This window comes from Rattus norvegicus, chromosome 9, assembly GCF_036323735.1.
Source record: "Rattus norvegicus strain BN/NHsdMcwi chromosome 9, GRCr8, whole genome shotgun sequence".
Classification (NCBI taxonomy): Eukaryota; Metazoa; Chordata; class Mammalia; order Rodentia; family Muridae; genus Rattus; species Rattus norvegicus.
In genome coordinates, this window is record NC_086027.1 from 7,469,822 (window position 1) to 7,534,396 (window position 64,575).

Below are 64,575 nucleotides of genomic sequence, written 5' to 3' on the forward strand. Positions count from 1 at the left end.
TGGATTTGTAGAAAGATATTGTGTAAATTTGGTTTTGTCATGGAATATGTTTGTTTCTCCATCTATGTTAATTGAGAGTTTTGCAGGATACAGTGACCTGGGCTGGCATCTGTGTTCTCTTAGGGTCTGTATGACATCTGTCCAGGATCTTCTGGCCTTCATAGTTTCTGGCGAAAAGTCTGGTGTGATCCGAGATGTGTGTGCAGAGTGCAGTTTCTTCTGGTTTCCCAGTCGTGTCTGCCTCTCTGTAGGTTTAGCTCTCCCTCCCACGGGATTTGGGTGCAGAGAACTGTTTATCCGGTCTGTTTCCTTCAGGTTCCGGCGGTGTCTCAGTCTCAGGGGTCCTGCCGCTCCTGGGCCCTCCCCTACGGGAACCCAGAGGCCTTATACAGTTGCCTGTTGGGCCAGGGATGTGGGCAGGGGTGGGCAGTGTTGGTGGTCTCCTCCGCTCTGCAGCCTCAGGAGTGCCCAACTGACCAGCCAGTGAGATCTCTCTCCCACGGGGTTTGGGAGCAGAGAGCTGCTGCAGGCCGAGATCCGCGGGTCGCATTTGCTTCTTTTTGTTCTAGAACTTTTAGGTGTGCTGTCAAGCTGCTAGTGTATGCTCCCTCCAGTTTTCTTTTAGAGGCCCTCAGATCTATGAGTTTTCCACAGCACTGCTTTCATTGTGTCTCATAAGTTTGGTTATGTTGTGCCTTTGTTTTCATTAAATTATAAAGTCTTTAATTTCTTTATTTTTTCCTTGACCAAATTATCATCGGGTAGAGTGTTGTTCAGCTTCCATGTGTATGTGGGCTTTCTATCATTTTTGCTCTTATTGAAGGCCAGCTTTAGTCCATGGTGATCTGATAGGGAACATGGGATTATTTCAATCTTCTTGTATCTGTTGAGTCCTGTTTTGTGTCTGATTATATGGTCAGTTTTGGAGGAGGTACCATGAGGTGCTGCAAAGGTGGTCTATTCTTTTTTTTTGGATGAAATGTTTATAGATATGTTAAATCCATTTGGTTCATAACATCTGTTAGTTTCTCTGTGTCTGTGTTTAGTTTCTCTTTCCATGTTATGTCCATTATTAGAGTGGGTTGCAATGTGTTCTTTGAGCTTAATAAAGTTTCTTTTATGAATGTAGGTGCCCTTCGATTTGTGCTGCAAGGTTATAGCAGGGTATTACCTAGCATGGTCCATTAAATAGCAGTGTGCTTTGGGTGGCAATGAGATGACCTTTGTGTCTAGTAGGGCCCCAAGAAATGGTTCAGTATGTGGGGTTATGGAGGGTGCCTAACAACTGCTGATACACAGTTCATGTAGAACTGCATGGTTGGTGAACAGAAAGGCTTGTCATAGAGTATGTTACGTGGGGCTTTGTGGGGAAATATTCAGCTGGTTCTAGATGAGCAATACATTTGAGGAGATGGTTTTGGGGGATGGGACTTCAAGCTGGGGCAAATACTACTAATGGTATTTGAGCAGAGCAGCTGGAGGACATATGTGTCAAGTCCTGACTTGCTGGTATGTATTGAATAGAGTGGTGGAGAGAGAGGCATCCAGACCTGATACATTGTAATGTTTGTGGAGTTTTGGTATGTGTTTGTGTGTGCATGGAAAAAGGTCTCAGTTAAGACCTAATATCTAGAGGTATATGTGGTATAGGGCCACAAGTATTTGCATGGGCTGGTACCTACTAGTGTTGGAGCTGTGCTGTGTCCAGCAGAGCCTGGTAACTTGAAGTCTTTGTGGGGGAGCAGGAGGATGTCTGCACGTGTTGATAACTAGCAGTGTGTATAGAGAATTCATAGGACACGTGCAGCTCTAGGCTTTCTGTTTTCTAGGAGAAGCAGCATTGAGACACTCAAGCTACAGAATGTTCCATGTCTTTCCCATCTTTTACCTCACTCTTCTACTTTCCTGAGGTATTTGGAAGTCAAAAGCAAAGCTAACAGTAAGAGCTGGAAGGGACAACACAGCTTTGGGTTGTGATCATTCTTCTATCCCACATTCTTGTGGAGAAATCTTGGAAGTGGATAAGGGAGTCTTGAGTGTAAAACAGCAGCAAACAAAGCACATCTGCCTGTCTGCCAGGACGTTCCCTTGGTACTGCTAAATAGTAAATCAGTATCTTGGCATAGGATAGGAATTTGTGGCACCTGGGTGTTACAGTGTTGAGGCTCACTCTAGATGTCCTAAGGAGGTGTTTGAACAAGCCAGGCTCCACATTCTGTATTTTCTTGTCTGGTAAATGCAGAGCTCCTGTGTCCATAGTTCACCTTTTCTGTGTTATGTTGTTACTGAATAATCCTCTTCACAACGTCACAGTTAGGTAATTCTCTTAGGTAACTTTTATATGAACACTATAGTGTTTAGATTTTGGGACAGTGTAATATTGGTGACAGTGTTCATTATTTCAATGGCTTTCCTACTTGCTTTTTTATGCTTCTTTTGCAACCCTTGTGGATAAACAATGTTATCTGCCTTGATTTGCCTGTGTGCCTTTGACAGAACTAGCTGACTTGAATTAGGTGATCTCTTGCTGGTTTTTGTGGTCAATCTCATGTGTTCAGTCTTTGTTCCTTCCTTGTAGCACTTTCTGTTTCTTGGAGGCTTTGTGTGGAAAGTGCTAGAACCAGAAGTGCAGGGTCTTGAGGAATCTTTTCTGCCCTCTTCCAGTAATTTGTTACATTTGGTATTTGAGCATCATACTATATTTGGCTAAGTCTATAGATGAAGTGCAAAAGTTCCCTCATGTTAACAACTTTATATTTCTATCAACCAAGTGTTAAAGTTTTCTTAATGACAATTTACGTAAGTTATGTTGGAATTCTTGAATACCTCAGTATTTAAATAGAATTTTTCAGTGAGAAATTGTCTAATAGGATGACCTCCAGTTCACCCTCTTCAGGTTAGTTGTAGCCAGGCATAATTGGTCCATGGACATTGCCTTTCTCAGATCTAGTCTAGAGGCCCAACAGTTGTGCATTCCCTTCTCAAGACTCTACTGAGACACGTTCCTCATCTGATAAGGCCAGTTTCCTTGGTAATCCAAGAGGACATAGATGACCTTCCTGCACTGTAGAAAGCATGAAAATGAATTGGGGATCTCATCTCCCGAAAGGCTTTCACAGAGGGTCTTTATTCCCAGATACTACTGAGAAGTGAGGATGGTAGTCTATAGGTAGATGATGGAATAGAAACCATTTCATTGTTATTCACAACATGTCTTTCTGATGCTGTGTAGAGCCTCTATGATCCTTTAAAGCTCATGCAATGGCCTGATGGTCTCCCAGCAGAAGGGTGGTGTGACATGCTATCCTCCATCTCTGGATAAGTGTTGAGTGTGAAGGTCCTGGGATTGGGAAGTGGAAATGAACTTCAGGATGTGGCCAGGGACCTACAAGAGAAGAAATATTATGGATCAATGAAGAAGCTGGCCAAGAGTTGCACATTCTCCAAGCCCAATACCTGTAACCCTGGCAGATAACAGTAGGCTTATTTTTTTTAGTGGAATCAGGACTGAGACAGATATAAAATTTAGTGTCTTCCAGTGTGAAAGTCGCTACAATGACATCATTATTGTCTCTTCTGTCACCTCTGACTACAAGTTAATGATTTCTCACTGATGCCCTGTTACTTTTCAGAAATCAGGCCCTAGAAGCAAAGGAGGTAAAGCATTCCTCACCAAAATGTCTAAACATATGCATCTAATTCTTGCACCACAACTCACATATATTTACATGAGACTAAATGCACACATGCTGAAAGTAAATCTCCACAATAGAATATGTCCAAAAGAGTCTGAAAATATTAGAAGAGAAAGGACAGCCAATGAGAGATCTGGATTTGGCCTCTGAGTCTCCAAAGAAGCCAGGTGCACTGGTTACATATGGTCAAAAGGTTTACTGGGTAGAACTTAAAACACTGTCCCAACCAAAACTGATCTGTCCAAAAAAGCAAGGTACAGAGCATCTCAAGGACTCAGTTTTGTCCTCTATGAGGTGAATACCTGTGGAATGTTTTGAGATGATCTTTGTGAAGACCCTGCTACAAATAGCTGGCACTGACTGCCCCTGCTCCTATTCCCTCCAGCAGATAGGGAAGGAAGGATGTACTGGATGTGGGGTCCTGGTACTCATCTGATTTCTCTCCTATCGGGTAAAAGTCTACATGAAGCAATGCTCCTCACTGAGTAGCAAGGGTACACAAAGTACCCATCAGATTTATGCATTTCATTTCTTGCTATTGAAATATATCATCTTAGAGACATTTAGCTGGATCTGGAGCCAATGATTCATGCTGGTGAATTATGTCAAATGCTTTCTCAGCATCTAATGAAATGATCATGTGGGTTTTTTCTTTGAGTTTGTTCACATAGTTGATTATGTTGATGGATTTCTGTATATTGAACCATTCCTGCATTCCTGGGATGAAACCTCATTGATCCTGATGGATGATCATTTTTATGTGTTTTGGGATTTGGTTTGCGAGAATTTTATTGAGTATTTTTACATCAATATTCATAAGGGGAATTGGTGTGAAGTTCTATTTCTTTGTTGGGTCTTTGTGTGGTTCAGGTATAAGCTTAATTGTGGTTTCATAGAAGGAATTGTATAGTGTTTCTTCTGTTTCTATTTTGTGAAACAGTTTGGCCAGTATTGGTGTAAAGTCTTCTATGAAGGTCTCATAAAATTCTACACTAAACCCATCTGGTACTGAGCATTTTTTGGTTGGGAGATTTTTAATGACTGCTTCTATTTCTTTAGTTGTTTTGGGCCTGTTTAGATGATTTATCTAATCCTGATTTAATTTTGGTACCTGTTATGTATCTAGAAAATTGTGTATTTCATCCAGATTTTCCAGTTTTCTTGAATATAGGGTATTGTAGTAGGATCTGACAATCTTTTGAATTTCCTCAGAATCTATTGTTATTTCTCGTATGTCATTTCTGATTTTGTTAATTTGGATACACTCTCTATGCCCTTTGTATAGTCAGGCTAAGGGTTTATCTATCTTGTTGATTTTCTCAAAGAACCAGTTCCTGGTTTTGTTGACTCTTTGTATAGTTTGGTTGATTTGAGCCCTGAGTTTGATTATTTCCTGTCATCTACTCCTCTTGGGTGTATTTGCTTCTTTTTGTTCTAGAGATTTTAGGTGTGCTGTCAAGCTGCTGATGTAGTCTCTCTCCTGTTTCTTTTGGAGGTACCCAACTATGAGTTTTCCTTTTAGCACTGCTGTCATTGTGTCCCATAAGTTTGGGTATGTTGTGCCCTAATTTTCATTACATTCTAAAAAGTTTTTAATTTCTTTCTTCATTTCTTCCTTGACCATTGAGTAAAACATTGCTCAACTTCCATGTATATTTCTGTCGTTTTTGTTGTTATTAAATACGAGCCTTAGATTATGGTGATAACATGTATGGGGTTATTTCAATCTTCTTGTATCTGTTGAGGCCTGTTTTGTGACTCAGTATATGGTCAGTTTTGGAGAAAGGACCATGAGGTGCTGAAAAGAAGGTATATTCTTTTGTCTTAGGATGAAATGTTCTATAAATATCTGTTAAATCCATTTGGTTCATAACTTCTGTCAGTTTCTGTATGTCTGTTTAATTGCTCTTTCCACGATCTGTCGATGGATGAGAGTGAGGTATTGAAATCTGCTACTATTAGTTTGTGAGGTGTAATATGTGATTTGAGCTTTAGTAAGGTTTGTTTTATGAATGTACGTACCCCTGCATTTGGAGCATACATATTCAGGATTGAGAGTTCATCTTGGTGGATTATTCCTTTGATGTATATGAAGTGTCCTTCCTTATTTTTCTGGATGACTTTCAGTTGAAAGTCGATTTTATTCAATATTAAAATGTGTACTCCAGCTTGTTTTTTGGATTATTTGCTTGGAAAATTGTTTTCCAGCTTTATACTCTGAAATAGTGGCTATCTTTGTCACTGAGGTGTGTTTTCTGTATGCAGCAAAATTCTGGTTCCTCTTTCCATATCCAGTCTGTTAGTCTATGTCTTTTTATTGGGGAATTGAGTCCATTGATTTGGAGAGATATTAAGGAATACTGATTGTTGTTTCCTATTATTTTGTTGTTAGAGGTGGAATTATGTTTGTGTGTCTCTCTTCTTTTAGTTTTTTACTTTTTCTAAGGTGTAGTTTCCCTCCTTGTTTTGGAGTTTTCTATCTCTTATCCTTTGTAGGGCTGGATTTGTAGAAATATATTGTGTAAATTTGGTTTTATCATGGAATATCTTGGTTTCTCCATCTATGTTAATTGAAGTTTTTGCTGGATGTAGTTGCCTTGGCTGGCATTTGTGTTGTCTTAAGTTCCATATGATATCTGCCCAAGATCTTCTGGCTTTCATAATCTGTGGTGAGAAGTCTGGTGTAATTCTGATAGGTCTACCTTTATATGTTAGTTGACCTTTTTCCCTTACTGCCTTTAATATTCTTTCTTTGTTTTGTGCATTTGATGTTTTGACTATTATGTGATGGGAAGAATTTCTTTTCTGGCCCAATCTATTTGGAGTTCTGTAGGCTTCTTTTATGTTGATGCTTATTGCATCTCTTTCTTTGGGTTAGTGAAGTTTTCTTCCATAATTTTTTGAAGATATTTACTGGTCCTTTTACTTGGGAAGCTTTGCACTCTTCTATACCTATTATCCTTTGGTTTGATCTTCTCATTGTGTCCCGGATTTTCTGAATGTTTTGGGATAGGAGCTTTTTGCATTTTTCATTATCTTTGACAATTGTGATGATGTTTTTAATGGTATCTTCTGCCCCTGAGATTCTCTCTTCTATCTCTTGCAGTCTGTTGGTGATGCTTGCATCTGTGGCTCCTGATCTCTTTCCTAGGTTTTCTATCTCCTGGGTTGTCTTCCTTTTTGCTTTCTTTATTGTTTCTAGTTTCATTTTTAAATTTTGGATGATTTTGTTCAATTCCTTTACTTGTTTGTATTTTAAGGGATTTTTGTGTTTCTTCTTCAAGGGTTTCTACTTGTTCTTCTTGTGTTGTTCTGTATGTCTTTAAGGGAGTTATTTGTGTCCTTCTTAAAGTCCTCTATCATTATGAGATATAATTTTAAATCCAAATCTTTCTTTTCTGGTGTGTTTGGATACTCACTATTTGCTTTGGTGGAAGAACTGGGCTCTGATGGTGCCAAGTGTACATCTAAGTCTTGATACATGGAATAGCTTGATGCTCTGTTGCTTTAAGAAAAACTGGCTAGAAGTAAGGAAGGTGAGAAAAAAGAGTTTATTTCATCTCACAAGCTAGGCTATCATGAAGGAATGCTTACACAGTAACTTTAGACAGGAATGAAGAGGAGAACATGGAGTTACATTGGTTGCTGCCCTGCTTTCCATATTGTCTGGGTGTGCTTTAGAGAAATCAGGACCTCCTGCCAAGGGGTGGCACACACATTTGGCAGTACCCTACATATCAGTCATGAATTAAATGCTCCACAGACCTGCAAAAAAAAAAAAACAATCTGATGGACATAATTCCTCGACTGGGGTTTCTTATTCCTGGTGACTCTAGTTTGTGCCATGTTGACAAAAACTACCCAGCACATATATTAAAGTCATTGTTTGTACATCCTCATACTGCCATTCTTTCTGATGTCTAACTCCTTTCTGAAACCACCCAACCAACCAACCAAATAACAATAAAAAACCATGTAGTATACATTTTTATTCATTAACAATTTGTGTTTAGGGATTATTAATTATGAATAATGGAAATTAACATTCTCCTAAAATGAAGTCTTTTTTAAGATTCATCTCTATATGATTTACTTAGTAAATCATCACAGGAGTCATTCATTTGACTCCTAAGCTCTTTTTAAAAAATATTTATTTATTTATTTAATTGATTTTATGTTTCTTGGATATTTTATGTATTTACATTTCAAGTGTTATCTCCATTCCCCTTCTCCCAAATCCCCTCCCCACTCCTCTTGCCTCTTTGAGGATGCTCCCACTCCCACCCACCCACTCCAACCTCTCTTGGTGACCAGTATGCTCAGGAAAAATGCCACATTTGGTGTTGTGCAGTTTGGCGGTCAGGAGAAAATGATCCACAAGGTGCAAGGTTTTAGTTGAGGATGATACCCCAGTCTCTTCCACAAATTGAGATAGGAATATCTTTGACAATTCTGGGTAAGATCTCTTTGCCTGAGAAGTGGTTGTTTCAGGGGCATAGCTGAATGCAAGGGCATGGCTGGCTAATGTGGAAGTTCAGGGTGCTGGAAAGGGATGTAGCCCTGTGAAAAGAATGGGACCTCAGGACTGTATGGGGTCCATGTGCTCATCTGGAAAAGTGAGTGAAACAGATTTATGTTTCTAGGACTGTAATACCTTTTTACCTGTCTCATAGTGACCTGAGGTGCTGAGCCATGTGTCCTTTTCAGAATTTGCCTGCACCCGCAGTGGAGCCTAGGGATGTGTAACCCAGCTCCTCACCTGGTCCAAGGTCTAGTATGCATCCCCAAAAACTTAAACCTGAGGGGCAGTTGAGAGGAAATACTGGAGGGCAGAGACCCCAGAATGAGTCTACATGGGAGTAGACTGAAAATAGTAGATTGTGATTGAGTGATTTATTTGACATTTTAAAACTGTGGTCTTATTATACCTTGTTCATAGTAAAAATATTATACAATTATTTTTGCTAGAGGATTTTACTCTCTATTTGCAATGTAAACAACACATTGCAAATGTGGAATTAGTTAAAATGCTGGCAGCTCATGGTATAACGTGGGTTTCTTGTGTTGGCTAGTGTTTGCACAGAGCTGTGAAACCTGTGGCAGTTATTTTCTAAAGTGGCATGGCACTTTTTTTTTTTTTTATTAACTTGAGTATTTCTTATATACATTTCAAGTGTTATTCCCTTTCCCGGTTTCCGGGCAAAATCCCCCTCCCCCCTCCCCTTCCTTATGGGTGTTCCCCTCCCAACCCTCCCCCCATTGCTGCCCTCCCCCCATAGTCTAGTTCACTGGGGGTTCAGTCTTAGCAGGACCCAGGGCTTCCCCTTCCCCTGGTGCTCTTACTAGGATATTCATTGCTACCTTTGGGGTCAGAGTCCAGGGTCAGTCCATATATAGTCTTTAGGTAGTGGCTTAGTCCCTGGAAGCTCTGGTTGCTTGACATTGTTGTACTTTTGGGGTCTCGAGCCCCTTCAAGCTCTTCCAGTTCTTTCTCTGATTCCTTCAACGGGGGACCTATTCTCAGTTCAGTGGTTTGCTGCTGGCATTCGCCTCTGTATTTGCTGTATTCTGGCTGTGTCTCTCAGGAGCGATCTACATCCGGCTCCTGTCGGTCTGCACTTCTTTGCTTCATCCATCTTGTCCAATTGGGTGGCTGTATATGTATGGGCCACCTGTGGGGCAGGCTCTGAATGGGTGTTCCTTCAGTCTCTGTTTTAATCTTTGCCTCTCCCTTCCCAGCAAAGGGTATTCTTTTTCCTCATTTAAAGAAGGAGTGAAGCATTCACATTTTGATCATCCGTCTTGAGTTTCGTTTGTTCTAGGGATCTAGGGTAATTCAAGCATTTGGACTAATAGCCACTTATCAATGAGTGCATACCATGTATGTCTTTCTGTGATTGGGTTAGCTCACTCAGGATGATATTTTCCAGTTCCAACCATTTGCCTACGAATTTCATAGACTCGTTTTTGATAGCTGAGTAATATTCCATTGTGTAGATGTACCACATTTTCTGTATCCATTCCTCTGTTGAAGGGCATCTCGGTTCTTTCCATTTTCTGGCTATTATAAATAAGGCTGCGATGAACATAGTGGAGCACGTGTCTCTTTTATATGTTGAGGCATCTTTTGGGTATATGCCCAAGAGAGGTATAGCTGGATCCTCAGGCAGTTCAATGTCCAATTTTCTGAGGAACCTCCAGACTGATTTCCAGAATGGTTTTACCAGTCTGCAATCCCACCAACAATGGAGGAGTGTTCCTCTTTCTCCACATCCTCGCCAGCATCTGCTGTCACCTGAGTTTTTGATCTTAGCCATTCTCACTGGTGTGAGGTGAAATCTCAGGGTTGTTTTGATTTGCATTTCCCTTATGACTAAAGATGTTGAACATTTCTTTAGGTGTTTCTCAGCCATTTGGCATTCCTCAGCTGTGAATTCTTTGTTTAGCTCTGAACCCCATTTTTTAATAGGGTTATTTGTTTCCCTGCGGTCTAACTTCTTGAGTTCTTTGTATATTTTGGATATAAGGCCTCTATCTGTTGTAGGATTGGTAAAGATCTTTTCCCAATCTGTTGGTTGCCGTTTTGTCCTAACCACCGTGTCCTTTGCCTTACAGAAGCTTTGCAGTTTTATGAGATCCCATTTGTCGATTCTTGATCTTAGAGCATAAGCCATTGGTGTTTTGTTCAGGAAATTTTTTCCAGTGCCCATGTTTTCCAGATGCTTCCCTAGTTTTTCTTCTATTAGTTTGAGTGTGTCTGGTTTGATGTGGAGGTCCTTGATCCACTTGGACTTAAGCTTTGTACAGGGTGATAAGCATGGATCGATCTGCATTCTTCTACATGTTGACCTCCAGTTGAACCAGCACCATTTGCTGAAAATGCTATCTTTTTTCCATTGGATGGTTTTGGCTCCTTTGTCAAAAATCAAGTGACCATAGGTGTGTGGGTTCATTTCTGGGTCTTCAATTCTATTCCATTGGTCTATCTGTCTGTCTCTGTACCAATACCATGCAGTTTTTATCACTATTGCTCTGTAATACTGCTTGAATTCAGGGATAGTGATTCCCCCTGAAGTCCTTTTATTGTTGAGGATAGTTTTAGCTATCCTGGGTTTTTTGTTATTCCAGATGAATTTGCAAATTGTTCTGTCTAACTCTTTGAAGAATTGGATTGGTATTTTGATGGGGATTGCATTGAATCTGTAGATTGCTTTTGGTAAAATGGCCATTTTTACTATATTAATCCTGCCAATCCATGAGCATGGGAGATCTTTCCATCTTCTGAGGTCTTCTTCAATTTCTTTCCTCAGTGTCTTGAAGTTCTTATTGTACAGATCTTTTACTTGCTTGGTTAAAGTCACACCGAGGTACTTTATATTATTTGGGTCTATTATGAAGGGTGTCGTTTCCCTAATTTCTTTCTCGGCTTGTTTCTCTTTTGTATAGAGGAACGCAACTGATTTATTTGAGTTAATCTTATACCCAGCCACTTTGCTGAAGTTGTTTATCAGCTTTAGTAGTTCTCTGGTGGAACTTTTGGGATCACTTAAATATACTATCATGTCATCTGCAAATAGTGATATTTTGACTTCTTCTTTTCCGATCTGTATCCCCTTGATCTCCTTTTGTTGTCTGATTGCTCTGGCTAGAACTTCAAGAACTATATTGAATAAGTAGGGAGAGAGTGGGCAGCCTTGTCTAGTCCCTGATTTTAGTGGGATTGCTTCAAGTTTCTCTCCATTTAGTTTAATGTTAGCAACTGGTTTGCTGTATATGGCTTTTACTATGTTTAGGTATGGGCCTTGAATTCCTATTCTTTCCAGGACTTTTATCATGAAGGGGTGTTGAATTTTGTCAAATGCTTTCTCAGCATCTAATGAAATGATCATGTGGTTTTGTTCTTTCAGTTTGTTTATATGATGGATCACGTTGATGGTTTTCCGTATATTAAACAATCCCTGCATGCCTGGGATGAAGCCTACTTGATCATGGTGGATGATTGTTTTGATGTGCTCTTGAATTCGGTTTGCCAGAATTTTATTGAGTATTTTTGCGTCGATATTCATAAGGGAAATTGGTCTGAAGTTCTCTTTCTTTGTTGTGTCTTTGTGTGGTTTAGGTATAAGAGTAATTGTGGCTTCGTAGAAGGAATTCGGTAGTGCTCCATCTGTTTCAATTTTGTGGAATAGTTTGGATAATATTGGTATGAGGTCTTCTATGAAGGTTTGATAGAATTCTGCACTAAACCCGTCTGGACCTGGGCTCTTTTTGGTTGGAAGACCTTTAATGACTGCTTCTATTTCCTTAGCAGTTATGGGGTTGTTTAACTGGTTTATCTGTTCCTGATTTAACTTCGATACCTGGTATCTGTCTAGGAAATTGTCCATTTCCTGAAGATTTTCAAATTTTGTTGAATATAGGTTTTTATAGTAAGATCTGATGATTTTTTGAATTTCCTCTGAATCTGTAGTTATGTCTCCCTTTTCATTTCTAATTTTGTTAATTTGGACGCACTCTCTGTGTCCTCTCGTTAGTCTGGCTAAGGGTTTATCTATCTTGTTGATTTTCTCAAAGAACCAACTTTTGGTTCTGTTGATTCTTTCTATGGTCCTTTTTGTTTCTACTTGGTTGATTTCAGCTCTGAGTTTGATTATTTCCTGCCTTCTACTCCTCCTGGGTGTATTTGCTTCTTTTTGTTCTAGAGCTTTTAGGTGTGCTGTCAAGCTGCTGACATATGCTCTTTCCTGTTTCTTTCTGCAGGCACTCAGCGCTATGAGTTTTCCTCTTAGCACAGCTTTCATTGTGTCCCATAAGTTTGGGTATGTTGTATCTTCATTTTCATTAAATTCTAAAAAGTTTTTAATTTCTTTCTTTATTTCTTCCTTGACCAGGTTATCATTTAGTAGAGCATTGTTCAATTTCCACGTATATGTGGGCATTCTTCCCATATTGTTATTGAAGACCAGTTTTAGGCCGTGGTGGTCCGATAGCACACATGGGATTATCTCTATCTTTCTGTACCTGTTGAGGCCTGTTTTTTGACCAATTATATGGTCAGTTTTGGAGAAAGTACCATGAGGAGCTGAGAAGAAGGTATATCCTTTTGCTTTAGGATAGAATGTTCTATAAATATCCGTTAAGTCCATTTGGCTCATGACTTCTCTTAGTCTGTCGACATCACTGTTTAATTTCTGTTTCCATGATCTGTCCATTGATGAGAGTGGGGTGTTGAAATCTCCCACTATTATTGTGTGAGGTGCAATGTGTGTTTTGAGCTTTAGTAAGGTTTCTTTTACGTATGTAGGTGCCCTTGTATTTGGGGCATAGATATTTAGGATTGAGAGTTCATCTTGGTGGATTTTTCCTTTGATGAATATGAAGTGTCCTTCCTTATCTTTTGTGATGACTTTTAGTTGGAAATTGATTTTATTTGATATTAGAATGGCTACTCCAGCTTGCTTCTTCTGACCATTTGCTTGGAAAGTTGTTTTCCAGCCTTTCACTCTGAGGTAGTGTCTGTCTTTGTCTCTGAGGTGTGTTTCCTGTAGGCAGCAGAATGCAGGGTCCTCATTGCGTATCCAGTTTGTTAATCTATGTCTTTTTATTGGGGAGTTGAGGCCATTGATATTGAGAGATATTAAGGAATAGTGATTATTGCTTCCCTTTATATTCATATTTGGATGTGAGGTTATGTTTGTGTGCTTTCATTCTCTTTGTTTTGTTGCCAAGACGATTAGTTTCTTGCTTCTTCTAGGGTATAGTTTGCCTCCTTAGGTTGGGCTTTACCATTTATTATCCTTTGTAGTGCTGGATTTGTAGAAAGATATTGTGTAAATTTGGTTTTGTCATGGAATATCTTGGTTTGTCCATCAATGTTAATTGAGAGTTTTGCTGGATACAGTAACCTGGGCTGGCATTTGTGTTCTCTTAGGGTCTGTATGACCTCAGTCCAGGATCTTCTGGCCTTCATAGTTTCTGGCGAGAAGTCTGGTGTGATTCTGATAGGTCTCCCTTTATATGTTACTTGACCTTTTTCCCTTACTGCTTTTAATATTCTTTCTTTATTTTGTGCGTTTGGTGTTTTGACAATTATGTGACGGGAGGTGTTTCTTTTCTGGTCCAATCTATTTGGAGTTCTGTAGGCTTCTTGTATGTCTATGGCTATCTCTTTTTTTAGGTTAGGGAAGTTTTCTTCTATGATTTTGTTGAAGATATTTACTGGTCCTTTGAGCTGGGAGTCTTCACTCTCTTCTATACCTATTATCCTTAGGTTTGATCTTCTCATTGAGTCCTCGATTTCCTGTATGTTTTGGACCAGTAGCTTTTTCCGCTTTACATTATCTTTGACAGTTGAGTCAATGATTTCTATGGAATCTTCTGCTCCTGAGATTCTCTCTTCCATCTCTTGAATTCTGTTGGTGAGGCTTGTATCTACACCTCCTTGTCTCTTCTTTTGGTTTTCTATATCCAGGGTTGTTTCCATGTGTTCTTTCTTGATTGCTTCTATTTCCATTTTTAATTCCTTCAACTGTTTGATTGTGTTTTCCTGGAATTCTTTCAGGGATTTTTGCGATTCCTCTCTGTAGGCTTTTACTTGTTTATTAATGTTTTCCTGTGCTTCCCTAAGTGTGTTCATGTCTTTCTTGAAGTCCTCCAGCATCATGATCAAATATGATTTTGAAACTAGATCTTGCTTTTCTGGTGTGTTTGGATATTCCATGTTTGTTTTGGTGGGAGAATTGGGCTCCAATGATGGCATGTAGTCTTGGTTTCTGTTGCTTGGGTTCCTGCGCTTGCCTCTCGCCATCAGATTATCTCTAGTGTTACTTTGTTCTGCTATTTCTGACAGTGGCTAGACTGTCCTATAAGCCTGTGTGACAGGAGTGCTGTCGACCTGTTTTCCTCTCTTTCAGTCAGTTATGGGGACAGAGTGTTCTGCTTTCTGGCGTGTAGTTTTTCCTCTCTACAGGTCTTCAGCTGTTCCTGTGGGCCTGTGTCTTGAGTTCACCAGGCAGCTTTCTTGCAGCAGAAAATTTGGTCTTACCTGTGGTCCCGAGGCTCAGGTTCGCTCGTGGGGTGCTGCCCACGGGCTCTCTGCAGCGGCAGCAACCAGGAAGACCTGTGCCGCCCCTTCCGGGAACTTCAGTGCACCAGGGTTCCAGATGGTCTTTGGCTTTTTCCTCTGGCGTCCGAGATGTGTGTGCAGGGAGCAGTCACTTCTGGTTTCCCAGGCTTGTCTGCCTCTCTGAAGGTTTAGCTCTCCCTCCCACGGGATTTGGGTGCAGAGAACTATTTATCCGGTCTGTTTCTTTCAGGTTCCGGCGGTGTCTCAGGTACAGGGGTTCTGCCGCTCCTGGGCCCTTCCCCACGGGAGCCCAGAGGCCTTATACAGTTTCCTCTTGGGCCAGGGATGTGGGCAGGGGTGAGCAGAGTTGGTGGTCTCTTCCGCTCTGCAGCCTCAGGAGTGCCCACCTGACCAGGCGTTTGGGTCTCTCTCTCACCGGGTCTGGGAGCAGAGAGCTGTTGCGGGCCGGGATCCGCGGGTGTGGGACTTCCGGTAAACACAGAACGTGCCCGGTCCTAGAGAAATTCTGCTTTCCTGTGTCCCAAGCTCACCAGGCAGCTTTCTTGCAGCAGAAAATTTGGTCTTACCTGTGGTCCCGAGGCTCAGGTTCGCTCGTGGGGTGCTCACCACGGGCTCTCTGCAGCGGCAGCCGGCATGGCACTTTTTAATTAGAATATTTTCTCTCTCTGTCTCTGTCTCTGTCTCTGTCTCTGTCTCTGTCTCTGTCTCTCTCTCTCTCTCTCTCTCTCTCTCTCTCTCTCTCTCTCTCTCTCTCTCTCTTTGTGTTCTGTGTGAGTTTATCCACATAATTTATAGATTTTAAATCTATAAACCACGAAGTCTGGAGAAGGCTGGACATACATACAGGACACATGCCATTTCTTGACATGTACAACACAGACTTTGTCTTAAACTATTGTCCAAAGACTTCTTTTACAGCTTAGAAGAGCATTTAAATCATAGAGGTAATGTAATTGAATAAATAGTAATCATTCAAAAAGAGCAAAGTCAAGAGGCTTGTGAGCCCAGTTTTAAGGGAAGTTATAAACCATATATTAAGGACATATTTTGAATAGACAAAATTCACAAACATAGCCAATAAGAAGACAGATTTGGAGAGAATAAACAATAGATATATTTGCGAGTTTTCCAATAAAAATATAAACTGGATAGAATTAATCTTCTCCCCTATATAGCTTTTGTTTTAGCTTCTTTCTGAATTTTCTGAACATGCCAGAAAATTATTTGGCCATGTTATGTTCATTTGGCATTCATTTCTATGTTTTGAGATTTTTACAATTTATACTGTCATGGGGGCACCAATGCCAAGGCAGACATTTAGAAGTCAAAAGACAATTTTTTAGAAGTTGTTTTCTTCTTCCATCATGAGGGTTCTGAGAATTAAACTCAATTTCTGGGAATTGACCTCAGTTCTGGGAATGATCAGCTTTGATAACAAATACCTTACATTTATCCTGACATGAACCTTTATCTTAGATGAGGTTGATATTCCAGATGGAGAATAGTGTTATGTCCCAGATACAAAGCATGCTCAGTGATATTTTGTGTCTCTTTCATGTTTTTCATAAGCCTCAAATATTTCAAACTACTTCCAGCACCATGCTACTTTCTTAGATAAGTTGTTCCTGGAGAGAATACCTATATCGTTTATGCTTGTTCTTTCAGAATTGTGTGCTCTCTAGTGTCTTTTTCCCCATGTCAGTTATCCAAATAATTTTACTGATGTGCTGTGCAATCTGGAAAATGTTAACAAGTGTACTGATTAAACAAAATTGCAAGTGTTGGGACTAATACAGGCTTTTGAAGATTGTGGTAGAGGTGTCCTCTTTAGAAAAGTGCTGAACAAATTTGAATTGGATTTTCAAGCAAACACCTGTATATCTGGAAAACACTGCTGATTTTTAGTAGATTTGTTGAGGGCTTTGTACAAATTGGGCTATGGAGATTGTATAGTATTTGCTGTTTAAGCATTGGGGGTGTAAATTCCCATTCCCAGGACATATAGAATAATCCAGTAACCTTAGTGCTCTAGGGCAGAGAGAAGAGTACATGTGGGGAGACCCATGGATCCAGCTGCATATGTAGCAGAGGATTGCATCGACTGGTATCAAAAGGAAGAGAAGACCTTTGTCTTGTGAAGGCTCATTTCCTAATGTAGAGGAATGCCAGTGTAGTGAAGCATAGTGGGTGGATGGGAAGGGGAGCATTAGGAGTGATGGCAAAGGGGTTGAACTGGGAAAGGGCATAACTTGAAATTTAAACACATAAAATATCCAGTAAAATAAATGAAATTTAGAAAAAGAAAATTATTTTTTAAAAAGATTTTCCAATTTTGTGGAGTGCAAATTTTTAATATATTTCCTTATGATTCCCTGGATTTTCTCAGTTTCTGTTGTTATCTCTCTCTTTTCATTTCTAATCATGGTACTTTGGATATTTTCTCTCTGTCTTTTATTTAATTTGACTAAGAGTTTTGTCAATCTTGCTGATTTTGTCAAAAAAATCAACCTTTTGTTACATTGATTCTTTGTATTTGTTCCAATTTTATTTACTTCAGCCCTGACTTTGGTTATTTCTTGCCATCTCCTTCTTTTGGTTGTGATTTCTCTTTTATTCTATAGCTTTTAGGTATGCTCACAGTTTCTAATATAGCAGCTCTTAACAACCCTGTGAAGCACTTAGTTCCTCTGAGAACTGTCTTTATTGTGTCCTTTAAGTGTGAACATGTAGAGTAACCATTTTCATTCAATTCTAGAAAGTGTTTAATTTCTTTCTTAATTTCTGGCTTGACTTCTTTTCATTCAGTAGTGACCTGTTCTTTTACCATGAGTTTGTAAAGCTTTCTGTCTTTTAGTTTTTTGTTTCATTTTTCTATTGTTGGTATCCGGCTTCTCTTGTGACAGTCAGAAAGAATGTAGAGAGTTATTTCAACTTTCTTGTATGTGCAGACTTTGTGTCTAAGTATGTGATCAATTTAGGAGAAAGTTCTATGATGTGGGAAGAAGAAAGTATATTCTTTTGTATTTGAGTGAAACGTTCTGTAAATATTTGTCAGATCCATTTGGGTTTTGATGTCAGCTCTGGTATTTCTTTGTTTAGTTTTGTCTGGATGACATGTCAACTGAGTAGAGTATTGAAGTCTCCTACTATCTGTGTTCTAGGGTCAATATATGAGTAAAGCTGTAAAAATGCTTCTATTATTATTATGCGTTCACGAATGGATGCTAAGAATTGAGCACTTAAACTGAAAATTAAATCAAATAATTAGGAACTAATTAGTTGGCACAGGTAATTTCAAGACAAGAGAGCATTTAGGCTATGTTGTGGCTTCTTCTGAACTCTCTTGTCTACATCTGTGGTGAAAAAGAGCAACTGTTGGATAGACAGATTGGGAAAAAAAATCTGCAGATTACTGACTAGGAAAAGACCAAGTGAAAATTTCAGCTAAGGTATATGCTGAAAAAGAGGCTGTGATTGTTACCTGTAATCCCCTGCTCTGCTGTGGGATGATATGAACATACACTGAGGAAAAACTCCACCTATAGCAGGCCTCAACTTCTGAACATGCAAATTTGTTTAAAAGGTGTCAGTCTGAACTGAGACTGCCACAGAAGGGGATGGATCCCTGATCCTCAACAGTACCCCCAAAATCCAAGAGTAAAGCTGTAACCATGAAGGACAAAAAGCATTGGAGACCTCAAGGTGTTAGTGATACCAGATATAAGAGAGGTCTGCTAAGGAAGGTTACATGAGCTTATTAATTGGCTCATTCTTAAGCTGGACTGAATCATTTTTACTATCCATTTTTTCTGCACCCAGTCTGTTATCAGTATTTATCATGAGCAGAAATAAATAAATGATTGATAGCAAACAAATGGAGTAATTGAAACTCTTTTATTGAATTTTGTGTATATAGAGACATGCTAGTAAAATAATCATAAGTCAATGCTAGTAAAGCTAAAATGTTTATAAACGTTCTAACAGTTACTTAACTACTCTTCTGATGTAATGTTTCATTGACTTGATTAATTCTTGTCTCTAAAAGTAATAGTTAAAAATTGCCAATGTGTAAATTATGAATACAGTCGTGTACTTACAAAGCCAGAATAATATGTTTTACAATTTATCTCTTTCAAGTTCTGCTATTTTAATTTCTGAATACAAAGGAAACTCCCAGAAGAATAAAGCCAAAAGAGGCTTAAGTTCGACACTATTATGTTTCCAAAGTTTACTTTAAATCTACAGTTAACCAGTAGATGGTTGGAGACCAGAGTCACTCCTTTTATAGGCTAGAGTGACTCTGGGCTCTTATGAACTTAACCCTGACAGGAAGCAGATGTAGGGACTTCAGTTTAGTTTGAATTGTAAGAGGGGACTCTCTACCTAGAGAAACTTTGAATAATTTCAAGACTTAGAAGCAAACAATAAAATTTTACAATACAATTCGGATATAATTTTTTTTATATAATAGACATTGTTAATTAACTATACACATATGGTTAGATTTCGGCAGTAACCAAGCGATTGTCTATAAGTTCAACAAAATTTCAGACTTTTCTAGTATTTTATAACCACATCATTGGGAATGTATTAGTGAGCTTTCTTTCAGTATAACAAGTATCTGGGAAAAGCAACTTATAAAGACAGAAGCTTTATTTTAGCTCTTGGGTTTGGAATTTACATTCTGTGGAGAGCTGGACAGAATATCATGGTGAGGGTAAATGGCAAAGCAAAACTATCCACCTCATTTTATTGAATTTTTCATGGCCAAGAAACAAGGGAAAGGAAGACCCAGGGCCAGGAGCACTCATTCTCTTCTAGGCCATGTTCCAGTTTCTTAGCTTCCATCCACTAACTTGTACTACACCTTCTCATAGCTCTTGCTGGTAGTAACACATGCTGTGCCCACGTCCTCAACATTTAGGAGAAAGTGTACATTTGAGTGATAGAAAGCAAATGTCATTCTAGCTCATGCTAGGTACCCTGAGCTCACATATATATCCTGCTCATGCCACAGGCTGCTCCTGCTGATCTCAGCTTAGCAATGCTGACGTCTGCAACTAAAGTGAAAGGGTAAGTGCTGAGAATTTGTGACCTAAACATGTGTGCCTTTCTGTCTTCTGAGCCATCATTCAGTCATGCAACATGCTGTGTTCTCCATATTGCCTGGTTACTGGGAGTAAAAGGATGCCCAAGACATGGAGCGAGTGGGAGGTGGAAGGAAGTATGCTGGCAAGCAAATGCAGATGGACTCTGCTAAAGTGGGCAAAAGTACAAGCTGTTCCTCAGAAGAGATGACAGGAGATCAAAATGCAATTGGCAGCAAGTTGAACACCAAGCTTCCATTCTTTTTTTATCAAGACACAATTTGTGCTTTCCAAAGGTCACCCTCATGCCTTTCTTCTGTTTCTTTTATGACTCAGAACTAGGATTCCGTTTATTAAGATTTGGATTTCTGACATCTCCTTGAAGTCCTTCCCTCAATTTCCTCCTACCAGGTAGAAAATGTTCCAGTGAGCATGTTGCAACAAGTTGTCCACAAACTGAGTCTTCCCACTGTAACCAGGAAAAACACCGATTGAGCAGAAAGAAATTAGGAATTTCTGTACATTCATTTAGATGATTTCTAATATTTGTGTTTTTGTACATAAGATAGTTATTTAGAGTTAGAATATAGGCTATAACTCCTAGAAGGATGTCATCATAAAATTTATACTATTCAAGTTTGTTTATTTATTAGCTTATTAAGCTGTCTTACTGATTTGTACTGAATAGTGGAGAAAGTATACACTGGACATAATCTGATTTTGTGAATTGTAATGTGATGTCAGTAATAACAGAGTCGGTGTCACAGTCCTTGGCATTTACAGTTTGCTTTCCGATCTTCCTTTGGCTGGATTGAGGCTTGCAGACAGACTCCTGTCCTTGATGTCTATCTTCTCATCTTGATCAGAGTTCCATGCAGAAGTTTAGAGAGGTTCTGTCCATCTTTTGCTTATAGATATCATCAAACCTCTCATTCTGGGCCACAGTAAAGTGGTTTTTCCAATCACCCACAATTCCTAAAGGACAAAGGCCAGACAAAAGCATCAGTGTGTGGTTGACAGACTGTGTCCCTGACTGGAGTGTGCAGTACCCACATTGGTGCTGTCCTGACAGGAGCTCAATTCCTCACCACTTTACCTCTCCTTAATGAGAAGGGGGTTTAATTGTCTTTGTGCAGGGGCTCTGGCATCTAAATCAAGTCAATCAATTCAATGTGACCCAGAATCTTGGCTCTACTGTGCTACATACACATATTAGATAGTCACAATTATAAAAATGAAGGAATGGTAGACATATAGCCATACAAGGAGATCTTAAGATGTTATACTGGCCAGAGATCTGGGGCATAAGAAAATACATATTGTGATACTCCAAGTATATGCCACCTAAGAACAAACAAACTTACAGTGAGAAATGAGAATATTTTCTTCTGAAGGAAAGATTGCCTGCAAAGGATATTCCAGGATATCGACCAAGCTGATGGAATTCTTTTCTACTTTGATCACTTAGTTTTATCTGTTTGTAAGAATGTATTGAACTGTATCATTTATTTCTATGAATTGTTTATAGTAGATTATGTTATTGGAATGAGATTCTATTTTTATTTTTTAAATAATTTTAGAGAGATCATCACTGTAACACTTGTGATTCTTAAGGAAAATTATCCAACTTGATGAACAAGAAATGTTCATTGTAGCATTAATCATAAAAATATGAACACAATATCTATAATTAGAGAGATAATTGGAAGAATAACAGCATATCCATGAGTCCTGTATAGATAGTCATGCGTAGAGATCAGTATTTCTTTTCCTGGAGGGATAGCTCATATTCTGGTAAACAAAAGTGTGTAAGGTAATCACGGTTTGTGTTAGTGAACAGGTTTCTGTCATGGTATTCTTATTTGTGTTTTTATGGCCAAAGCAAGCAAGCAAAGAAGCAAACACAAGTGAGTGGAGAGAAGAGTGGATATGAATGGGCTGGGAAAAGGGTGCTTCTCAAACCCATACCAAGGCCTAAGAGAGAAAAGAAGGAATACTGCAAGGGCAATGGACTAACTCATGTGCTGAAAGTAAAAGGAAAAAAGTTCTGCAGCTGTTTATAAAACCCAGTCCTGGTTGCATTGCAGTGGAAAAAAGTGCATGTGTTAATGAGACAGTGGGATGGGTTTCACTCTGTACCTACCTTTTTGGAAAGTGGGTTTACTGAGGATCTCTGTGAAATCATCAAACTATTGATTTTTAGAAAGCTATTGAGTATACTAACTTAAAAATAACATTTCCCACTTAAAAGTGAATCACCAGGGACAATCAGACCTTTTCTTTCAAAATCTAGGAAGCATTAAGGGCCTGGGTCTCAGTAATACATGCTGAAAGTCCTGAAAGTGTCATGAGTCATGATTTGGAGACAGAATCAAACTAGATGTCAGCTCTGATGAGTCTAACCGCAGGCAGGGATCCCAAGGAGGTGTGCACCAAGGGGAGTCTGTCTTAGTTATCTGTAAGACTTGCTTTGTAGAGCTTCTTGTACACTAGGAACAAATCTCTAGCTTTCTTAGAATCACAATATGTGGATTGGAGGGGGACTGGCTCAGAATTAGAGATAAATAAGCCCCACAGACCTTTTCTCATGAAAGGGGAAATGGACTGGTCCATGATAGTCTTGGGGATTGTAGAAAAATTTGTCAAAGGATTGTCTTTCATTTTCTCAAACGATGTCTCCAGGACTATTTTATCCACGGTCTCTTCATCCAAATTCTTGCCCATGAACTGCATTACCTTCTGGATTTCACGCTTTGGGTCCTGTGAGTGAGGGTAGCATTGAGTTGGACTGGAAAAGAGTTTTCACACTATCACATTTTTCCAGACATCCCTGTCAGAACCACATTCCTAAAGCAGCTTCCCTGTCCCTGGAGCTGAAGCAGTGATTTACTTACCCTCTTCATGTCTTCATAAAAGAGAAAGAGAATCTGGTATCTGTCTCGAATTTCCCACCATCCTTTCACATGGTCAAACCAAGATCCCCAACTTACTGTGAAAAACAAGAATTGTTTTCATGGACACAAACCTTCCAAGTCAGGAAAGTTTGACTTTCCTTTTTTCTTTTTCTTTCTTTCTTTATTTCTTTTTTCTGGCTTCAGGTACATGAGAGAAGGAAAAATTTTGTATTAGATATTTCCAGGGTCACTTAGCTGCTCGATTCTGAGGTCACGTAGTTTCTGTCAGTATTGGGGGCTTTGCTTTAATATGAGAATTAAAGTGGCTTCATGTTGCACAATCACTTGCACCCTGATATTATGACAGGGTCACACAGGCTGAGGAAAGTCTATAGGTCAGGAATCCCCGAATAGAGGCCAGGATAGGAGGCACAGGAAACTCTGGGGGAATCAACTGTCAGGGGTTGTTCTCTCAGCTCAGTCTAATTGTGGTAAAACCACAGAGGGACAATGCATTTTTATTTACCTTTTCCATTGATGAAGGTTTCAAAATACTCATTCCAGGTGCCTGGATTGGGGAGCACCTGGCTCATTCTGTAGAAGTGGTAGTAGGAAACCATGCAGTCTTTGGCGTTTCGAGCCACATAAAGGTACTTTGGAGAAGAAGAGAGGTGAGTTAAAGGAACACAAATATTGGAACTCCCTAGTTCTCCCTCTGGGTGAGTCCTTTTGGGGAATGCTCAGCTCTCCTGCCCTGGCACTGAGACTCAGCCTAGAGCAATGTCACCAATTATGATACTCCCAGCCCATCCCTAACTCATTAAAATTTATCTCAATTCTTCATTTCCCTTTTGTTATCAGGGGCAAACTCTTCCTCTACATACTCTGAATCAACTACAGAGCCACTGAGCCTTCCAGAAACCTCAGCCTGATTTCTGAGAAAGCAATCACTCCTCCTGGTGTTTTGACGTGGAGCAGGACCGTGAATCCTACTTGATATGAGCACAAACTTTCTTCCATGATGATCACTTTAAAATCTGTGTGTTTCTACACAGAATAAGCAAACACTAGGTGCATTTCAATAAGGACCCTGTTGGGAGACTTTGTTATCTTGCCCATGTATTCTCCAAGTCAAAATGCTGCTGTGCACCAATGGAAAGAATTTTCTAAAGTGTCAGATTATTCATTTATTTTTTAATTTAATTCTTGCACTTTGTACTCAGGCTGTCTTTCACCTCAGTATTTACTGACATTTTATGAGTTTCGTCTTTCCTTTTCAGGGATGTGGTTTCCAGACACATGACATGACTCTCACCTTTCCTCAGCCCTCATTCATCCCTTTCCAAGTCCGTACATTTCTCTATTCAGATGCACACAGTCTGGGGGTTAGGCTAGTTCTGGTTTTTAATTTTCTGTGTTTTATATATAAATCTTTAAATATGTATATATAGTATATAATGTATATAATATATAATAATATATACATAAATGTGTAAGCAATTATAAAACACCATTTCTTTATTTGATGATTCAACCTAAAGTCACATCTTCTTTCTTTATGTCATATTTGATACAATGATTTATTTTGTACAGCATGAACATTTTCTTATTTTTGCATATAACAGGTTTGTCAGAAGTTTTTAGAAGCCAACTTGAACTGTTCTTTAGCAGACACCCTTATGAAGGTCTCTTCCCTTATGTATGTTGTATGTATGTATGTATGTATGTATGTATGTATGTATGTATGTTGTAATGTATGATCATGATCACAGTAGTAATCTGGGGATCCAAGCTGAGATGACTCTTCAGATAAGATCATGTATATTTCTGTTAGATATACTGGTGTTTCTGGTACTGGGGTCATCTTATGCTGACTTGTAAGAGCTTATAGTCCAGGGTAAGAATAGGGAATTAATCTTTAAAACCTTTGACAGATGACACAAGACTACCCAGAAGTTGCCTACAGTCTTCTTTACCACCTACAATGTATACTATATTGGTAAATTTCCTTCTGTTGTTTGAATTCACTGAGAAGCTGGCTCCGGAAGTGGGGTTACTCCATACACACTTCAACACCAAATATATTGTTCTAAGTGTACTCCAAGATCCCTTATCTGGGGAGAGACTACTCCATGAACTCTGTGACAGGGAGCGAAGAGAAGAGCAAATTAGCCCAAGTAAAAAACTAGTTACTGAGAACATCTGGAAGGTGAACTTTTTTGTAAAGGTGTTACTTTGTTTAGCCCATTGGGAAAGAGATACTAGAAGATCAGTTCTTGGAAACCTTAGCCATAAAGAGAAACCTCAGTGTGAAACTCCAGCTGATGCTTAAACTTCCTCAGTTTCTTGAAAATGGTGTGAGCACAGGATCTCCTGATGTTATCTCTTTCCTACTTGTCCTTTACTTGGAGGAATACTCTGCTCAGCCTGGGTATTTTATGGGTAAACTGACTGGCTATCCTAATGGAGATTCATCAGTAGTTTTTGCTAGATGTTTGTGAGTCCTCCCTTTGTAATATTATCTTTCATCTGTGATGTTTTTCCGTGACCTGGAAGCCTTGCCCAGGGACACACTATGCTCTGCCTGGGAATCTCAGTGCTGGGAACACCAAGTGTCAGATTCAAGAGGACTTGTCCAGGCAATTTCTGCTTGAGGACCTGATTTGTTGTTCTCTCTCTCTCTCTCTCTCTCTCTCTCTCTCTCTCTCTCTCTCTCCCTCCCTCCCTCCCTCCCTCCCTCCTTCCATTTGCCTGCTGCTTTCTATTTGTTCATTTTCTTTGGCGTGCTTTATATACTTCATAAACTCACTCATTCAAAACTGAAAATATACCCATTGAAGACTATTCTCTGTACCACAGAGCTCAGCTCATCCACCTACATATTCATGTAGGATGCTGGCCCATGATACCTATATTCTCTCCTTATTCTCTTATCTCCTGGTGCTTAGGCTCTGTTCCTATCCCTGTGCAAACATTAAAGCTAATGTTGCTGAATTATCAAGGGCATCAAATACCACTTCACAAGTCCATACTAATTATGCTTTTCTTAATTCTATTTTATTTTATTTTTTGTAAGTTAGGCATTTTCTCAACTTACTTGTTCTCAGTTAGACAACATCAAGAGGTATTCTTCAGTAGTTTCATGATAGCTGTTCACAGTAATGCCAGGAATAGAATTGTCATTCCTCACCCAGCTTTACCAAGAGCAGACAAGTAATTTGATCATGAGAGTCCCAACTATATTCCTTCTATGTAGAAATATTTCAGTTCTTTTAAAATAATCTTTAAAATTCCAATTTTGTAATGATTTTATTAAAATCAATGTTTTGCCTGCTTGTATTATCATGCCTCCCGTGCATGCAGTCCCCTCAGAACCCAGGATAGAGGAAATTTCAGATTTACTCTACCCTTGTATACTCCTACCATGATCCAGCACTTTCGTTGTGCCAGGAACATAATAGACAAGACACTAGGCTACATGGCATAACCCTAGTAAGAATGAAACAAACCTGGAGGCTTCTGAGGCTCCATCCAAGCCTGCTCTGTGGCCCCACTAGGATATACTCTTTGAAAATCAGCCCTTTGCATTTGTTCTTCTTAGTCTTGTTTGTGCTCCATAATCTTTCCTATAGCCTATGATTTCTGCTCCCTATTCTCAGTCTTCTTCACTGAAGAGCAGATGATCTCCAGTACCTCCATCTGGCCTCTGCCTTCACATCATATTTGAAAGCATCCAAGTAAACACCCTACTAAATATAGCCTGGTGTTTGACTTTTTTGCAGAGTATTAGGTCTTAGAGGTAGAAAGTATATAGCGCTGAGTAACATATTCTCACCCAGACTCTGGAGGCCTAGATCTGTGGGCTCCCCATTGGAGGAGTTAGAGAAAGGATTGAAAGAACTGAAGGGGTTTGCAGCCCCATAAGAACAACAATATCAAGGAGCCAGAGCTCCCAGGGACTACACCACCATCCAAAGAGTACACATGGACAGACCCATGGGTCTGCCTGTATATGTAGCAGAGGATTGCCTTGTTGGGCACCAATGGGAGGAGAAGCCCTGGGTACTGCTAAGGCTCAACCCACCATTATAAGGGAATGTCAGAGTGGGGAAGCACAAAGAGGTGGGTGGATGAGTGAGGGAATAGGGAATACCCTCATAGAAGAAGAGAGAAGGGGGATGGAATAGGGGGTTTATGGATGGGAAACTGGGAAATGGGATAACATTTGAAATTTAAACAAAAAAAGTCCAATAAAAAAAAGAAAAGAAAAAAGAAAATGCTGCCATCTTACCTTACAGTTGTTTGTCCAGAAAGATGGTGGCAGCAGCTGAGTGGGAAGATGGGTCCTTAATATCCTTGGAGCTGGCATCGCATTGGCTTTGTCCACACCTGTAACACAATTCAGGAGATGATTGCACAGTCTGCTCAGCACATGAGAACATCCACTCCAGGTGCTGCTCAGGGAATCCATCATCCACACAGGGATTCTCATATTTTTGCTCTTTCATGGGGAACAGTTTAGAAGAATTATTGATATTGCTTTTGTGTTTGTAGGCTTATATAACTTAAGTGCTGGATGCCAGCTTTGAGTGAATTTACTTTGTCAGTTTGCAAAAGATAAGATTAGGCTTAGATAAGTGTGTGTGTGTGTGTGTGTGTGTGTGTGTGTGTGTGTGTGTAATTAAAAACATCCAAACTGGACTACTTCTCAGCCCATGACCCCTAGAGTAGCCTTTTTCTTTTGAAAAGGGTACAGTATGTCCGATTTGCTGGGACAGTGACAGGCTCTATTCTTATTTCTTTAAGAAAATTTAGAGGCCAAGACTACCAGACCCAAGGAGATCAGAGAGCCACCAATGGCAACACATTGTACACCTTTGTAGTGTATTCAACCTCAACTAGATGTACTTCCCCATGAATCACTGGAGTTATACAATCTTCCTCCTCCTATTCCCTGCCCTTCTCTTCCTCCTCTTCTTACTCCTTCTTCTACTGCTGTATAGAAATCAGATACAGCCTGAGTTCATGAAATGCCCCCACTTCCTCTGAGATGAACTTCTCACATTCTGCCATGTTGCTTGGATTTTTATTAGAGCCCTTTTATGCTGCTGTCCATGGGGTTAAGAATTCTTCTAACAAGACTTTTATCTCTAGCAAAACTTCTTTCTGTATCCTTCTCAAATCCAAAACCTTTTAATGGGAACTTTAAGGAACTTACTCTATCATTTTGAGGATGATGAGCTTGAAGCTGAGAATAACCAAATTTTTATATTGAGCCAGAGCCTCAAGAAAAGAGAACAGGTTCTTTCAGTCCCCTTCCAACCATATCCAAACCTTTTCTCTGGTTCTGCGTAGTGATGTTACTTCTATTACATCCTTTCTGATATATGATTTATAATTTTTGCATTTCTGTTTATAATCTTGTAGGTACTTGCTCTATGAATCATTGAGTTAAACTGGGGTAAGATGAAATAAAGATATTGCAGTCTGTCCCTAAGGTCTTTCCTTTAATCTAGGAATCAGGCTCTTCAAGTAATGCCAGTAGACAGGTTAGAGAAATAGTCCTGTGTTCCTTTGAAGATTGTGTGAAATCATGCAGTTTGGTGGCACATTTGAAGCTGGACTGTGATCCACAGAAAATAATAAATATTCTCTTATATGAATAATCTGAAAACCAGTCACACAAAGAACAGAGATACTTCAAAAGTAGAATTATGACTGATAATAAGTGGCATTTAACTATAAATGTACAGAAGGAGCGCCTGCTGTAAACTTACACTATACCTTACCGCTGTGATGTGGAAGGTGACAAGGTATTATAGATTGGACCAGAAAAGAAATTTCTCCCATCACATAATAGTCAAAACACTAAATGCATATTAAAGAATATTAAAAGCAGTAATTAAAAATGGTCAAGTAACATATAAAAGCAGACCTATCAGAATTACACCAGACTTCTCACCAAGGACTATGAATGCCAGAAGGACCTGGGAGGATGATGTCATACAGACCCTAAGAGAACATAAATGCCAGCCCAGGCTACCATATCCAGCAGAACTCTCACAATTAACATAGATGGAGAAACCAGATATTCCAAGACAAAACTAAATTTACACAATATCTTTCTAAAAATCCAGCTTACAAAGGACAATAGATGGAAAACTCCAACACAAGGAGGGAAAGTACACCCTAGAAAAAGCAAGAAAGTAAACACCTTGCAACGAATCCAAAAGAAGAGACAAACAATAATTCTACCTCTAGTAACAAAAATAACATGAAACAACAATCGCTGTTCCTTCTTATCTCTTAACATCAACGGACTTAATTCTGCAATAAAAAGACATAGACTATGAGACTGGATACATAAAGAAGTCCCAGCAACTTGCTCCACACCTCAGTGACAAAGACAGACACTACTTTATGCATTCTATCAGATCACCATGGACTAAGGCTGGTCTTAAATAACACATGCACATGGAAGTTGAACATCTCTCTACTCCACGATAACTTGGTGAAGGAAGAAATAAAGAAAGAAATTAAAAACTTTTTAGAATTTAATGAAAATGAAGGCACAACATACCCAAACTTATGGGGCACAATGAAAGCTCTACTAAGAGGAAAACTCATAGCTCTGAGTGCCTCCAAAAAGAAACTGGAGGAAGCATAATTTAGCAGCTTAACAGCACACCTAAAAGCTCTAGAACAAAAAGGAGCAAATAGACCCAAGGGGAATAAAAGGCAGGAAATAATCAGACTCAGGGCTGAAATCATCCAAGTACAAACAAAAAGAACTATGTAAAGAATCAACAAAACCAGGAGCTGGTTCTTTGAGAAAATCAACAAGATAGCTAAACTCTTAGCCAGACTAACCAGAGGGCACAGAGAGTGTATCCAAATTAACTAAATCAGATATGAAAAGGGAGACACAACAATAGACTCTGAGGAAATTCAAAAAATTATCAAATCCTACTACAAAAGCCTATATTGAACAAAACTGGAAAATCTGGATGCAATGCACAATTTTCTAGACAGATACCAGATACCAAAGTTAAACCAGGATCAAATAAACCATCTAAACTGTTCCATAATTCCTAAAGAAATAAAAGCAGTTATTAAAAATCTCACAACCAAAAAGAACAGAGGACCAGATCGGTTTAGTGCAGAATTCTATCAGACCTTCATAGAAGACCTCATACCAATACTGTCCAAACTATTCTACAAAATAGAAACAGATGGAGCACTACCCAATTTCTTCTATGAAGTCACAATTACATTTATATCTAAGACCCAACAAAGAAAGAGAACTTCAAACCAATTTCCCTGATGAAGATCAGCACGAAAATACATATTAAATTCTCACAAACTGAATCCAAGAACACATAAAAATGATCATCCATCATGATCAAGTCAGCTTCATCCTAAGGATATAGGGGTGATTGAATATATGGAAATTCATCAAGGTGATCCACTATGTAAACAGACTAAAACACACACACACACACACACACACACACACACACAAACACACACACACGATCATTTCATTAGATGCTAAGAAACAATTTGACAAAATTCAACACCCCTTAATGGTAAAAGTCTTGGAATATCAGCAATTCAAGGCCCACACCTAAATATAGTGAAAGCAATATACAGCAAACTAGTAGCCACCATCAAAGTAAATGGAGAGAAACTTGAAGCAATTCCACTAAAATGAGGGAGTAGACAAAGCTGCCTATGCTCTCCCTACTTATTCAATATAGTACTTGAAGTCCTAGCCAAAGCAATCAGACAACAAAAGGAGGTCAAACAGATAGAAATTGGAAAGGAAGAAGTCAAAATATCACTATTTGCAGATGTTATGATAGTATAATTAAGTGACCCCAAAATTTCCACCAGAGAACAACTAATCTGGTAAACAACTTGAGCAAAGTGGCTCAGTATAAAATTAACTCAAACAAATCAGTAACCTTCCTCTTCTCAAAGGATAAACAGGCTAGGAAAGAAATTAGGGAGCTGGCTCCCTTCACAATAGTTCAAAATAACATAAAATACCGTGTTGTGACTCTAACAAAGCTAGTGTAAGATCTGTATGACAAGAACTTCAAGTCTCTGAAGAAAGAAATTGAAGAAGATCTCAGAACATGGAAAGATCTCCCATGCTCATGGATTAATATAGTAAAAATAGCCATCTTATCAAAAACAATCTACATATTCAATGGAATCTCCATCAAAATTCCAACTCAATTCTTCATAGAATTAGAAGGAGCAATTATCAAACATTGCTTCAAATAAATACATAAAAAAATGAGGATAACAAAAAGCATTCTCAACAATAAAAGCACTTCTGGGGGAATTACCTTCCCTGACCTCAAGCAGTATTAAAGAGCAAAAGTGATAAAAAACCTGTATGGTAATTGGTACAGAGACAGGCATGTAGATCAATGGACTAGAGCTGAAGACCCAGAAATGAACCCACACACCTATGGTTATTTAATGTTTGACAAAGGAGCTAAAACTATCCAGTGGAAAAAACAGCGTTTTCAACAAATGTTGTTGATTCAACTGGAGGACTACATGTAGAAGAATGCAAATTGACCCATTCTTATTGCCCTGTACAAAGCTTAATTCCAAGAGGATCAAGGACATCCACATAAAACCAAATACACTCAAACTAATAAAAGAAAAAGTGCGGAAGAGCTTCAAACACATGGGTACTGGGGAAAATTTCCTGAACAAAGCATCAATGGCTTATGCACTAAGATCAAGCCTAGACAAATAGGACTTCATAAAACTGCAAAGCTGCTGTAAGGCCAAGGCACCATCAATAGGACAAAATGTCAACCAAGAGATTGGGAAAAGATCTTTACCAATCCTACATCAGATAGACGGCTAATATGCAATATATACAAAGAACTCAAGAAGTTAGACTGCAGAGAGCCAAATAACCCTATTAAAAATGGGGTCCAGAACTAAACAAAGAATTCTCAGCTGAGGAATATCGACTGGCTGAGAAGTACCTAAACAAATGTTCAACCTTCTTAGTCATCAGGGAAATGCAAATCAAAACCACCCTGAAATTTCACCTCACACTAGTCATAATGGCTAAGGTAAAAAATCCAGGTGAGAATAGATGCTGGCAAGGATGTAGAGAAAGAGGAACATTCCTCCATTGTGGGTGGAATTGCAAACTGGTACAAGTATTCTGGAAGTCAGTCTGTAGGTTCTTCAGAAAACTGGACATAGTACTACCTAAGGACCCAGGTATACCACTCCTGGACATATACCCAAAAGATGTTCCAACATACAACAAAGACACATGCTCCACTATGTTCATAGCAGCCTTATTTATAATAGCCAGAAGCTGGAAAGAACCCAGGTGCCCTTCAACAGAGGAATGAATACAGAAAATGTGGTACATCTACACAATGGAGTACTACTCAGCTACCAAAAACAATGACTTCATGAAATTCCTAAGCAGATGGATGGAACTATAAAATATCAGCTTGAGTGAGGAAACCCAATCATAGAAAAACACACATAGTATGCACTCACTGATAAGTGGATATTAGCCCAAATGATCTGATTACCCAAGATACAATCCACAGACCATACGAAGCTCAAGAAGAAGGATGACCAAAGTGTAGATGCTTCTGTCCTTATTAAAAGGGAGAACAAAACTGTTCATAAGAGGGGATATGTACACAAAGTTTTGAGCAGAGACTGAATGACCTTTCGGAGCCTGTCCCACCAGGGCATCCAGCCCATATACATACAGCCACCAAAACTAGACAATATTGATAAAACCAAGAAGTACATGCTGACAGGAGTCTGATATAGCTGTCTCCTGAGAGGCTTAGACAGAGCGTGACAAATACAGAGGCAAATGCTTGTAGCCAACCAATAAATTGAGAGCAGGTTCCCCGTTCAAGGAATTAGAGAAAGGATTGAAGGAGCTGAAGGGGCTTGCAACCGCATAAGAACAATAATGCCAAACAACCAGAGTTCCCAGGGACTAAACCAATACCCAAAGACTACACATGGGCAGACCCAAGACTCCAGCTGCATATATAGCAGAGGATGGCCTTGTGCACCAGTGGGAGGAGAAGCCTGTAGTCCTGCCAAGGGTGGACACAACAGCATAGGGGAATGTGAGGCTGGGGAGGTGGGAAGGGGTGGTGGTTGGTGAGGGGGAATACCCTTATAGAAGAAGGGGAGGGGAATGGTATAGGGGGCTTATGTCCAGGAAGCTGGGAAAGGGAATAATATTTGAAATGTAAATAAAAAGTATCCAATTTTTTTAAAAAGGTAGAGAATTCCTAAATTGGTGTAAGCAGAGACTATTGGACCATTCTGGTGGGTATTTGGAAGACCAGACATGCCAAGAAAAGAGTAGACAATGGATGCTCAGCTAATGAAATTTAGAAAATGCTGTATTGAGAGCTGGGCTAGAGGTTTTTATATTATATTTTGTTGAAGAATATGTTAACATACTCCTCATGTCCTAGGAATTTGAGTGAACTTGACTGCACAAATAAGGGGCTAATATATTTAACAAAGAAATTTCAAGACTAGATTTTTATTGCTAATGGTGGTTTTTTAGTTTCACAGTGAAAGTTGGCAAGTAAGAAAAGTAATGGTAAGTACACAGTTTGGCAAGGAAAGAAGCATGACTTGATTAAAGTTTCAGAGAAGGCAGAATAGAAGTGGCTGTTAAGAGGTGCTTCATTAAAGAGACATGCCCTTGGGGACCAGAGTGCAGAGGCATTGTAAGACAGAAAAAAACAAAAGGCTGTGCTGACAGCTGCCCTCTCTGGTCACAGCAGCTGTGCTTAGTGACCCCTATGTAGATGAGGCTGATAATTCTGGCCTTCAGAAGGTTAGAGCACAGAGCATAAATCTGCTTTGTCTGGAAGATGAAACATTTGGCATCTTAAGAAATGGATGGGAGAATAAAACTCTATCTACTGAGTATGTGAGAAATTTCTCTGTGCCTTCCTTGGCCGTGATACATAAAAATAATGTTCCTTGAGAGTGAGAAAACATACTCTGTCCTCTCATTATCTGTATAGTCTTCATTACCTGCATAGGCTTCATATCACAATATCCAATTGATCTAGAAATTAAGCTATTATGGGAAGAAAATTCTCTAAGTCAGTCCAAGGGAAATAAGGAAACAAATCCTATGAAGGAAGGTTAACAAAGATAATTGGGAAGATTACACTGCCCAAAATCACAGTCAGGATATTCTGTGCTGGGGTAGACACCCTACAGAGGTGTCACAGCCTGGCTAGACCAGGCATGGGACTACATAGCAAGTGGCCACATACACAGTGAGGGACTTCTAGAGATAAGAGAGCTGGACAGGCAGAAAGAATATCCTAACGTGAAGACATCCCCTAGCATGGGTTAACAGTTCCTAAGTATATCTTACTGGGAGCTTCCTGTCTGGAGACATTTGGAAGAATTTATCAGAGCCTGCCAGTGACTTTCCCATTGAGAATGGCCCTGATGTTCCCTCACATCAGCAGTTGCTAGGGTTCCAAAATTTCTGTTAACCCACTCTGCAATGTGATAAATTAGGAAGATAGGTCTCCCATCCTAGTTTCTGTCTTCTGTTTGTGTGTGTGTGTGTGTGTGTGTGTGTGTGTGTGTGTGTGTGTGTGTGTGTGTTTTGTGAACTTTTCCTCATTTTATGAAACAAAATAATCATCTGGTTAACTTTATGTGAAAAAAATAACTTTTCAACTGAGCACAAGTAATTGCCTCCTCATATTTGTGGTGTGTGTGTGTGTGTGTGTGTGTGTGTGTGTGTGTGTGTGTGTGTTATTATATTAGACACTGTCCAGAAAGTCCTTGGTATAATAGGATAGAATACTGAAAGCAGAGGGGTAGGAAGGTAGAAACTGCTGCTGAGTAAAGTTTTGTACCTTCTTGTGTTCTACAGTTATACATGACTAGATCAAAATTATAATGAGAAAATAAGGCAGAACTTCATATTCATGTACATATTTCCTCATTATTTGGTGGAAATAGAAAAAGAAGAGATGGATCTGGAAAGAGTATCACATGCCTTTAACCCAACCCTTAGAAAGCTGAGGCAGGTAAATTCTAACTAGTCTGTACAATGAGTACCAGGACAGCCAGATCCATATAGAAAAATCTTGTTTCATAAAAAACAAAGAAGGAGGATTGGAAGGAGAGAGAGATAGGGAAGAGGAGGAGGAAGAAGAAGAGGAAGAAGAGAAGGAGGAGGAGGAAGAGGAGATGAAGAGACAAGTATAGAGATAAGTCAGGAGAGGAGCTCGGAGGGAATCAGGGTTTCTTACCTGATGGCTGGGGTGGCCGTGCCCACTCAATATAAGGGGGGCGGTGTTGATTGATGGCTCGTTGGCACTTCTTTATATCCCCATTCTGATCAATCATGTCTACTATTTCTTGAATCCATTTTGTCCCTGAGAAGACAGGAGAGATTAAGAGTCAGAAATCTATTTATTATTCTTCAAGAATATTGATAAAGGAGTGTGGATGGAGATGTTAGCTTCACCTTTCACTCAGGATCCTGTTAGCTATGGAAGGAAGACTTTGGATCACTGTGAAAGGTGGATCATCAAAGACAAATCTCAACTCTTCCCAAGAAAAATGCAGAGTTGAACAAGCTTCAAAAAACCCATAGTTAAAGACATTTGAGGTGGCGCTCATCATGGGACAAAAAGGGGCAGGTTCTCATTGCAGGGAGTTCTAACTGAGGTGAGGAGTTCAGCTAGTTCAGAGGATGAAGCTGGGGCTATTACTCTACCAGGTTACCTGATTTAGGGTAAGTACAAATAAAGAAGTCATCTGGCTTGGTATTGAACATCTGAATTTGTCTACAGTTGTCGACAGTTGGAGCCTGCAGTGGGATCCCTGCTACCTCTTTCAGTTTTGTTTGTTTGTTCAATTCTGGGGCCAGGGCCATGATGTCTAAGGGTGGAGGGTCCAGTTGCTGTGAGAAGAGAACAGAATGAAAAATTTAGATACTGTGATAATGCATGCATGACAGGAAAATGACTCCTAATTATCCTTAGTGAGTGGCCCAATGGAGTTATTAACATCCCCACTGTTGGATGCTCACCATCTATCGCCTTCCATTCCTGAAAACTTTTTACTTTCCCTTAACTCTAAAGCTCTGTTTCCTGGTCCTTGACTACCAATATTTTGCTTTCTATCTCTTTGAACGCTAGTTGCATTAGAGAAGAAAATTCTCTTTGTCCTTCTCTGAGTGGTTTGTTTTATGTAGTTGAATATTCTTAAGGATCAGCTGTGTTGTGGCATGCCATCGGATTTTCTTCCTAATTAATGCAGACTTTTATTGCATGCCTGCTTGTACTGTGATTTGTTTATCCATTTCCTTGTCCATGGGCACTTGGTGTGCCCTATCAACTATTGCACTATAAACACAGTACACAAATATCTCAGCTACCATATTCATATTTTGGGTTCATAACTCAGAATAGACATGCAAGATGATGGGTTTACATTTTTGAGAAGTTGTCGTAGCACTGTTCTACAGTGGCTATATTATTTAAGAGATCTACTAGCAGTGTATAGTAATCCCTAATTGTCACTGGCATGTAATGTATCTGGCATAAATATCCATCCTAATAGATTTGTTTTGCTTTTCCTTTATGACTAATGGTGAATATCTTTTCATATGTTTACAGTCTACTTTGACTTTTTTCAGAGATAAACACATTTTTATACAGGTTGTTGATGATGGCTATACCTAGAAACTAGTAAATTTCCAAATAGGAGGGTAGGAGGAGTGAGCCTCTATTCCTCAACAGTGAGTGGTTACTGCAGTTCCAGACAACATCTACTACTGCTGCTCAGAGAGATCACAAGGTAATGTTCAGTGATTTGCTGAGTACTTTTATTATAAATTATTTGTTTTTAATTTTTACCTAACTCAAGCCACAGAACATTAGGTGAGAAGGATCTTTATGGAAATTTTAACAATAACAGTTGCTGGAAATTGAGTAAGGAGAATAGCTCAGTCAGTCCAGTGAGAGAAAGAGAGGGAAAATGTACACAGGCTGGCCAGACCAACTATCAGGATGATGGATTCCCAGAGAAAGCAGAGTTCTCTAGAATGGAAGCAGTGTTTTTAAGAAAATGAAAACTGAATTCTTCTTGAAAGCATTTCAAATAAAGGAGGAGCTCTAGTTATAGGCAGAGAGGGTGAACTTCTCATGAAACTCTGAGACATGGTGTAATCAGCTTCAGCAGAGGAAAACAGAGTATTGTCATCTCCTCTTCCTTTTCTTTCCGGGCTGGGAGTGGGTAGGGTCTCTCTACATATCCCAGGATAACCCATAGATCACCGTGTAGCCCAAACTAGTCCTGAATTCACAATCCTCCTGCATCAATCTTCTGGGTGCTGAAGTGACAGTGTAAGCTACCTTGCTTGGTTTGGAGCACTGAAACTTCTAACAGACCTTCAATGTTAGATTCTTCCCTCAATTCTTCTTTCCATTTTAATTCACATCACAATTTTAGCATAAGTAGTAATTATCATACTTCTAAATATGGGAAGTCTTGGAAAACACTAAATGAATGGGTTGCTCAGGAATTCAGCTAATATCTATCTACAAATGTCATTATACTTCTTTAAGATCTGACTCATTTTAAGTTGTAGGTATGCAATGAAATATAAGAAGTGACTGCAATAAGCCATATGCATACAATACATATATGCATATGATGTGCATATGATACAAAGAAAACTGTATCACATAGCAATTATTATTACTTGATGTATTTGTGTCCTTTCCAAATGTAAATTTTGGTATGTAATATAACAGTTCCCATATATATTCTCATTCTAATATCTAATAGAACATTGTTGTAAGACATGGGGACCCTCAGAATACAGCAATGACTTTGTCACCATTACCAGCTCAGAGACAAATGGGAATAGAGCTCAAGACCTCTTAAAATTTTTTTTTAAATTGGATATTTTAATTATTTACATTTCAAATGTTATCCCCTTTCCTGGTTTCTTCTCTGCAAACACCTTATCTCATCCCATCTCCCTGCTTCTGTAGGGGTGCTTCCCCATTCACACACTTACTCCCACCTCACCATCCTTGCATTCCCCTACATGTGGGTATCCAGCCTTCACAGAAACAGATAAGGCCATCTCTCTGCTACATATGCGGCTGGAGCCATGAGTCCCTTCATATGAAATGGTGGTCTCCCCTGTGCTCTCAGGATTGTCTGCACTTGTGAGAGTCCAGCTTTCTCTCCCATGAGATCTGGGTACAGAGAGTTGTGGGACCAGGTTAGCTCCAGATACAGGTGGAAACTGCTTTTTGTTATTTTTGTTATTAGCTATTCTGTTATTTTGTTGTGTGGTTATCTTCCTTTGGGTTTGTTGAAAGAAAATTACTTTTGTGCTTTTTCTAGGGTGTAGTTCCCCTTTTTGTGTTGGCGTTTTCCATCTATTATCCTGTGTAGGACTGGATTTGTGGAAGTATATTGTATAAATTTGGTTATGTCATGGAATATCTTTGTTTGTTAAGCTATGGTAATTGAGTGTTTTCCTGAGTATAGTAGCCTGGGCTGGCATTTGTGTTCTCTTAGGTTCTGTATGACATCTGCCCAGGATCTTCTAGATTTTAGAGTATCTGTTGAGAAGTCTTGTGTTATTTCTTATAGGTCTGCCTTTATATGTTTTGTTTTTTTCTTTTCCTGTTTTGTACATTTGGTGTTTTGACTATTATGTGACAAGAAGAATTTCTTTTCTGGTCCAATCTATTTGGGTTTTGTAAGCTTCTTTTACGTTTATGGGTATCTCTTTTGTCAGGTTATGGAATTTTTCTTCTATAATTTTCTTGAAGATATTTACTGTCCTTTTCAGTTGGGAATCTTCACTCTCCTCTATATCTATTATCCTTAGGTTTGGTCTTTTCATTTTCTTCCTGGATTTCCTGAATATTTCTTTAAGTGATTTTTGTGTTTCTTCTTCAAAGGCTTCTATGTTTTTTTCCTGTGTTGTCCTGTATTTCTTTAAAGGAGTTATTTACGTCCTTCTTAAGTCCTCTATCAGCATCATGACATGTGATTTTTCTATCTGAATCTTGCTTTTCCGATGCGTTGGGGTATCCAGGGCTTCCTATGTTGCGAGAACTGGGTTCTTATGATGCCAAGCTGCCTTCGTTTTTCTTTTAGGTTCTTGAGCTTGCCTCCTGCTATCTGTTTATCTCTGGTGTTAACTGGTCTTGCTGCCTCTGACTGGAGCTTGTTCCTCCTGTGAGTCTGTGAGCCTATGAGCCTGTGATCTTAGGTGTGTCAGAGCCTTTGAGAGATCAGCTCTCTTTGGGTGGAATTTGGGTAGTGAGAGCTGTGGTACATGGTTATCTTGGGGGCACAGATAGAAACTGGAAGGATTCTGTTCCATGCTGCTAAGCAGTTCCTGTACTTTGTGGGCCTTTTCAGGTCCCTCTTTGACCAGCTATTGAAAAAAGAGTGGTAGTCTCACCTGTGACCTTGTGTGTATCAGCACTTCTCGGGGGCCAGCTGTTTTGGGCAGGATTTGGGTGTGGAGAATTATGACACTCTGTTATCTCCCAGAGGGAGATGGAAACTGGAAGGATCCTGTCCCTGGCTGCTCTGAGGTTCCTGTGGCCTGTTGAGATCAAGGCCTTTAGAAGCTGAGGATAAACAGGAGGCAGCAAGTGTCCTTCACCTGTACAACAGAAATGAAGGCTGCTCTCCAGCAAATATGCTGAGCAGATATGCTTTCTCAGAGTCTCCAGGAGTGCAACTCTGCATCTTGATTTTACCCAGGGTCTGTGATCTATTCAGATGTCTGACCTACAAGAATTAAAGTGATAACCAGGATGCAATAGCAAGCAATGTGAGTGAATCTAGGCAGGAAGACTGTGAGTTTGAGGCCATTCTGGGTTACAGTCTGACTGTATTTCAAAATATCAAACTGTTGGGTCTGGAAAGCCATGTAATGTAACTGGGAGAGCCAATCCAGAGAAAGAGTGAGCTTGCTAAACCCTGAAAATCTCATCCTGCGACCAGCAGAAGAAGGAATGTTTTCTTCTTTCCTCTTGGCCTACATGCCCTATGCATATATTCCTTATAATGCCCACCTCTGTCAGCATTGAGGTACTCGTGTACATCAATTGCCAGATTACAGGTTAAACATTCTCTCTATATAAGTACATGTCCAAAAGCTTAAGTCCAAGTGGATCAAGGACCTCCACATCAAACCAGACACTCTCAAACTAATAGAAGAAAAACTAGGGAAGCATCTGGAACACATAGGCACTGGAAAAAATTTCCTGAACAAAACACCAATGGCTTATGCTCTAAGATCAAGAATCGACAAATGGGATCTCATAAAACTGCAAAGCTTCTGTAAGGCAAAGGACACGGTGGTTAGGACAAAACGGCAACCAACAGATTGGGAAAAGATCTTTACCAACCCTACAACAGATAGAGGCCTTATATCCAAAATATACAAAGAACTCAAGAAGTTAGACCGCAGGGAAACAAATAACCCTATTAAAAAATGGGGTTCAGAGCTAAACAAAGAATTCACAGCTGAGGAATGCCGAATGGCTGAGAAACACCTAAAGAAATGTTCAACATCTTTAGTCATAAGGGAAATGCAAATCAAAACAACCCTGAGATTTCACCTCACACCAGTGAGAATGGCTAAGATCAAAAACTCAGGTGACAGCAGATGCTGGCGAGGATGTGGAGAAAGAGGAGCACTCCTCCATTGTTGGTGGGATTGCAGACTGGTAAAACCATTCTGGAAATCAGTCTGGAGGTTCCTCAGAAAATTGGACATTGAACTGCCTGAGGATCCAGCTATACCTCTCTTGGGCATATACCCAAAGGATGCCTCAACATATAAAAGAGACACGTGCTCCACTATGTTCATCGCAGCCTTATTTATAATAGCCAGAAAATGGAAAGAACCCAGATGCCCTTCAACAGAGGAATGGATACAGAAAATGTGGTACATCTACACAATGGAATATTACTCAGCTATCAAAAACAACGAGTTTATGAAATTCGTAGGCAAATGGTTGGAACTGGAAAATATCATCCTGAGTGAGCTAACCCAATCACAGAAAGACATACATGGTATGCACTCATTGATAAGTGGCTATTAGCCCAAATGCTTGAATTACCCTAGATCCCTAGAACAAACGAAACTCAAGATGGATGATCAAAATGTGAATGCTTCACTCCTTCTTTAAATGAGGAAAAAGAATACCCTTGGCAGGGAAGGGAGAGGCAAAGATTAAAACAGAGACTGAAGGAACACCCATTCAGAGCCTGCCCCACATGTGGCCCATACATATACAGCCACCCAATTAGACAAGATGGATGAAGCAAAGAAGTGCAGACTGACAGGAGCCGGATGTAGATCGCTCCTGAGAGACACAGCCAGAATACAGCAAATACAGAGGCGAATGCCAGCAGCAAACCACTGAACTGAGAATAGGTCCCCTGTTGAAGGAATCAGAGAAAGAACTGGAAGAGCTTGAAGGGGCTCGAGACCCCAAAAGTACAACAATGCCAAGCAACCAGAGCTTCCAGGGACTAAGCCACTACCTAAAGACTTTACATGGACTGACCCTGGACTCTGACCCCATAGGTAGCAATGAATATCCTAGTAAGAGCACCAGTGGAAGGGGAAGCCCTGGGTCCTGCTAAGACTGAACCCCCAGTGAACTAGTCTATGGGGGGAGGGCGGCAATGGGGGGAGGGTTGGGAGGGGAACACCCATAAGGAAGGGGAGGGGGGAGGGGGATGTTTGCCCGGAAACCGGGAAAGGGAATAACACTCGAAATGTATATAAGAAATACTCAAGTTAATAAAAAAAAAATAAGTACATGTCCAGCAAGCACATGGAATTTCTTTGCATGCAAATGCATATTCCTCAAACCTCAGTATCAGCCAATAATGTACAAGCACCTGAAACTCCCTACCTAATCCTAAAGGTTTAGATATCACTTATTACCACAAATAAGATGAAACTGTTACACTGTAAATCATTTTGAGAGAAGGGCATTTATTCCTGGCACTCCTGCTGGCCTAGATCCTGTGGAATCCATTCACCTGGATAAACTTCATTCCTTCCTGTCCTGCCCACTCCACAATGGTGCTTGGATATCCTAAAGGCAGAAACAGAACTAAGCTGACACACAATATAAAATAAAAATAATGAAAAATCTTTGAGTTAATAAACTCTACACAGGGGAAAACAGATATGTATTACAATGTCTACCATCCTGGCCACAAACTTACAGTATCATTCTGCCTCTGCCTCTAAAATAATGTGAGTACAGACTGGTACTACCACATCTTGCTTGTGTCATTTTAAATTGATAAGTTCGGGAGCAATAGAAAAGTATTTGCATAAACTTGTATTGAAAACACATTTTTGGATATGATGGATTGAATCATGTGCCTTCACATTCCCACATTGAGTTCTAATCTCCTTACTTTAAAATATGGCCTCTTGAGACAGGGTCCTGGCAACTTTATATGTTGAGTTCTAATATCCATACCTTGTTTTTTCTTCTGGTAACAGTAGTTTTATTAAATTTTTAAATTAGTTAATGCTTCCTTCACTTTTAGAATTATCCTTGTTCATTTGTAAAACTAGACTTATTGCAGTGAAAGATTCCCATTGTTCTTTTTATTAAATTTATATATTCCATTTACATCCCAATATCTGCCACCCTCTCTTCCAAGAACCTCCTCATATGAATCCTTCCCCTATTCCTTCCTCTTCTTCTAACTAGAGTGTGACTGAGGCAAGGTTCTGGCAACTTTATATATTGAGCTCTAGTCTCCATACATTACACCACACAAAGCTTGAGAAGAAGGATGACCAAAATATGGATGCTTCAGTCCTTCTTAAAAGGGGAAGAAAATATTCATAGGAGGAGATATGGAGAAAAAGTTTGGAGCAGAGACTTAAGGAATGACTGTTCAGAGCCTGCCCCATCTAGGGATCCAACCCATATACATACAGCCACCAAACCCAGACAATATTGATGATGCCAAGAAGTGCATGCTGACAGGAGCCTGATATAGCTGTCTCCTGAGAGGCTCTGTCAGAGCATGACAAATACAGAGTGAGATGCTCACAGCCAAACATTGGACTGAGAATAAGGTCTCCAATGGAGGAGTTAGAGAAAGAATTTAAGGAGCTAAACCCCATAAGAGCAACCAACCAGAGCTCCCAGGGACTAAACCACGATCCAAAGAAAACACGTGGAGAGATCCATTGCTTCAGCTGCTTATGTAGCAGAAGATAGCCTTGTTGGGCACCGATGGGAGAAGAAGTCCTTGATCCTGCCAAGGCTGGACCCCACAGTGTAGGGAAATATCAGGGCAGGGAGGTGGGAAAGGGTGGTTGGTTGGGGGGAAACACCCTCATAGAAGAAGGGGGAATATGGGATAGAGGTTTGTGGACAGGAAACCCGAAAAGGTGGTAACATTTGAAATGTAACTAATAAAAATACAAAAAAAAAGTAATGTGACAGTTTGGTACAGGGCCCTGGTAACTTTCTGTGTTGAGATCTAATCTTCATACCTTAGAATGTGACAGTTTGAGACAGGGTCCTGAAGATGTGATTAAGTTGAGATGAAGCTCTATTTCTATCATACTGAGTTTCTTCTAAAAGTTATTTAGACCCACAGAGAAATACCAGGGTATGTTCAAAGGAAACAACATGTGTGGAAATAGTAAAAGATGGTCTCTGTGAGCAGAAAAAAATGACTTGAGAAATCATACTGGCTGACTCCTTGATCTGGAATTTTTGCACCAGAACTGTGGGAAATTGTTTAAAATCTATAGACTAGGATAATCTACTTAAGCTCAGAAATTAAGTGTTTATTGAACATTAGAAAATAAACGGAATTAATCATTTGTCCTGAGTTTCATTTATCAATTGACCAAATCATATTAGAAGTCCATATGAATTTATAGAACTATTTTGATAATAAAAGAATACTAAATTATGTAATTATAATGCATTTTCACAACATTTAATGAATATAAAAATGTACTCTTAATAATTAAATCACAAAAAGAAGTCAAAATATCACTATTTGCAGTTGATATGATAATATATTGAAGTGATCCCAAGAGTTCCACCAGAGATCTACTAAAGCTGATAAACAACTTCAGCAAAGTGGCTGGGTATAAAATTAACTCAAATAAATCAGTAGCCTTCCTCTACACAAAAAAGAAACAAGCCGAGAAAGAAATTAGGGAAACAACACCCTTCACAGTAGTCCCAAATAATATAAAGTACCTCATAGTGACTTTAACCAAGCAAGTAAAAGATCTCTACAATAAGAACTTCAAGCCTCTGAAGAAAGAAATTGAAGAAGACCTCAGAAGATGGAAAGATCTCCCATGCTCATGGATTGGCAGGATTAATATAGTAAAAATGGCCATTTTACCAAAAGTGATCTACAGATTCAATGCAATCCCCATCAAAATACCAATCCAATTCTTCAAAGACTTAGACAGAACAATTTACAAATTCATCTGGAATAACAAAAAACTCAGTATAGCTAAAACTATCCTCAACAATAAAAGGACTTCAGGGGGAATCACTATCCCTGAACTCAAGCAGTATTACAGAGCAATAATGATAAAAAGTGCATGGTATTGGTACAGAGACAGACAGATAGACCAATGGAATAGAATTGAAGACCAAGAAATGAACCCACACACCTATGGTCCCTTGATTTTTGACAAAGGAGCCAAAACCATCCAATGGAAAAAAGACAGCATTTTCAGCAAATGGTGCTGGTTCAACTGGAGGTCAGCATATAGAAGAATGCAGATCGATCCATGCTTATCACCCTGTACAAAGCTTAAGTTCAGGTTGATCAAGGACCTCCACATCAAACCAGATACACTCAAACTAATAGAAGAAAAAGTGGGGAAGCCATTTGAACACATGGGCACTGGAAAAAATTTCCTGAACAAAACACCAATGGCTTATGCTCTAAGAACAAGAATCGACAAATGGGATCTCATAAAACTGCAAAGCTTCTGTAAAGCAACGGACACGGTGGTTAGGACAAAACGGCAGCCAACAGATTGGGAAAAGATCTTTACCAATCCTACAACTGATAGAGGGCTTATATCCAAAATATACAAAGAACTCAAGAAGTTAGACCACAGGGAGTCAAATAACCATATTAAAAAATGGAGTTCAGAGCTAAACAAAGAATTCACAGCTGAGGAATGTCGAATGGCTGGGAAACACCTAAAGAAATGTTCAACATTTTTAGTCCTAAGGGAAATGAAAATCAAAACAACCCTGAGATTTCACCTCACACCAGTGAGAATGGCTAAGATCAAAAACTCAGGTGACAACAAATGCTGGCGAGGATGTGGGGAAAGAGGAACACTCCTCCATTGTTGGGGGGATTGCAGAATGGTACAAGCATTCTGGAAATCAGTCTGGAGATTCCTCATAAAATTGGACATTGAACTACCTGAGTACCCAGCTATACCTCTCTTAGGCATATACCCAAAAGATGCCCCAACATATAAAAAAGACACGTGCTCCACTAAGTTCATAGCAGCCTTATTTATAATAGCCAGAAGCTGGAAAGAACCCAGATGCCCTTCAACAGAGGAATGGATACAGAAATTGTGGTACATCTACACAATGGAATATTACTCAACTATCAAAAACAATGACTTTATGAAATTCATAGGCAAATGGAGGGAACTGGAAAATATCATCCTGAGTGAGGTAACCCAATCACAGAAAAACACACATGGTATGCACTCATTGATAAGTGGCTATTAGCCCAAATGCTTGAATTGCCCTAGATGCACAGAACACATGAAACTCAAGACGGATGATCAAAATGTGAATGCTTCACTCCTTCTTTAGAAGGGGAACAAGAATACCCTTGGCACGGAATAGGGATGCAAAGATTAAAACAGAGGCAGAAGGAACACCCATTCAGGACCTGTCCCACATGTGGCCCATACATATGCAGCCACCCAATTAGACAAGATGGATGAAGCAAAGAAGTGCAGGCCAACAGGAACCGGATGTAGATCTCTCCTGAGAGACACAGCAAGAATACAGCAAATACAGAGGCGAATGCCAGCAGCAAACCACTGAACTGAGAACGGGACCCCCCATTGAAGGAATTAGAGAAAGGACTGAAAGAGCTTGAAGGGGTTTGAGACCCCATATGAACAACAGTGCCAACCAACCAGAGCTTCCAGGGACTAAGCCACTACCCAAAGACTATACATGGACTGACCCTGGGCTCCAGCCTCATAGGTAGCAATGAATGGCCTAGTAAGAGCACCAGAGGAAGGAGAAGCCCTTGGTCCTGCCAAGACTGAACCCCGAGTGAACCTCATTGTTGGGGGGAGGGCGGTAATAGGGGGAGGATGGGGAGGGGAACACCCATATAGAGGGGGAGGAGGAGGGGTTAGGGGGATGTTTGCCCAGAAACCGGGAAAGGGAATAACACTCGAAATGTAAACAAGAAATACTCAAGTTTATAAAAAAAATAATTAAATCACAGAAAAGACAATGAGAAATTGTTTGTTTCTTGATGAATATTTTCCTTATCAAGTGGTTCTGTTAAATCACTGCCACTCAACCTATATCCAAGTAAAAATATTTGGGAAGTGTTAGGATAGTAATATATAAAATATCAAGACAGCGTAAAATCAGTAGGATCCAAACCTGCATGACTCTGCAGGACCATGATACATTCCCTTCCCAGAGATGGTAAGAAAAAAGGTTTAAAGGTGTGGATTTACAGGTCTAATTTTTTTTCATAAAAGAACGCATTTGTAGAGACTAAAAAAAATCAACAACCCAACCTAAACTATTATGTCTAAGGATGTTTATTACAGATTTTAATAAATTATAAAGAAAATGAAGAAGGCTGGGGTGTAGCTCAATGGGAGAAAAAAGACCTTCCTAGCACTCTGAAGGCTGTGAGTTCATTCCCTAGTACCAACAAAGGAAAGTAAAAGTTCATTTGAAAAATTAGGATAGTGGCTGCTCTTAAAATGAAGGGCTGATACAGCCATGTCTGGGTGAGGGTGAGAGGACAACGTGGGCTCCAGGCTTGCCCTTAGGGCCGTAGGATCTTAGGAAAGTCATCCATTCCAAGAACTGACCATAAAATTCCACTAAGTCACCAGTTCCAGAAACTAGGCAATAAGTCTAGGTACAGAACATCATGTCCAGGAACAGGGCCATAAAGTCCCTCATTCAAAGAACAGCCTGGATAACCGCAAGAATGGGAAAATATGTCAGGATGGACCATCTGTGCTGGGCAGTCTCAGATGGTCTGAGTATCTTATCCTGTGGTTAAATGTTCATGATAGAGGGATACAGTCTACTGATCACCTGGACACAAGCCAATCAGACACCAACTCATGTAACATCCCCAGTACCTACCAATGAAATTTTAGATTATCTAACCATAGCTAAATTTCTCCTAGTTTCCTAGCGTACTTTTGCCTGGGGTCATCGCCATTTTTGTAAGTAGCTGATCCCTGCATACAGGTTTCTTGCTTCATGAAATAAAATTAGTATTGCCAACAGTTGGGGTGAGTGGTGGTCTCTGTGCAGAGCTTTGAGACTTAATGAGGAGAGCATGTAGAGTATGTCTTCATTGTTTGGCAGAGTTTTGCTCCCTCCTGGTTTGGGCTAAAACTTGGATGTATACCTCATAATAACATCTTATTGCATGTATTTGCTTTAGTATTTTGCATCAGGATGTCTGACTACAGAATGTGAAATCTGAAGGGTAGTGTGGGAAGGGGTTGGTGTATTGAGTTGAGGGAAACATGCGGGCTGCATCAATGAGCCTTGGATAATTGTTCTGAAACAACCAAGTCTGACTTACAGAGAAAAGAGACTGGATATAGTGGTTCATGATTGCATTCTAGCACTTAGGAAGCTTAAGAGGAAATGACTAACTTGAGGGTACAATACACAATGAGATTCTATTTTAAAACAAAAAAAAAATGACATGTATTTAGCCCTTAATTTTGGAAGCTTGAAATCCAAAAGCTGTACGCAAGACAGAAGCTCCATCATATCACAATGGGAATGAGTGTGTCTGCTTTCTCTGTGGCCAGGCTTTCTTTCTCCTAGTAAAACCAGGAAGGGATTAATTCTTTCAGTTCATTCATTTACAAAAGCCCCACTTATTTTTTCCTCCATTTTATTAAATTGGGTATTTCTTATTTACATTTCAATTGTTATACCCTTTAGTGATTTCTAGGTCAACATCCACCTAACCCCTCACACTCCCCCCATTACCACTGTCCTCCCAACAATCCCGTTCACTGGGGGTTCAGTCATGGGAGGACGCAGGGCTTCCCCTTCCACTGGTGCCCTTACTAGGCTATTCATTGCTACCTATGCAGTTGGAACCCAGGGTCAGTCTTTGGGTAGTCCCTGGAAGCTCTGGTTGGTTGGCATTGTTCATATTGGGTCTCAAGCCCCTTCAAGCTCTTTCAGTCCTTTCTCTGTATCCTTCAACAGGGGTCACGTTCTCAGTTCAGTGGTCTGCTGCTGGCATTCGCCTATGTATTTGCCAAATTCTGGCTGTGTCTCTCAGGAGAGATCTACATCTGGTTCCTGTCAGCCTGCACTTCTTTGCTTCATCCATCTTATCTAGTTTGGTGGCTGTACATGTATGGGCCACCTGTGGGGCAGGCTCTGAATGGGCGTTTAGAACAGCCTCTGTTTTAAACTTTGCCTCCCTTTTCTCTCCCAAGGGTATTCTTGTTCCTGTTTTAAAGGAGGAATGAAACATTCACATTTTGGTCATCCTTCTTGAGTTTCAAGTGTTCTGTACATTTAGGGTAATTCGAGCACTTATCAATGAGAGCATACCATTGTATGTTTTTCTGTGATTGGGTTACCTCACTCAGGATGATATTTTCCAGTTCCAGCCATTTGCCTATGAATTTCATAAAGTCATTGTTTTTGATAGCTGAGTGGTATTCCACTGTGTAGACATACCACATTTCTGTATTCATTCCTCTGTTGAAGGGCATCTGAGTTCTTTCCAGCTTCTGGCTATTATAAACGAGGCTGCTATGAACATAGTAGAGCATGTATCTTTGTTATATGTTGGGGCATCTTTTGGGTATATGCCCAAGAAAGGTATAGCTGGGTCCTCAGGTAGTTCAATGTCCAATTTTATGAGGAACTTCCAGACTGATTTCCAGAATGGTTGTACCAGTCTGCAATCCCACCAACAATGGAGGAGTGTTCCTCTTTCCCCACATCCTCGCCAGCATTTGTTGTCACCTGAGTTTTTGATCTTAGCCATTCTCACTGGTGTGAGGTGAGATCTCAGGGTTCTTTTGATTTGCATTTCCCTTAGGACTAAAAATGTTGAACATTTCTTTAGGTGTTTCTCAGCCATTTGACATTCCTCAGCTGTGAATTCTTTGTTTAACTCTGAACTCCATTTTTTAATAGGGTTATTTGTCTCCCTGCAGTCTAACTTCTTGAGTTCTTTGTATCTTTTGGATATAAGGCCTCTATCTGTTGTAGGGTTGGTAAAGATCTTTTCCCAATCTGTTGGTTGCCGTTTTGTCCTAACAACATTGTCCTTTGCCTTACAGAAGCTTTGCAGTTTTATGAGATCCCATGTGTCGATTCTTGTTCTTAGAGCATAAGCCATTGGTGTTTTGTTCAGGAAATTTTTTCCAGTGCCCATGTGTTCGAGATGCTTCCCCACTTTTTCTTCTATTAGTTTGAGTGTATCTGGTTTGATGTGGAGGTCCTTGATCAACCTGAACTTAAGCTTTGTACAGGGTGATAAGCATTGATCGATCTGCATTCTTCTATATGCTGACCTCCAGTTGAACCAGCACCATTTGCTGAAAATGCTATCTTTTTTCCATTGGATGGTTTTGGCTCCTTTGTCAAAAATCAAGTGACCATAGGTGTGTGGGTTCATTTCTGGGTCTTCAGTTCTATTCCACTGGACTATCTGTCTTTGTACCAACACCATGCAGTTTTTCTCACTATTGCTCTGTAATACTGCTTGAGTTCAGGGGTAGTGATTCCCCCTGAAGTCCTTTTAATGTTGAGGAGAGTTTTAGCTTTCCTGGTTTTCTTGTTATTATAGTTGAATTTGCAAATTGTTCTGTCTAACTCTCTGAAGAATTGGATTGGTCTTTTGATGGGGAGTGCATTGATTCTGTAGATCGCTTTTGGTAAAATGGCCATTTTTACTATATTAATCCTGCCAATCCATGAGCATGGGAGATCTTTCTATCTTCTGAGATCTTCTTCAGTTTCTTTCTTTAGAGGCTTGAAGTTCTTATCATGCAGATCTTTCACTTGCTTAGTTAAAGTCACACTGAGGTATTTTATATTATTTGGGACTACTATGAAGTGTGTCGTTTCCCTAATTTCTTTCTCGGCTTGTTTCACTTTTGTGTAGTGGAAGGCTACTGATTTATTTGAGTTAATTTTATACCCAGCCACTTTGCTGAAGGTGTTTATCAGGTTTAGTAGTTCTCTGGTGGAACTTTTGGGATCACTTAAATATACTATCATATCATCTGCAAATAGTGATATTTTGACTTCTTCTTTTCCGATCTGTATCCCCTTGACCTCCTTTTGTTGTCTGATTGCTCTGGCTAGAACTTCAAGAACTATATTGAATAAGTAGGGAGAGAGTGGGCAGCCTTGTCTAGTCCCTGATTTTAGTGGGATTGCTTCAAGTTTCTCTCCATCTAGTTTAATATTAGCTACTGCTTTGCGGTATATGGCTTTTTACTATGTTTAGGTATGGGCTTTGAATTCCTCTTCTTTCCAGGACTTTTAATATGAAGGGGTGTTGAATTTTGTCAGATGCTTTTCTCAGCATCTAATGAAATGATCATGTGGTCTTTATCTTTCAGTTTGTTTGTATAGTGGATTATGTTGTTGGTTTTCTGTATATTAAACCATCCCTGCATCATTGGAATGAAGCCTACTTGATCATGATGGATGATAGCTTTGTTGTGCTCTTGGATTCGGTTTGCAAAATTTGAGTATCTTTCTGTCAATATTCATAAGGGAAATTGGTCTGAAGTTCTCTTTCTTTGTTGGATCTTTGTGTGGTTTAGGTATAAGAGTAATTGTGGCTTCACAGAAGGAATTCGGTAGCACTCCATCTGTTTCAATTTTGTGCAATAGTTTGGATAGTATTGGTATAAGGTCTTCTATGAAGATCTGATAAAAATCTGCACTGAACCCATCTGGACTTGGGCTATTGTTGGTTGGGAGACTTTTAATGACTGCTTCTATTTCTTTAGGAGTTATGGGGTTATTTACCTGGTTTATTTGTTCCTGTTTTGACTTTGGTACCTGTTATCTGTCTAGGAAATTGTCCATTTCCTACAGATTTGCAAGTTTTGTTGAATATAGGCTTCTGTAGTAGGATCTGATGATTTTTTTTTATTTTCTCTGATTCTGTTGTTATGTCTCCCTTTTCTTTTCTGATTTTGTTAATTTGGACACACTCTCTGTGTCCTCTGGTTAACCTGGCTAAGGGCTTATCTAACTTGTTGATTTTCTCAAAGAACCAACTTTTGGTTCTGTTGATTCTTTGTATAGTCCTTTTTGTTTCTACTTGGTTGATTTCAGCTCTGAGTTTGATTATTTCCTGCCTTCCATTCCTCCTGCGTGTGTTTGCTTCTTTTTTTTTGTGTGTCAAGCCAGGAGAGAAAGAGAGAGAGAGAGAGAGAGAGAGAGAGAGAGAGAGAGAGAGAGAGAGAGAGAGAGTTTGCTTCTTTTTGTTCTAGAGCTTTCAAGTGTGCTGTCAAACTGGTGACATATGCTCTCTCCTGTTTCTTTCTGCAGGCACTCAGAGTTATGAGTTTTCCTCTTAGCACAGCTTTCATTGTATTCCATAAGTTTGGGTATGTTTTATCTTCATTTTCATTAAATTCTAAAAAGTCTTTAATTTCTTTCTTGACCAGGTTATCATTGAATAGAGCATTGTCCAACTTCCATGTGTATGTAGGCATCCTTTCCGTATTGTTATTGAAGACCAGGTTTAGCCCATTATGATCTGATAGAACACATAGGATTATTTCTATCTTTCTGTATCTGTTGAAGACTGGTTTATGTCTGATTATATGGTCAATTTTGGAGAAAGTACCATGAGGAGGTGAGAAGAGGTTATATCCTTTTTTTTTAGGGTATAAAAGTCCATTTGGTTCATGATTTCTTTTAGTCTGTCTATGTCTCTGTTTAATTTCTGTTTCCATGATCTGTCCATTGATGAGAGTGGGGTATTGAAATCTCCTACTATTATTGTGTGAGGTGCAATGTGTTCTTTGAGCTCTAGTAAGGTTTCTTTTATGTACGTAGGTGCCCTTGTATTTGGAGCATAGATATTTAGGATTGAGAGTTCATCTTGGTGGATTTTTTCCTTTGATGAATATGAAGTGTCCTTCCTTATCTTTTTTTGATGACTTTTAGTTGAAATTCGATTTTATTCGATATTAGAATCGCTACTCCAACTTGCTTCTTCAGACCATTTGCTTGGAAAGTTGTTTTCCATCCCTTTACTCTGAGGTAGTGTCTGTCTTTGTCTCTGAGGTGTGTTTCTTGTAGGCAGCAAAATGTTGGGTCCTCATTGCATATCCAGTTTGTTAATCTGTGTCTTTTTATTGGGGAATTGAGTCCATTGATGTTGAGAGATATTAAGGAATAGTGATTGCTGCTTCCTGTTATATTCGTGTTTGGATGTGAGATTATGTTTTTGCTTGTCTTCTCTTTGTTTTATTGCAAAACAATTAGTTTCTTGCTTTTTCTAGCTTGTAGCTTGCCTCCTTATGTTGGGCTTTATCATCTATTATCCTTTGTAGGGCTGGATTTGTAGAAAGATACTGTGTAAATTTGTCATAGAATATCTTGGTTTCTCCATCCATGTTAATTGAGAGTTTTGTTGGATACAGTAACCTGGGCTGGAATTTCTGTTCTCTTAGGTTCTGTATGACATCTGTCCAGGATCTTCTGGCTTTCATAGTCTCTGGTGAGAAGTCTGGTCTAATTTTGATAGGTCTGCCTTTATATGTTACTTGACCTTTTTCCCTTACTGCTTTTAATATTCTTTTTTGTCAATTTGGTGTTTTGACTATTATGTGACAGGAGTAGTTTCTTTTCTGGTCCAATGTATTTGGAGTTCTGTAGGCTCCTTGTATGTTTATGGGCATCTCTTTCTTTAGGTTAGGGAAGTTTTCTTCTATGATTTTGTTGAAGATATTTACTGGTCCTTTGAGTTGGGAGTCTTCACTCTCTTCTAGACCTATTATCCTTAGGTTTGATCTTCTCATTGAGTCCTGGATTTCCTGTATGTTTTGAACCAGTAGCTTTTTCATTACATTATCTTTGACAGTTGTGTCGATGATTTCTATGGAATCTTCTGTTCCTGAGATTCTCTCTTTTATCTCTTGTATTCTGTTGGTGATGCTTGTATGTACAGCTCCTTGTCTCTTCCTTTGGTTTTTGTATATCCAGGGTTGTTTCCTTGTGTACTTTCTTGATTGCTTCTATTTCCATTTTTAATTCCTTCAACTGTTTGATTGTGTTTTCCTGGAATTCTTTCAGGGATTTTTGCATTTCTTCTCTATAGATTTCTGCTTGTTCATTTGTGTTTTCCTGCATTTCTCTAAGCGAGTTCTTTATGTCTTTCTTGAAGTCCTCCATCATCATGATCAAATGTGATTTTAAATCTAGAACTTGCTTTTCTGGTGTGTTTGGATATTCAGTGTTTGCTTTGGTGGGAGAATTGGGCTCTGATGATGCCATGTAGTCTCGGTTTCTGTTGCTTGCCTTTCTGTCCTTGCTTCTTGCCATCAGGTTGTCTCTGGTGTTACCTTGTTCTGCTATTTCTGACAGTGGTTAGACTGTCATATAGGCCTGTTTGTCAGGAGTGCTGTAGACCTGTTTTCTTGTTCTCTTTCAGCCAGCTTTGGGAACAGAGTGTTCTGCTTTCAGGCGTGTAGTCGTTCCTGTCTACTGGTCTTCAGGTGTTCCTGTGGGCATGTGTCCTGAGTCTGCCAGGCACTTCACTTGGAGCAGAAAAGTTGGACTTACCTCTGGTCTCAGGCCTTCTGGAGTCACTTGTAAGAGTCGGGTTTCAGCTCTCTTTGAGGGCAGCAACCAGAAGGGCCTGCCCCGCCTTTGCTTGGGACCCTGTGCACAGGGGGCCCAGATGGTGCTAGGCATTTTCCTCTAGAATCAGAAATGTGGGCAGAGAGTAGTCTCCTCTGGCTTATTAGGCTTGTCTGCCCCTCTGAAGGTCTAGCTCTCCCTCCCATGGGATTTGGGTGCAGGGAGCTGTTTGACAGGGTCCGTTCTTATCCAGGCAGTGTCTGGACTGCAGTGTTGTTTTGGGTGCCCCTATCTTCCTGTTCCTAGAGGCCCTATATAGTTTCCTCTTGGGCCAGGGATGTGGGCAAGGGTGGGCAGTACTGGCGAATTCTTCTGCCCTGCAGTCTCAGGAGTGCCCACCTGTCAGGGAGATGAGCTCTCTCTCCCATGAGGTTTGGGAGCAGGGAGCTGTGGACTGGGATCTGCCAGGTTCACCCCAGGTAGAAACCAGAAGTTCCTGGTCCCGGAGGAATTTTGCCTTTGTGTGTCCTGAGGACACCAGGCAGTTCACTTGGAGCAGAAATGTTGGTCTTACCTCTGGTCTTGAGCCTGGGGTCACTTCTCAGAACTGGGTTTCAGCTCTCTGTGAGAGCAGCAACCAGAAGGGCCTGCCCTGCCTTTGCTTGGAACCCTGTGCATAGGGGGCCCAGATAAAAGACCCAGTTCTAAATAACAGGGTAGGATGAAGGTTCTATGCTTTCACATTAACTTAAGACTCTGAGGCTCAAGTTCTTGCATGTGTTTGGGAGGAAAAATCATATTCAAACATATCTAAGTGAATAAGATGTAACCTTGGTAAGGAAGTTGCCAGAGCTTAGAGATTTAATATAGGGTGTTGTATAAAAATAGAGAGAGATGGAATATGTTTGGTGAATGTGTAGTCAGATGTGGGGAAGAGAGTGCCTCCAGAGGCCTGTTCTAAGACCCCCCTTTTCTCTGAGGGACCAGCCACAGGATGGTATAGTATAGAATAGAGTGTATTCAGAGCATTGGGAGGGGACTTGCAAGGGTAGTAGAGACAGAGAAAGGCAGAGAGAGGGGGAGGGATAGGAAGAGGGTGAGACCTGCCATGAGCATGTGGAGAGAGCGGGGGAGGGGAACGGGGAGAAAGGAGGAACAGGACTAGAGGACAAAGTGAGAGCCAGAAGGCGAGAGAGAGAGAGAGAGAGAGAGAGAGAGAGAGAGAGAGAGAGAGGACAAGCACTTTTATAGTGAGTCAAGCACACTTGGCTTTTGCCAGTTAACTGTGGGGCAGAGTTTAGGCGAAATGCTAACATAGGGATGTAAAATGGGAATGGATAAATTGGCTGCTGATATGGATCTGAAAGAGTATGCTTTACCCTGCAGATGTCAAGCAGAGCCAGCCTAAACTGGATTTAAGGAGGTTTAGAGTTATGGCCTGAAAGTAAGGGTGGAAAATCTTCAGTTGACAGAGACCAGTTCAGTAATAGACTTTGTGTGGTGTAAAGGTAGATTTGAGGGGCTGGGTGAGGCCATGGATGTATGTACAGTGAGTCAGGTTGGGGCTAATGTATAGTTCTATAGTAGAGGTTTGCCCAGTTGCACAATTCTTGTCTTGACAGTGTTGGGGGGTAGAAGTCTCTGAATGTTTGATCTTACAATGATGCAAAAGCCACAGGCTCCCAGCTGAAATCAGATTCTCAAATTTATGTATGTTCCCAGAATTGGAGTTGATGTGTGCACAAACCTCACTTCTGCTGCTGAGCAAAAGCAGTGATCACAGGGGAATAACTGCCAGTGCCTGGCAGGTTGGGTACATCCAATGCTTAGAATGATGACACTATTTAACTCTGAAGGTAAACCTCATGGAAGGTCAAGGAGCACACAGGTAGAAATACACCTGCCATCTGACAGCCCACAGCATGCAGGCTATAAGAGAAAAAGAGTGCTCCTTTTGGCTTCTACTTATAGGTGGCCCCAGCTATGGTCACTACTATTTTTAGAATAAGGCAGATAGACACACAGACTTTCCCAGGCAGGCTCCTTTTCATCCTGTGAGGCCAGGTCCATGTGGCTTCCTTTGTGAAAAAATCTCTAGTCTTTTCCATAGAGTTAACCTTTCATCTTGTTTTCTGAGACAGGTCCTCACACTGTCCTCCAGATAGGATTTGAAATCATAACTGTCCTCCACCCTCAGCTGCAAGAGGATTTAACTTTACATGAGAACTTTCCAGATCTTATTCCACAGTGCTATGGTTACTTGCTTATATAAGTAACTTCCCTAAGCAGGAGACCTGGTTCAGTCCCTTTTATAGGCCTAGCTTGAGTGGTGGCCGAAGACTTAGAAAAAAGGAGAGTCTCGTGTGGTAAAGAAGTAGTCTTAGCCAGAGAAGACGATTTGGCTGGCAGGAGGGGAGTCTTTGTGGGGGACCATAAAGAGATGGAATTTGGAAAGATGTCTGTATGGATTTCTAAGTCGAACACTGCCAGTATTGACCTCACATGCCCTCGAAGCCTCCACATTATGCCTTTTGCTCAAAACAGACTGTGCCTGGATGAGTGCAACTAACTTCTTTAGTTACTCAAACCAGCTGTATGAGGCTGATATACATGGCACTTATTAACCACCAAGTTTCACTAAGTAAACCAACTCCCATCTTTGCCTTGCCTATGGTGAAAAGAAGCTTAAAACTTGAGTGAGTTAAAAAGGTATTTCAGAATGTAAGTCCATTATCTTAGTCTTCCTGGCTTACTAAAGAATTTTTTTTCCTACCAAAACAGCTAGGCTTAGTCCTTGGGTCTTGTTGTATTGGCAAGTAAATATACTTGGGTTCAGTAATGGGGAAACTAAAAAGCTGACTGCAAGGTCTCAGGCATCCAGTGGAACCTTCTTAGAGACTTCTTTTCTACATCTACAAAGTGTGTGGCCTGTTAACTAGCTCCAATTAGTACTTTTAGGTTAAAAACAAAGAGATAGACATACCCACCTCGCACAGACTAAATAGTTCCAAATTCTGACTCTTTCTCTTTCTTTTCAGAGTATACTCATGGGCACACACATGCAGAAGGGACAGAACAAAAGGATCTTGTGTGTGTGTTGATTTATACTTGCCTCATCCCTTGATATACTTGCATGGATGCAATTTTTATTTCTTGGTGTCCTTGGCTACCTCATATCAAACTGAGCATATGTTATATCTTCTAACTTCCAAAATTGCTTTAGCCACAAAATTAAAGCTTAACTCATCCTTTGAGCTTGTAATTCCTACAAGACTGATATGTCTTCTACCACCTCTTTTCTAAAGGAGGTTTTTTTTGTTGACCTGCAAGTCACAATTGCCCTGTAGCAGAAGTGCCTGTATCTTAGTATCTGTGTGGGTATATCCTATACTGCTTGCAACTATTTTTACACTCAAAGTGTCACCTTAGACTCCCCCCCAAGTAAGTGTGTCATTTATTAATTGAACAGGTATTGATTTAGGGTGACTGTAAAATGAGAAAAATACAGTCTCTACCACCATGGGATATATATTTAGTGAGCATTACTTGCAACTGATCCTTTCCTGGTCATAGTGATAAGTTAAAGTGACACTCACCCCTCCAACAGCTCTGTTTGCTTCCTCTACCACACAACAAACTGTGGGCCACCAACCAGATGCCAGTAAATGAGAAAACAGAAATGGTATACAGCTTGCCACAGTTGAAACAGACAGTTAGAAACCAAGGAAGAAAGAGGGTGAAAGTCCTAAGTGTTCAGTACACTTCTGACAAGTCAAGTAACAGGGTGTCTAGAAAAGAAAATCTGTAACTATATATAACCACATATGCATAAAACCAGGCATGCCCAATTTCATAAAACAAATGCTCTTTATTAAGTCTAAATCCACCGAATAACCACCACAATAATACTGGGTGCTTTAGTACCCCATTCTCAAAAATTGAGAGGTTGTCCAAATTCAAAGTAAGCAGAGGAACATTGGAATCAAATGAAATCATGACAAAAAGGACAAAAATATGCCACAGAACATCTACCTGAACATTATTAAAAGTATACTTTCTTCTCAGCAGGATAAACAACTCTTCAATATTGACCACATATTTAAAAAATGCTTAACAAAACACAAGAAAATTTTAATAAATTTCTGTATTCGTTGTGTGAACACAATGAAATATTACAGCCTTGAATGCCTAGAAAATCAATCAATCAATCAAACAAACAAATAAACAAACAAACAAACAGAAAGTGAGAGCCCTAAAACTCAGTAAGTAAATGATATATCCTAAACCTTGGAAAACTAAAATAAACCAAACCCCAATGAATAAATTGGAAGATATAAGCAAAATAAGATCAGAAGTTAATAAAATGGAAGTAAAAAATTATAAAGAATCAATTAAATAAAAAACTTGGGTCTTTGGAAAAAGAAATATTGAGAAACCATAAGTTAATCTAACCAAAGGAAAAGGAACACACATGTACAAGCCCTGAATGAAGGCCTAAGTGAACGTGTGTTTTTACAGACCCAAATTAATAAAATGAGAAATGAAAAAGGAAATATTATAACATAGAAATGAAATTAAGAAAATTATAAGAACATATTTTAGTGAAACTGAACTGAAATGTCTGAAAGAAACAGATGGATTTCTAGAAATACTTGGCATATCAAGATTAAACCAATAAAAAACAAGTGATTTAAACAGATTCATAACTTAGTCATGAGACTGAAACAATAATAAAACATGTTCCAAATAACCAGTGCAAAGGATCAGATGGACTCACTGCAGAATTTTAGCACAAGTTCAGAGAAGAACTATCTGGTTGCTATGGAAATGACCTCACAAAATAGAAAAAGAGTGTAAGAGCCAGCAGATATAGAGGACAGCTATAAAATGCTGACTTCTGGAAATGACACAGCTGGTGCAAGAATCAAGTAACTCAGAGCAGATGTGGTTACCTGTATAAGACCCGTACAAGATCATCAAGCCAATTAATTACCCTGTAGTAGAAAGTCCTATGTCCTGGTGTCTCTTTGGGGATGTCATACACTGCATGCAACTATTTCATACTCGAAGTGGCTCATAAGCATAGGTAAGTCCTGTTTTGGGGGACCCTTGCCCTGTTCTCCTTTCTGTGAACACAGGTAAAACATTTAAACAGAAGAGAAAATAAGTCTAAACTATATTTTTTAAAAAACATTTTTCTTCTTAGCCAAAGTCATTTAAAATTTGCTCTTGTCTATTAAAGAACCAACAAGCCCACTCATCTTTCACAATGAGTAGCATATTTTCTCATATTTTTGGTTGTGAGCCTAGCCTTTAATGGCTGAGTCATGTCTTCAGCCTAATGTCATATTTTCTATTCAATGTTTAATTCCATTTCATTTAAAGGACTAAGTAAAGTCAGTGCTATATGCTATCTTTAATTACTTACAGTTAGTGTTTAAGCACAAGCAGTGTGTGTCTGTATGGATGTTAACCAGAACAGATGCACGTCTTACTTTTCTGACAGTCTCTTCCGAAGGTCCTCCTTCAGACTAGTGAATTCCCTGATCCAAGGTTAACTGGCAGCACAGGAATCCACCCACTCTGACCCCATCCTGGAGGCATGAGAACATATTGGCATGAATGATTTGGCTTTCTTCTTGAAATCAATTACCAGTGTTGCCATATTGTATTATGATTAACAAGTTTAGTATTGGCAACATGCAGGTTCAAAATCAAGTTTGGATTTCTGTCCTATGGAGAAAAGGGCATACAGGTTGAATTAATTCTCAATGTGGGTGTAAAGTGACTGAAGCATACTTCTTGAAGACTTCCCTCCATGGGGAGAACAGTGAACTGTACTCATGTCTTTTGAGACCTAAGAGGACCACTGGTGATCACTAGTAGCTTCTGGCAATATGTTCAAGGAAAGAAAAAGTTTCTACGGACAGGTAATAGGAGGCTTTGAATTCTATAAAAAGATTGGGACATCCTCAGAGGATCGTTCTTCATAAAATAAAAGCGAAAAAATGAGAAATACTGATACTGTTCTAGTAACTGGTGATTGCTACCATTCATTCATCGATATTGATCACTAGGAACTCTATCAGGCATGGAGTGTGTAAAGAAATAAATTTTTAGACAATATTCTGATAAATTAAAAAATGACAGCCATCTACTTTGTTACTTCTCTGAAAATCTTAAGATAGCTCAAAATTCCTGGGCTATGTGTAGTCCTGAGTAGAAATAGCACCTAACTCCTGCTCATCTAAGAGATGGATGGAGTTCTAGAAACAGGTAAGATAAAAGAATTTGGAAAAGGGCAATCAACTCCCTTAGTTCTGTCTATTCAGATGCACTTACTGGTTGGGAAACATGGTTATCCTGAAAACCTTCAATGGTGGCACCCTTTATATAGCAGGGTCTTAGTTTTATCTTCTGTTCCTATAACTAAGTAGCCCAGACTGCATAATTTATCAATCAATTAAGAATAGAGGGACTCATTATGCATCATTAATGAGTCAGTGGCATTAGTGGAGCAAAGCAAACATTGTAATTCTTGCTTTATAAAGCCACCAATACAATTTTATGATTTCAACTTCATATTCTCTTCCAATCATATTTACTTTCCAAGCCCCTTTCTGTATCTGTTGAGGCATGTTTTATGACCAATTATGTGGTCAATTTTGGAGAAAGTATCATGAGGTGCTGATAAGGATGTATATCCTTTTGCTTTAGGATAGAATGTTCTATAAATATCTGTTAAATCCATTAGGTTCATGACCTCTCTTAGTCTTTCTATGTCTCTGTTTAATTTCTGTTTCCACGATCTGTCCATTGATGAGAGTGGGGTTTTGAAATCTCCTACTATTATTGTGTGAGGTGCAATGTGTGTTTTGAGCTTTAGTAAGGTTTCTTTTACATATGTAGGTGCCCTTGTATTTGGAGCATAGATATTTAGGATTGAGAGTTCATCTTGGTGTATTTTTTCTTTGATGAATATGAAGTGTCCTTCCTTATCTTTTTTGATGACTTTTAGTTGAAAATCGATTTTATTTGATATTAGAATGGCTACTCCAGCTTGCTTCTTCTGACCATTTGCTTGGAAAGTTGTTTTCCAGCCTTTCACTCTGAGGTAGTGTCTGTCTTTGTCTCTGAGGTGTGTTTCCTGTAGGCAGCAGAATGCAGGGTCCTCATTGCCTATCCAGTTTGTTAATCTATGTCTTTTTATTGGGGAATTGAGTCCATTGATATTGAGAGATATTAAGGAATAGTGATTATTGCTTCCTGTTATATTCATATTTGGATATGAGATTATGTTTGTGTGCTTTTCTTCTCTCTGTTTTGTTGCCAAGATGATTAGTTTCTTGCTTTTTATAGGGTGTAGCCAAGCCCCTTTCTAAGTAGCATTTGGACATGGATGTGGAATGATCGATTTTAGCACATGGACTTTGGGGTAACTTCGAACCTAGGAGTAAGGATCAGACATCTATCTTTATGCAGGACTATATGGTAAATATGTTATGACTTACTGATAATATGGTAACTTTGCAACTACACAATTCTCCATTTATTCTGAAAACAGCCATATCACACTAAGTAGTTGGGCATGGTTGTACTCAATTAAAGCGTTATTTATAAATAGAGATAGTTGTTTCCTCATTTTGACAAATAGAATAAAGAGGAAACTCATGCACTAAAATCAACACATCACTCCTTCAGTAAGCATTTCCTTACCGATACCTTGAAATTTCTGTGACTGTTCTCCCCTATTACATTGTCCTTCAGCCCTCATCTGAAGGCCTTGGTATCTTGCTGTCTTCCTTGTTTGTCTGTTCCTATTTTATACTCAAGTTCATATAGCTCAGACAACATAGTCTAGCCTGGTTTTGAACCTAATCAGTACTAAAATGCAAATGAAGGACCCTAGTTCTTACTGAAGTGCAAAAACTATTAAGGGGTTTAGCCTGGTAGAAAGTAGGTAGGTTATGGAGTTCCTGTGAAGGACCTTAAGTCAGACTGACACCCACCACCTCAGGTCAAGGCTAGACCAAGTTCCATTCTCCACCCACAGTTCTCAGGAGGAGCAGGGACATTCTTGAAAATCCAAAGAATATACTGATATAGTCACCTCTGGTCCCAGATAGAGTTCAGATGCATATCATATGCTTGCTAGCCAATAGATTCAAAGGTCAATATGCTTAGTCAATAAGTTTAAACTGTAACCTTGCTGACGCAACCTGTACCCCTAAAAGGTATAAAAACTACTTGTTTATAGCCATTTGGGGTTGCCTCCAGTCACTCACCACAAGGGATTGATTGAAGGCTGACCCCAATGTGCCAGAAAATAAATCTCTTGCATTTGCATCGAACTCTGTTCTCCTGTCTCACTTGGGGTGGGGGTGGGGGGCTGTCTCCTGGTAGTTAAGACTCATTTCGAGCCTTATACAAGTATGGCAGGGATTTTTCCCTATGAGGTAGCCAGGTTAGCTTACAGGGTTAGATTAATAACTACTCATATATTGTGCTGTAAAACATCAAATAAATCTTATAGTCTCTGTCTCACTTATTTGGAAGATAGCTGGGATAAATAAGAAACTGCTACTTATAAAATTGCCTTAACAAGATGGAATGCAGAATGTTATTTCAAAATTCCTATGTTCTTGAAGACTTGCTTTATGTCCTAATAATGTGTTTAATTTAGGAGAAAGTTTCATGAGCTACTAAGAAGGAAGTATGTTCTTTAATGTTTGGGTGGAGCATTCTATAGATTTCTGTTAGCTCCATTTGATTTATGATGTACTTAACTCCAGAATTTTTCTGTTTAATTTTTGTCAGGGTGACCTGATTATTGGTTAGAGTGGGTATTAATGTCACTCAGTATTACTGTGTGTTGCTCAATATATGATTTTGGATGGAGTAGTGTTTGTATTATGAAATTGAATGCTCTTGTGTTTAGTGCTTCCCAGATACAACCTCAGCTTGAGAGAGGAATGGGAACACCGACTCAGAGTCAGTGATGGATGAAGCAGTACAGCTGTGTAATGTTCTTGATTTAGCTCTCTCTCTTGCAGACCAAAGCCCAGTTTTTTTTCTTTCTGTTTTTGTTTTTTGTTTTCATTTAAAACTAGATTTATGATTGGCTAAAAGGGCACTGATTACATATTCACTGAAAGCCCATTAATCTTTAAAAGGTGTTTATCTATTTTTTTTATTTTTTTCCTCCACCTTTATTAAATTGGGTATTTCTTATTTACATTTCAATTGTTATTCCCTTTCTGAGTTTCCAAGCCAACACCCCCTAACCCCTTCCCCTCTCCTTCTATATGGGTGTTCCCCTCCCCATCCTACCCCCATTACCACTCTACCCCCAAAAATCACGTTCACTAGGGGTTCAGTCTTGGCAGGATCAAGGGCTTCCCCTTCCACTGGTGCTCTTACTAGGCTATTCATTACTACCTATGCAGTTGGAGCCCAGGGTCAGTCCATGTATAGTCTTTTGGTAGTGGTTTAGTCCTTGGAAACTCTGGTTGCTTGGCACTGTTGTTCATATGGGGTCTCAAGTCCCTTCAAGCTCTTTCAGTCCTTTCTCTGAATCCTTCAATGGGGGTCCCATTCTCAGTTCAATGGTTTGCTGCTGGCATTCGCATAGGTATTTGCCTTATTCTGGCTGTGTCTCTCAGGAGAGATCTACATCCAGTTCCTGTCAGCCTGAACTTCTTTGCTTCATCCATCTTATCTAGTTTAGTGGCTGTATATGTATGGGCCACATGTGGGGCAGGCTCTGAATGGGCTTTCCTTCAGTCGCTGTTCTAGACTTTGCCTCCCTATGCCCTCCTAAGGGTATTCTTGTTCCCCTTTTGAAGAAGGAGTAAAGCATCTGCATTATGATCATCCTTCTTGAGTTTCATGTGTTCTGTGCATCTTGGGTAATTTGAGCATTTGGGCTTATCAATGAGTGCATACCATGTATGTTTTTCTGTGATTGGGTTACCTCACTCAGGATATTTTCCAGTTCTATCCATTTGCCTATGAATTTCATAAAGTCATTGTTTTTGATAGCTGAGTAATATTCCATTGTGTAAATGTACCACATTTTCTGTATCCATTTCTCTGTTGAAGGGCATCTGGATTCTTTCCAGCTTCTGACTTTTATAAATAAGGCTGCAAAGCCCAGTTTTTTTATTTGCATAAACTACTTCCTTAGAAATTGATTATCAATTTAATCATTTACCCCAGGTTCTGTTTTGATAATTCCTGGAATCAGCATTTTATGACCTTAGCCCCTTGACTCTTAGAAGTTGAAATTGAAATACATAGCACATTCAAGGCAAATGAACCAGACATCAAGTGCATTTTTTTTAACAAAACAAGTTCTATGTGGTTTGCTGGGGACAGTGCTTGAATTTGTGAAGTCTAGACATAGAGACTATTTTTATATGATAAAATTAGCTTTAATTTATACATATTATAGTATTTTTGCAATTTAGTGAGTTCTTATTTATGCTGATGCAAGAAGCATTGAAGTTTGGTTTTATAATTCTTAGCTACCTCAATATATTCTTTTAATCTTTGAATTTTTCTTTTTTATCTCAGAAACTCCAAGGCTTATTATTGGAAAGTATTAAGTCATTTGAGGAAGTAGGAATAACACTAAGCCAT

The 64,575-nt window shown here is 39.5% G+C and overlaps 2 protein-coding genes across 4 annotated transcripts in view; one reads left to right on the forward strand and one right to left on the reverse strand.

Annotated features, from left to right (window-relative positions):
• Sult1c2 (sulfotransferase family 1C member 2) overlaps positions 1-17,073 on the forward strand; it is a gene marked incomplete in the record, with an annotated part of 49,914 nt that extends 32,841 nt beyond the window's left edge. The window contains 2 exon segments of the mRNA NM_133547.5: positions 5,470-5,490; positions 17,059-17,073.
• Positions 17,074-18,656: 1,583 nt separating this feature from the next.
• Positions 18,657-59,557, reverse strand: Sult1c2al1 (sulfotransferase family 1C member 2A like 1). 3 transcript variants are annotated; one of them, NM_001402471.1, is made up of 8 exons: positions 59,363-59,522; positions 35,567-35,744; positions 35,089-35,214; positions 27,054-27,151; positions 23,289-23,415; positions 22,763-22,857; positions 22,448-22,628; positions 18,661-20,843 (listed from the first exon to the last, which is right to left on the reverse strand). In NM_001402471.1, exons 2-8 carry the CDS (start codon positions 35,715-35,717, stop codon positions 20,731-20,733), a joined length of 891 nt encoding a protein of 296 aa, NP_001389400.1. In that variant the 5' UTR covers positions 35,718-35,744; positions 59,363-59,522; the 3' UTR covers positions 18,661-20,730. The 3 variants fall into 3 exon arrangements, with proteins under 3 accessions (XP_038940341.1, XP_038940340.1, NP_001389400.1); XM_039084413.2 differs by lacking the exon at positions 35,567-35,744 and having other exon boundaries at positions 18,657-20,843; positions 59,430-59,557; XM_039084412.2 differs by lacking the exon at positions 35,567-35,744 and having other exon boundaries at positions 18,657-20,843; positions 59,363-59,513.
• Between the last annotated feature and the right edge of the window lie 5,018 nt (positions 59,558-64,575).

Coding starts and splice junctions, on each gene's coding strand:
- Sult1c2al1 (NM_001402471.1), bottom strand. CDS start 35,717: ATGGCCCTGGCCCCAGAATTGAACAAACAAACAAAACTGAAAGAGGTA. Junction 22,858..23,288: donor AACCTTCATCAATGGAAAAG/GTAAATAAAAAT, acceptor TGTTTTTCACAG/TAAGTTGGGGATCTTGGTTT. Junction 20,844..22,447: donor TTCCCCTTTCATGAGAAAAG/GTCTGTGGGGCT, acceptor TTTGTCCTTTAG/GAATTGTGGGTGATTGGAAA.